Raw genomic sequence first — 69,465 nt, forward strand, 5'->3', positions numbered from 1 at the left:
ACGGCCATGGCTCCAGGGAAGCAGCAGCCCCATGTGAAGGTGGCAGAAAGGATCTGTCCACTGAGGCAGCGAGGGGCAGCCCCGAGGTCCACAAGTGCCTGCTCCTCCATGTGGCAGGGGGGCTCGTGGCCCCTTGAGCCCTCCTGTGTGCTGGGGCTGCACCTCCAGCTCCAGAGGAGATGGAAGAGATGGGAGCAGAGACAAATAATTTTCTGCTGCATTCTTTATTCCCAGCTCCTTTACCTACGCAGGGAGCCTGGCTCCATATGTACATGAGGTCTTTCGGGTCCAAAAAGACTGGTGGGGGTGGGAAAGACTAATATTATTTAAGTGGAAGTAATATATGATGTATAAGAAACAAAGAGAAAAACAAGACACATATGATCAAAAGAACATCTGAGCTTTTCCTGAGGAGGATGGACACCTTATTGATGCTGCAGTAATGCGTCTTCAAATAGTTTCCTCAGGGCATCCTTGAGCTCCTTGTTTCTCACGCTGTAGATGAGGGGATTCACTGCTGGAGGCACCACTGAGTACAGCACTGCCATGACCAGATCTAGAGCTGAGGAGGAGATGGAGGGGGGCTTCAGGTGGGCAAACATGATGGTGCTGACAAAGAGGGAGATGACGGCCAGGTGAGGGAGGCACGTGGAAAAGGCTTTGTGCCGTCCCTGCTCAGAGGGGATCCTCAGCATGGCCCTGAAGATCTCCACGTAGGACACCACAATGAAAACAAAACATCCAAATGCTAAACAGGCACTAACCACAAGAAGCCCAACCTCCCTGAGGTAGGAGTGTGAGCAGGAGAGCTTGAGGAGTGGGGGGATTTCACAGAAGAACTGGTCCACAGCATTGCCATGGCAGAGGGGTAGTGAAAATGTATTGACCGTGTGCAGGAGAGAATGGAGAAACCCACTGGCCCAGGCAGCTGCTGCCATGTGGACACAAGCTCTGCTGCCCAGGAGGGTCCCGTAGTGCAGGGGGTTGCAGATGGCAATGTAGCGGTCGTAGGCCATGACAGTGAGAAGACAATACTCTGCTGTGATGAAAAAGGCTAACAGAAAGAGCTGGGCAGCACATCCCGAGTAGGAGATGTCCCTGGTGTCCCAGAGGGAATTGGCCATGGCTTTGGGAACAGTGGTGGAGATGGAGCCCAGGTCGAGGAGGGAGAGGTTGAGGAGGAAGAAGTACATGGGGGTGTGCAGGCGGTGGTCGCAGGCTATGGCGGTGATGATGAGGCCGTTGCCCAGGAGGGCAGCCAGGTAGATGCCCAGGAAGAGCCAGAAGTGCAAGAGCTGCAGCTCCCGCGTGTCTGCGAAGGCCAGGAGGAGGAACTGGGTGATGGAGCTGCCATTGGACATCTGCTGCTTCTGGTCACGGGTACTGTCAAAGGAGAGAAAACAGAAAAATTCAGAGAAGCTTCTCTGAGCAAAATTTGATTCATTCATCGTGAATACCTCCGGGTGCTTTTCTTTCCTGGGGGACTGTTACGCAGCTCCGAGGCTTCAGCTCTGGTGGGTGCTGGCTGAGTGCGCTGTGCAGGGCTGTGCCCTTTACCCACGGGCTCCTGAAGGGTCAGCCCTGCTTTACAGCACTGACACATGGAAGGAGCAATAGCCCCGTGTGTTTGGAGGGAGGGTTCCTGGGGAGGAGTTCCCTGTGCTGCACTATAGCGGAGGGTAAAAAGCTCGAAAGGACGCTGCCTTCCACAGGGAAGGTGGGAAGTGAGGTGCAGCAAATGTGTCTCGTTACGCTGTGGTTTAGTATTCAGACACCCCCACCCCAACTTGGGAAATGTTCTTGAAAGGGTAAAATTGCCCCCTTGCCCCGTTGCTCTCGGTGTAAACCTGCGTCAGTGCTGGCACCCAGGAGGGCTGCTCTGTCCCTCAGCCTGGTGCCCAGCTGCTCTGTGCTTGCACCGCTCTCGGCTGGAGGAGGGCTACACACAGAGGTTGCTCTGAAAAGGCACTGGGCTGGACTGGGAGCAGAGGGGTCCCGTTCAACGTGCAGATTTAAAACCACCTCTCCTTTCCAGCACAGCTCTGCAGAGTATGATGAAGAGGAGAGGACAAGGATGGTGATTCGCATGGGCAGATGAGGTGCTCTCGGACATCACAAAGGTCCTACAGGAGAGCTCTGCCCTTCTGGAGTGATGCTCACAGCCCCGCAGGACTCCCTGTCCAGCATCATCAGGTGACGTCTGCTGAGGGTCTCATTGCCCAGCCACTGAGTGCAGTGTCTCGAGGCTGGAAAATTCAGAGAGGGCTTGGGCACCTTGGTCGCATGGAAACACCTCCAGGGCAGCACCTCCAGGGCAGTGTCAGAGCAGGCACTCAACACCCCCACCCCTTGCGCCACACCACAGCGGTTCTTGCCAGGGACCCCAGGAGCAGGAAGAAGAGCAGCACAACCAGGTGGGGAAACAAAGAAAAGCTCTGTGACTCTCCTCCTAAGGGAAGCAAGGAGAGGAGAAGCGGCCAGGCGCTCAGGAAAGCCTTCTCCTCACCCAGCAGAGCACAGCACCTCCCAGTGAGCAAAATCCCAGGGCAGTGGCTCTCAGCCCCTTTCCCCTGCAGAGGGAAGTGGCCACGTGTCGGGAGAGACGCACCTCTGCTGCGCTAGAGCTCGGGCTGCAGAGGAGGCAGCTCCTGCCCTGGACCACACCGCCTTGAGGGCAGAGGCTCTGCTGGGTGGGAGACGAGACCCGGGGTCTTGCTCAGAGGAAGGGGTCTGCATTGGAGGGGATGACAGGGAGCTTCCCAAATTCTCCCTCCCATGACAGTTCTGGTTGGAGCTCCGTATAGCTCTCTGCCCATGTCTCTGCTGCCTGGAGCTATCCCTGCCGGGAACTGTTTCTCTGCCCTCAAATGGTTCCCAGTCAGGGATCACAGCCCCCATCACCGACTCCCCTCTGCTCAGCTCTGACCTGAAGAAACCTCCCACTTCCAGGCACTCTCTAGAGGTACTCCCCCTTTGCAGGCAGTAAGGAGCAGGTCAGACAAACCCCGACGAGGACAACAAAGGTGATGCTGGTGCTCTCTGGAGCCAGAGGAGTGGATGAAAGCAGTTTACTTGGCTCCTACCAGACCTCCTGATCTCTCGGTGGAGCGGCTCAGGACTCTCAGTCTCCCTCTCCAAAGGCAGCAGCGCCTTTACCCTTTTTCCTGAAACAGCAGGAACCTGAAAGCAGAGACTGAGGAAAGCTCTTTACCTTTAAGGTATCCCCTGCCTTGGTCTTCCTCTGGAAGAGTCCCCTCTGAAATGCCCTGGGCAGCTCTGGGTGCACAGCCTGGCTTCACCCCTTCACGCTTGTCTAACAGGAGCCCCTGGCCTGGGAGTCCTCCTGCCAGATCTTGCAGGCTGGAGGCTGGGATAGCTTTAGGAGACCCCTCCAGGAACCGCAGCTGCATTGCCCTGCACCAAGAGACTTACCGTGTCAGGGGCTGTCAAGCTTTCCTCCCTTCGAGCTCTCCTCTGTCCTCCCACTGCAGACTGCCTGGAACCTCTCTCTGCCCTACTCCTTCTCCCAGAGCCCTGCTGCGCTTTGCAGAGGAGTCGTTCCTGGGCAGAGCTGTCTCTCTGCAGCGCTGCCTGCTCCCCGTGAGCTCCCTCCATCCCAGGAGCCTGTCTCAGCCCAGGAGTAGAGGACCCGCCCAAGACGTCACTTCCTCTGCCCCCCACCCCGCCCTGCGCTCCCTCCAGGTGTCCCTGGGGCTCTCCAGGGACCTGCTTGGAAAGAGACTGAAGTCATCCCCAGTGTTGCCTGTCTCACCTCTGCAGAGACATGTCTTTCCAGCAGCGGCCTTTCTCCTCTCAGAGACACAGCTGGGTCTGAGAATCACCTTCCTTGTCCCACCATTGGTCAGGACCCCTGGACACTGGCAGGGAGGGATCTCCTTTACCTCCTTTGCTGAGGGAAGGGAATCGGCTGAGTCAATGGAGGCATCTCACCCTGGGTCTGTAGTCCTGGGGCTGGAAGGGACCTCAGCTCCCTCCCACGCCTGCCACAAACCCACAGGAGGTGAGATTCCTCTTGCTTCAGGGGTGGTGTCTGTTAGAAATAGGCACCCGCACTCTTTTCCATGGTGCCATGGTCATCGATGGAGATCATAGAATCATAGAATCATAGAATGGTTTGGGTTGGAAGGGACATTTAAAGGTCATCTAGTCCAACCCCCCTGCCGTGGGCAGGGACATCTTCAACTAGATCAGGTTGCTCAGAGCCCTGTCCAACCGGACCTTGAATGTTTCCGGGGATGGGGCATCTACCACCTCTCTGGGCAATCTGGTCCAGTGATTCACCACGCTCAGTGTAAAAAAGTTCTTCCTTAGATCTAGTCTAAATCTCCCCTCTTTTAGTTTAAAACCATTCCCCCTTGTTCTGTCGCAACAGGCCCTGCTAAAAAGTTTGCTGCCATCTTTTTTATAAGCCCCCTTTAAGTACTGAAAGGCCGCAAGAAGGTCTCCCCGAAGCCTTCTCTTCTCCAGGCTGAAGAACCCCAACTCTCTCAGCCTTTCTTCATGGAAGAGAGTTCACACACCAACACCTGGTGACATTTGGGGTGCCAGATGTTGTCCACAATAATGGAGCAGAACTCAGAGACTGGGAAACATCTGGGGGCATCATCCTGCAGCCTGGTGAGGATGCCAGCTGAAATGACGGCAGATGCCCACGTTTAGGACATCACCACCTGCCCCTACTCACGCTGTTCAGGGCCACCTATAGAGGTGTTCAGCTGGCCAAAGGGAGTTATGTGCCAGAGGGAGAGCGAAGTCTGTCTCTTTCTCCCCTCCCGTACCTGTATTTCCTAGCTGTCCATTGGCTGTAACAATAGGTGTCTCACACGTCCCCATGTAGCCAAACCTCCTTCAGGGCAGCTGCTCATTTCATGGCCAAACACGGGCCTGTAGTGCCATGTGAGACGCCAAGGCTCTCCACCAAAACTGCACGTGGCTGGCAGGGACAGCCAGGCCCTGCAGGAAAGCCATGTCCACTCAGAGTGGGTGCGTGGCAGACACCCCAGGCGGCATCTCAGAGTAATTGGGTGCTTGTGTGACAGTGGCTGATTCCCATCTCTCTCCAGTAGATGCAAGGCACTGCATGAATAAGCAGCACATTGCGCGGGGGTCTCCACTTGTGGGCCTACGTTCTCAGCTTCTTCTGGTTCTCCCTCCCCATCCTTCACTCACCCTCTTGATGATACGGTCTTCAAAGAGTCCAATGACTTCAGAGTGTGCCTGGATCGCAGGATGTGCACCCCCAAGGACAATTTCAGCAGCACCTTGTCCTTCCAGGAGATCAGTGCCTCTCTCCACCAAAGGCCCTCCAGGGCTGCAGAGACGCCGCAGCCAGCAATGCCCTCTCCTGCCAGGGCTGCCCAACCCAGCCCTCTTTCTCTCTGACCTTGGGGACAGCAGGGATTGCTCTCTTTCTGGGCACCCCATGTCTTTCTTACAACACCATCTGCCATCCGCTCCAGCATGTCTCACATACACGGGCTCTTGGGTGCTTGGTACCCCTGTTCACCATGACAGCTCTGAGCTTGGCCCTGGAGCCACAACTCAGGGGCTGCAGCCCAGATGTGCAACACTGTCCTCTGACTGGGAACGGACAGGAGGAGCTGGACCCCGTGGTCTGTCACAAGCTGTGACCCTGGTGGAATAACTTCCGAGGCACAGTGGGACACCTCACACAACTTGTGTGCTGCAATGGATGGATAAAGGTTCTTCACGAGAGATGGGCTCGGAGCATCAGAAGAGGAATACGTTCTGTGGGAAGGAGTTGCTGGGATGTATGGAGCTCCTTGCTGGGAGAGTCACCAGGTTGGGTGAGCCCTTGTGGGTGAGGATCAGAGGAAAGGCCAGCTAGGGCGACATCGTGGTGGGAGATAAAGAACCTGCAATCAAGGGGAGGAGGTGGCCAAGCTCTTACTTAAGCAACGCAAGGAAATCTCCAGATGAGTGACCTGGGGCTCCTTCTGGGGACTTTCATTACCCTGACATTCATTGGAGGGGGAACACAGCACTGTGAAAATAGACCAATAGGTTTCTGGAGGATGTTGGAGCAATTTCTTAGGAAAGCCACCAGAGGACCAACATGGATGATGCTCACCTGGGTCAGGTCCTTGCAAACCATGAAGAGCTGGTCAGGGAGGTGAAAACCAGTGTCATCCTTGGCTGTAGTGACCATGAAATAGGGGGGTCCAGCTCTTGAGCAGACTGAGGAAGGAGAGGAGCAGGGTGCAGGTGTCAGACCTCAGAGGGGAAGACTTTGGCCTATTCAGGGGGCTTCTAGTGGGGATCCCGTGGGCACAGCGAAGGGCAGCACAACTCAGTACAGCTTGTCTTTAACGACAGAATCGCCCACGAAGAGCAGGGGTGAGTACATAGCTCACAAGACCAGCTTGGGTGAAGAGGGAACTCACGAGGAAGCTCCATAGGTAATGGAAGCCTCCAGGAGGTGGATGCAGAGACCCACTTCAGATGGAGGGCTTTAGAAATAGGAACGGCTTTAGGAAACCCGTAGCTTCCCTAGAGATGACCCTTGCAAGGGAGTCCAAGGGGACCACAATGAGCTGCTACTACTTCAGTGACAGTTAAAGGATAAACACAGAAAACGCGGGGCCACCTCTGACTTCAGGGAGAGTAGATGCAGAGAGCTCTGACATCCTCTGTGTCCTCTTTCTCTCAGTCTTTCCCAGCAAGGTCTTCAAGGCCTTTGGACCTCGCGGCAGAACCCAAGGACAACAACCAGCAGTGGATGGGGGATGGAGTCAGGGGTTACTTGGGCAAACTGAGCCCTTCACAGTCGAGGGCACCAGAGGGGCTGCCTCCGCGGGTGAGGAGAGAGCAGGCCGATGTCACAGTGGCATCACTCATCATCACCTTTGAGAGGTTAAGGAGGTCAGGGGAACTTCCTGAAGACTGACAAAAAGCAAATGTTGCGAGCATCTTTCAAAAAGGCCCAAAAGATGAGCTGGGGAGCTAAAGGCTGCTTAGCTTCCCTTTGGTTGAGGAGTGCGTCCCTTCGCGTGTCCTCTTGGATCACAAGTTAGGACGTTGCATTCTGCATGGTTGAATAAGTTGATGGGTAAAGAAATGATTGGCTGGTTGGGCCTGGAGGGACGTGGTGACCTGGAAACTGAGCACACAGAAAAAGAAAAGAAATATAAAGAAATAAAGCAAAATAATTGTATTATTGCACTTTACAGATTTTAGAACTCCTTATGCCCTTACCCTCCCTCTTTCCAAATATTTGTCCTGTGGTGGGGCAGGAGGGCTGGTTTGTTTTGGGGTTGGTTTGTTTTTTGTTTTTTTTTTTTTTAAGAACAATTTTGGACATCAGGGTGGCTTGAGTTACAGGAGCGCAGAGGCCTGGTGTCGCCCTCCATCTGCAGTCTCAGTTGGAGGGTCCTGGTCTCCCACAGCCCCCTGTGGTCACTACCAGTCCCAGGTGAGTGTGTCAGGCACACCAGGACCTCCTCAATTGGCACTGGAGGCTTCTGGTCAAGATCGGAGCTCGGCTTGCAAAGATGAGGACATTTTCTCAACATTTACGTAGTACGGGAACATTTTCACGTTTGAATACTTTTAATGGAGAGAGAGTGTTTCCCTGTGTTGCCATCAAGAAGTTTTCCAGGATGTGTACTGCTCTCAGGAGAAGAAACCTTGATCTTCCCAGCACTTGCTTGACCACTGCTCTGCCCAGTACAGAATGTACGGAATCTCACTAATCTTTTTGGTATTTCCACATGTCCTGATTACACTGACCATTTCTCAAGTCATCTCCTCAGCGGACTGTCTGCACCTTTGCATTTTCGAGTGTCCATCCCCTTTTCCCCCTCCCATTACTCTCCATTCACTCAGACCCCTCCCAAGTACCCAGGTGGGGATTGGGGGTGGGGGTGGGATGAAGAGCGTCTCTAGAGCATCTGACAGAAAGGGTCTTGCTTTTCCTACGTACTCATACCTCCTCATGAGACACTTTGGATCAGTATGAATTGGAGATTTTTTATATTGTTTATTCTGTAAGCAGGAAAATAAAGAAAACTGGAAAAAGCATAAACCTTTATAAACCGTTATTTCTTTTTGAAATCTTCTCATTTAGACTATACTCCTGAAATCTCTCTAACGAACTACACAAGAATAGAGGAATTAAAGAAAACTGCGGAGAGCCCTGGCACGTTCGGGTCTTTGCATTTCAGTGAGCCCTCTGGTGCCGAGTTCCTGAACTGCAGATCCTGAAAGAAGATTGAACAAGCCGCTGAAGAAGTATTTAAAATCTGATTAAACTCTCCAAGGTTCTGAGGGTGTCAGTGGGCCCCCTGAGGACCATCACAGATGAAGCCATGAAGGGAAGCACCGGTGGAGGTACCCCTGCCTGGGGGCTGCCTTAAACTGGAAAGAGGTAAGCACTGGTTACAGGTGACAAAGGCAATGCGCAGGCGGCTCTGATGCCATGTGAGCCCTTGATGTGTTCCATCAAGAAGGATGGGCCAGCTCTGATCCCGGGGAAGGGAGATTCTTTCTCTCCTGTGTTGCTCAGGGCTCGTCATGGAGCAGTGTGATGTGGGGGGGTGCGATGCCGAGTGCAGGACAACCCTAGGACTGCCTGAACTCCATGGAGGGATGAGGAGGCCACAAGGGCATGGGGCTGTAAGGAAATGATGTCCCCTCATGGTTCTTGGTGGCAGTGACGATATTCATAGCTGAGAGGACAGAGATCTTGGTTGTGTTGGGGAAGTCCCAGCCCCACCAAGGCTCTCAGTCATCCCCACCACAGGCTCTCCCATGCTGTCCCATGCCTGCAGCAGTTCTCCTGCAGACTTTGGCCACCCCCCACTACTTCCCCACCTCACTCTGAACCTAGGATCTCCCAGGCTTTACCAACGGCTTTTTGTCCTCCCTGCCTTTTCCTTCTAACACAAAGCTCTGGTTTGCTGGGGCTTTGCCAAACCTGTGAATCCCCAAGCAACACATCCAGCTTCTTTCAAAGCTAATGCTCCTCAATCACCTAAGATGTCCCAGCACCATACTTACTCATCATCGAGTCATAGAATGGTTTGGGTTGGAAGGTGTCCTGGTTTTGGCTGGGATAGAGATAATTTTCTTCCTAGCAGTTGGTAAATAGTGCTATGGTTTGGATTTAGTCTGAGAATAACGTTGACAACACACTGATGTTTGAGTTGTTGCTGAGTAGTGTTTACCCTGGTCAAGGACTTTTCAGCTTTCCACGCTCTGCCAGGTGCACAAGAAGCTGGAGGGGGCATAGCCAGGACAGCTGACCCAACCGGCCAACGGGGTATTCCATACCATATGACGTCATGCTCAGCATATAAGGCTGGGGGAAGAAGAAGAAAGAGGGGGATGTTTGGAGCGATGACGTTTGTTTTCCCCAGTAACCGCTATGCGTGATGGAGCCCTGCTTTCCTGGAGGTGGCTGCACACCTGCCTGCCGATGGGAAGTAGTGAATGAATTCCTTGTTTTGCTTTGCTTGTGCGCACAGCTTTTGCTTTACCTTTTGAACTGTCTTTATCTCAAACCGTGAGTTCTCCCACTTTTACCCTTCCGATTCTCTCCCCCATCCCACCAGGGTGAGTGAGCGAGCGGCTGTGTGGTGCTTAGTTGCTGGTTGGGTTTAAACCATGACAGAAGGGACCTTTAAATGTCATCTAGTCCAACCCCCCTGCAAGGAGCAGGGACATCTTCAACTAGATCAGGTCAGAGCCTGGTCCAACCTGACCTTGAATGTTTCCAGGGATGGGGCATCTACCACCTCTCTGGGCAACCTGTGCCAGTGTTTCACCACCCTCAGCATAAATAAGTTCTTCCTTAAATCTAGTCTGAATCTCCCCTCTTTTAGTACAAAACCGTTCCCCCTTGTCCTACCGCAACAGGCCCTGCTAAAAAGTCTGTCCCCATCTTTCTTACAAGCCCCCTTTAAGTACTGAAAGGCTGCAAGAAGGTCTCCCTGGAGCCTTCTCTTCTCTGGGCTGAACATTCCCAACTCCTTCAGCCTGTCCTCATAGCAGAGGCGTTCCAGCCCTCGGATTATTTCCGTGACCTCCTCTGGACCTGCTCCAACAGGTCCATGTCTGTCCTGTCCACAGTGGCAGTGTGCAGCACAGCATGGAGAAACCCACTGCCCCAGGCAGCTGCTGCCAGGTGGACACAAGCTCTGCTGCCCAGGAGGGTCCCACAGAGCAGGGGTTTGCAGATGGCAACGCAGTGGTCGTAGGCCATGACAATGACGAGACAATACTCTGCTGACATCAAGAAAAGAAAGAAAAAGACCGGGGCAGCACATCCTGCATAAGAGATGTCCCTGGTGTCCCAGAGTGAATTGGCCAAGGAGCTGGGAGCTCTGCTGGGGGCTCTGGAGGAGTCAGTCCTGCCCTACAGCTATAGGCAAATAGGAAACAGGAGAGATCCCAGATTAAAACCACTCAGGGCATCGAAGAGCTTTGCAGCATTGTTGCTCCCAACTCACCTGACTGCAGAGCAGAGCTGGGGGGGTTTGTTGGGTTTGTTCTGTTCTAGTTGCCCCACCACACCTGAGGAGTGTTTTTAAGGCAGAAATTGTTGGCATTTCTGCTGCACTCCACGTGAAACATTGCGGGTGCTGAGAGGCAAAGGGACTGTCCCTTAGTGCCGAGCGAGGACGGCCAGTCTGCCCACCAGTCCTGGGCTCAGCTGCCCGGTGCTGGCAGCTCCTTCAGCTGGAGGACGATTGCACTCAGATGTGTCCCTGGGGGTGATGTGGAGCTGTGAGCAGCCCTGTATCACACAGCACCCTCCTGGCAGCAGAAGGACCCTGCCCTGCCCTGCCAGGGGTCACTCCTTCTACCCACAGCTTCCCCCACGCCCCCTAATTACCTGGTAGGCCAACCCGGGAAGAGGCGTTGGGTATGGGTTGTCACTTCCTTTCCACCTCAGTAGCTGAGGGGACAGGGGCAGGCACAGGGCTTGGCCGGGTCAATCCCAGAAGCTGAAAGGCCAGCAGCAGGCACGCGGCTTGGGAGATCATGGTGAGGTCACTTCTGTCCAGTGGGCTGATAGGCCACAAGGAGGCTGGTGGGTTGGGATGTTATTATGTTATCAATTGTGTCTGAGGAGCTCATTGGCCAGCAGGAGGCACATGGCCGTGAAGGGGAGTGTGAGGCCCCCTTAGTCTCCAATCTCCTTGAGTGATTGGCCATCAGCAGGCACAGGGCTGGGGTGTTGGCTCTGACATTCCTTCTGCAGAGAACCTGAGAGCCAGCAGCAGGCACGTGACTTGGTGGCTGTTTTGTACCTGGAGGTTCTGGTTTGTTATGTCCCCACTAAGAAAGGCACGCAGACGCTGTGAGGTGGTGTTTAAAATGCCATTTGTTAGAGAAACACCATAAACAAAGAGCAGATCATGGAGGCAATATTAGGTTCCTTCAGATGCCAGAGCCTTTGACAGTGGAGCAGAAAGTTGTGCAGCTTCCATCTGTGGAATCTGCCCCTGTGATCTCTTTCCCTGTTTTCTAACAGGGAAACAAACTCTAGTCGTCATTTCTCCTGCCCTAAGAAGTGCTGTTCACATGCAAATTTGTTGCTGCAGTGTTTGGTAAAGGTAAGGACATGCAGTTGGCCTCATCACCAGTACCAGGTGGAGCTTCCTGCAGATTCCTCTGTTGCAGTCAAGTTTCTCCTGTGACCCAGGGATATGCTCAGCACAACACAGCCTGAAGACCAAGCTGTACGTGGAGCCCAGCACAGCGCGGCACATGCAGGCCAGGGTCTTTTCAGGTTTACTGTTAGGGGGATCACTAACTCCTCCATGTACAATGCTCTTATGGTCGGGATCACCGAACCGCCTGAGGAAGGTTAGGAAGAGGGTGAGGGCTCCTTTAGAAAGCTGGAGGAAGGGACACAAAGGACTTGGTAGTCACTGGGGACTTTGAAGGCCATGGACCTCTGCTAGAAGGCCTCACTCAGAGGGAAGGTGGAAGGTGATCCCTGATCTGCCATGGGGGGATGCTCTCCTGGACTTGTTTCTCACAAGAAGCTGGTGGAAGATGTGGAGGGCAGCTTTGGCTGCAGTGGGAGTGAGGTGGGGATGTAGAAACCCTTGAGGGAAGTCAGCAAGACAACTTGTAGCAGGGCTGAGTGGAGAGGAAGGATCACCTCCACCCACCTGCTGGCAGTGCTCTGCCTAATGCAGGCCAGGGTGCCGTTGTCTGCCTTTGCTGCCAAGGTGCAAAGGCAGGAGAGGAGAAGGCTTTGGGGAGACCTAATGACAGCCTTCCCATCTCTTCTGGGAGAGAAGAAAATGGAATGGAATGGAATAGAATAGAATAGAATAGAATAGAATAGAATAGAATAGAATAGAATAGAATTTCTTCTTAGATAGAAGAAATGGAAAACCAGGGCCTCCCTGGTCTGGAGGAATAGGGACGAATTGGAGTGGCCCCAGAGGACATCTGCCAGGATGTGGTTTGGGGCCTCTGTGGAGAGGCTGAGAGACCTGGGGTTCTTTAGCCTGGTGAAGTAGAGGCTCAGGGCTCTCTAGTAGTGGCCGTCAACTACTTGAAGGGTGGTTTCCGAGATGATGGAGCTTTTCTTGGCAGTGCAAAGGGAAGGCAACCTTGGTAGTGGGAAGAGAAGGAAACCTCCACAAAGCACAGCTTGGAATGTTCAGACTGGATGTGGGGAAAAAAAACTCTCACTCAAAGGGTAGCCTTGTGGTGTAAGAGGTCACCCAGAGGGAGTCTGGATCAGCCCATGGCTTTGTGTTTCAAGGAAAAGCCAGTGAGGGTGGAGAGACATGAGTGAAGGTCTAGAAATGCTGGGGTGAGAGCCAGGTGGGAAAGCAAGATGGGTGTCTACAGCCTGAAGGGCAAGAGGTGCAGGCATGGGACAGCGTAGGACAGCCTGCAGCAGAGATGGCCTAGACCTCTAGCAGGGCTGACAGGCCCATCAAAAGCGAGGTCTGTGTCCCCTTGGCTAAGGCAGTTGCCTCTGCCACCAAGACCTACAGGGAGGAACTTTCTTTTGAGGCTCTGGACTTCATTTCTTCCTCCTTGCCCCTTCCTTGGGAGGCCGGGAGGTACCTTAGAATTTTCCCACCCTTGGCATTGTTCACCCCCACATCCAACTGCCCCCAAGAAGAGCCCTGAGCCACGCGTGAGGGACAGGATCTGCCTTCCCAGGGCCTGGGGGTGAGGGCTTGGCCTTTCTGCTTCACAAAATAAACCAAGGATTTCTCAGCATTACAGCCACCTGCACAGTGCCTTTGCCTACCTGCAAGCATGGCCTCCAATGATCTGCTCTAACGAGGCCATGGGGAGGCTTTGTCAGTAATGGTCCTCAGTGGGACCCATTAATACTTCAAGGTACTTTGAGTTTTGCTTCTAACTTTAACTTCTTGAGAGGTTTGTTCTTTCTCCTCTCATCATGGGAGCTTCAAGGACTCAGCACCAAATACACCATGGGTCTCATTAAAATAAGGAAAGTCTTAAGGAGCTATTTCTCTTCCTGTAGTTTTCTTCAGGTCTTCCAAGCTTGTACAGCTAATTGGAGTCATTTCATAGTGTAGATAAAGAGGAAGATTTCAAAGTGCACCTAATAAATATATTTTTTATTTAAAGTTTCTATTTTATTACTCTTCAGTTTAGAGAAGAGGTGATGGAAGCATTCTCCAAGTGATAGTGATCCAGGGTGTCTCCTCAGGAGGTCTGGGCAGGCAGGAGAAGCAGTCCCTTGAGGTCTGACTCTGTATGGAGAACTTTGCTCCTCACATCCCAAGCCTCACCATTTCTCTCATTGGCCATCTGGGACTTACATCACTCTTCCTTGCATCAGACTTCTCCACTGATCTCTGCAGCTGGGTGTTACAGCTCCATGGCACCATCTCCCACCTGCTCTCCTCAGAGAACTGGCTGCACACAGGCCACATAAGAACATTTTCTATTTGCAAACAGAGAAAAGCAAAGCATGATAAAGTTTCATAAACAATAAAACACACTCCTCAACCATATGCTAAGTACAAGCTGTCTGTAATGAGGTTGTCTTTCTACAAGGGGTAATCTTATGAGAAATGTTTGAGATAGATACAAAAAAGTTAGATACAATCATAATTAAAGAATTGGCTAAAGAGCCAATGAGACTACTGAAAGACAGGCAAGCTTTTAACTCCCTGAAGCTCAAAGCAGCAATTGAGTAGGTGAGAGTTATCTGAATGAACAAAGAATAACGTCCAGAGAAAATTAGAGACTAATGGAACGGGCCTTTGTCTAGAGAGTCTGCATGTGCAAAGGTGACATCAGAAATGGTCATTGTATGAGGACAGGTGAAATTATATGAAAGATTAGAGAAACTGAATACACCGTATAACAGGAAGAATAGTGGTAATGAAGTTACGGGGCAAGATCAATATTTCTTTGGAATATCCCTTTTGAAATATCATTGGATTGGTAGAGGTCTCTTGTGAGTGAGGACAAGCAAGAGTTGCACTCATCTTTGAAAGTGGCCAGAAGTGCAACCCAGGGAACCACAGGCTGCACAAGCTCACTTTGGTGGGGGGGTGAGCCATTGAATGAGTGCTCCTGGGTGACATTTGTGGGCACCTAAAAGAGAAGAGCATCGCCATGGACTTACCAAGGGTAAATCATGCCTCGCCAACCGGGTTGCCTTCATGATGAAGGAGCTGCATTTGAGCATGAGGGGACAACAGCTGATGTCATTGACCTCCACTTCAGCAAGACTTTTGGCGTGGTCTCCCTCAATATTCTTGTACCCAAGTTAGGCCATTCCAGTCTGGACAGGGAGACAAACAGATGAGCAAAACACCAGTTGGATGATGAGGCTGAGAGAGCAGGGTGAAGGGGCCATGCTCTACCTGGAGGCCAGGGGACGTACTGGGGTTTGGTGAGGTGGCACCGGGGACTTTCCAGAGCCCTGTGCAGTTTAACACCTGTATCTACGGCCCGGAGGAGGCAACTCTCACCACATTTTTCAGTAATCCTAACTTGGAAGGACCATTCCTCTGCCTTAGGGATGCCTTTCAGGGGAAACCTGACGGGTGGGAGGACTGTCCTGTCAGGAACTTAATGAGATAGACAAAGGACAAAGGCCAGGTCCTGCGCCTGGGATAGACTGACAGCCTGCAGTGGCAGGGGAAGGGGACTGCCTGGCTGGGGAGCAGCTCTGCGGAAAAGGCCCTGGTGGTGCTGCGGAACAGAAGGTAAAACAAAACCCAGTAGTGTGAGCTGGTGGCAGAGGCGGCCATCAGTATCCTGGAGTGTGTAAAGAGAAGCCTCACCAAAAGAGTGAGGGAAGTGATTGTCTCCCCCTGTTCATCACTTGTTAGACCACCAGTGCACTACTGTGTCCACTTCTGGGCCCCTGGTTCAAGTGTACTGGTCTGGCTGGGATGGGGTTAACGTCCTCTGTGGCGCTGTCTTTGGCATTTGTGCCTAAACCAGTGTTGATAACACACCAGTGTTTTGGCTGTTGCTGAACAGTGTTTGCACAGCGCCAAGGGCTTCCCTGTTTCTGACTCTGCTCCCTCCCAGTGAGTAGGCTGGGGGTGGGTGAGAAGTTGGTGGGGGGACACAACCAGGACAGCTGACCTTGAGTGACCAACTCCGTACAATATGACGTCATGCTCAGCAATGAAATCTGTGGCAGAGGAAGAAGGAGGAGGAGTTTTTTGTCGTTCAAGGTGTCTGTTGCTGGGAGACTGCTGGGCGTCAGTCTGCTTGTGGGAGGGGGAAAGTGATTGCCTCTTTGTTATGGTTTATGTTTGGGTTTACACTTTTTGTCCCCTATTATCTGTTTTGATCTCAACCCACAAGCTGCACAACAACTCCATGCAGCAGCATGGGTGGAGACCTGGCCAGCTGAGGAGTGCCCTGAGGAGAAGGGCTGGGCACCAGGACGATGCCATAGGAGCCAGTGGGCCTCCCATTTCAAAAGGAAAGTGGAGAAACTGGAGAGGGTGCGGAGGAGGTCTGCCAAGATGGAGCTAGGGGCCTAAAGCAGGAGCTGTGAGGAGAGTCTGAGGGAACTGGGCCTCTCTAGGCTGCTAAAGGAGGCATGGGGCAACCTAGGAAGAGCCTACAGCTACCTGGAGAGATGATGGAGCCAAGCTCTTTTCTGCAGTGGCCAATGATATGACAGAGGCAACAGGCACAAACTGCCTCTTGGGAGCTTTAGGCTGAGCGTTGCTGTGATCTCCACCTTTGGAGCTCTTCTTTGCTCCACAAAGTCCCAGCCAGCCTGGAGGCTGGACTAGAGACCCCCAGCAGTCTCTTTCCCACCAACCCTTCCATGAGCCTGTGCCTTGACCACGTGCCCTATGAGAAAAGATGAAGCTGGAGGTGAGGGTCTCTACATCCTGTGCTCCTAGGACAGTTCAGGGTGGAAGGGAGCTCAGGTGCTCTGTAGTCCAATGCCCAGCTCCAAGCAGGGCCAGCTCTGAGGTCAGACCAGGTTGCTCAGTAAATGTCAGCACCCACCGAGAGAGTTTACACATGAACCAGGCATCTGGGCCACCATTACAGAAATGGAGACGAGGCCTTTGAGCAGCTCCCTGAGCACAGCTAGGGGTACGCCATGCCTCCGGAGATTCCTGGGAACATCCACCTTCTTGTGCAGAGGAGTGTGGTTCTTCTGCAAGTTTCCTGGCATCTCTCCAGACCACGGGGTGCTTTAGGCTGGACACAGGATTGAAAGAAAGCCTCTGGCCTGGGTACTGTCAACTTAATTGCTAAAGGAGAGGGAGGTGGAGGGATCTCAGCATTTCCAGGTTCCTGCTGAAGATTCAAGACCTCCGAGAAAGGAGCTGAAGAGAACACTTGTGAACTAGCATAGCCTTTAGATCGTTTCACATGTGAGGGCTCTGCTCCCCCATCTCAATCCTTGGCACCCAGAAACCTCACCTGCTTTTCCCTCCTCTCCTCCCAAAACCTGACCAAGTGATGGGAGGAAAGGCAGCAGAAAGGCCCTTGGCCTCTGTGAATCAGCCGGGGTCTGGCACCTGGAGGGCGATGGTGTCATTTCATTGGACACCCCATAAAGACTCAAGCTGGGGAGTGCCTCTGCAAGTCCGAATCAACAAGGTCCATGGCCAGGCAAGGCTGTGTCTCTGGCTGTGTCTGGAGACCCGAACACCTACAGCTTAGATCAAGCTGGGGCTGAACCTCAGGCCTGGGCTTCAGTGGTCTCCTGGGCCCATGGGCAGAGATGCAGGTGGAGGCCCATGTGAGGCTGCTCTAGGGCCCTGACACTGCCCCCATGGGTTCGCACCTGCCAGTGTCCTCAGTAGGTCAAGTTCTCATGCCCTGATGTGCAGGATCTGCTCTCTGCTTCTCTCCTTCCCCACATCCCTGGGGATCCAAGAGATCACAATTTCACGGTCACTACAGCCAAGGCAGACACTGGTCCTCACATCCCTGAGCAGCTCTTCCTCCTTTGGGAGTACCAGGTCCAGGTGAACATCAGACTGGGTGGCCCGTTTGGCAGCTGTGCTGAGAACTTTTCCAGAACCTCCACAAGAAACCTCCTGGACTGTTTGCATCCTGCTGTCTCACTTGACCAGTGAACACCAGGGAGACCGAGTCCCCCATAAGAGCCAGGGTCTGGGATCCACAGATTTCCTCAGGTCATTTAAACAAGACTTAGTTCATTCCTCACCCTGACTCTATGACCTGTAGCTCTGTCCTGGGTCTGGCTGGGATGCAGTTAATTCTCTCCATAGCAGACCGTATGGTGATCTGCTTTGGGTTTGTTACTAAACCAGTGCTGGTAACACACCAGGGTTTTGGCTACTGCTGAGCAGTCCCTGCAGAGCCTGAAGGTTTCCTCCTTCTCACACTCTGCCCCCTCTGCAAGTAGGCTGGGGGTACGCAAGAGGTTGGCAGAGGCACAGCTGGGAAAGCTGACCCCAACGGACCAAAGCAATATTCTGTACCAAATGATGTCATGCTCAACAAAAGAACCGCAAGGAAAGACGGAGGAAGGGGGGACATTTGTGGTCATGGCATTTGTCTTCCCAAACAACTGACACACATGATGCTTTCCTGGCAGTGGCTAAACATCTGCTGGCCGATGGGAAGTGTGAATGAATTCCCCATTTTGCTTTACCTGCACACACAGTTTTGCTTCACCTATTAAACCCTCTTTGTCTTGACTCCTGAGTTTTCTCGCTTCTGCACTTCCGATTCTCTCCCCTGTCCCCCTGGGGTTGTAGTGGGGGAGTGAGCAAGTGATTCTGGGTGTTTTGTTGCTGGCCAGACACAAACCAGAAGTAACTCCTACCGCAGTGTCATCTTTTCTGGCCTCTCGTCTGACCCCCACACAAGCTCTCACCTCTCCTGTTCCCTGTGCCGTAGAGGAGCTCCATGCACCTGCACTGCCCTGACGTCACACAAGGCAGCCCCCACTTCTCGTCTTCCCTGTTTGTCTCTCCTCAAAATATTGTATCTCCACCCACCACAAAAGCCGTGGGAGCTGTCCTTCCCCACCTCAGCTCTTATTCCACTGAAGTCACAGCTCTGTGATGGCACCCGCGGCTCCTGCTCTCTGTGGCCCAGGCTGTGGGCTTTGGTGCCCATTTGGGCTGCAGCCCCTCCGATGGGGCACCAGGGCCAAGGGCAGACTTGTCCCATGCAAAGCTGGTCCCCAGAGATGGGACCCCGTGTGTGGGAAGGCTTTGCTTCCCAGCAGAGGCATGCTGGAGTGGGTGGCAGGTGGCAACAGAATGGTGGATGAGGTTGCCACCCCGAGAGCAAAAGCTGCAGTGCCCAAGGCCAGAGAGAAAGAGGCGAGGGCTGTGCAGCCCCGGCAGGAGAGGGGTTTGCTGTCCCAGGTGACTCTGCAGCACCGTGGGGCCTGTGCCAGAGGTGGGGCTGATCTCCACGAAGGACAAGGTGCTGCTGAGAATGTCCCTGGGGGAGGACAGCCTGTGATCCAGCCACACCTGCACATCATGCTGGGGGCTGAGCGGTGTGCTGGTTTTGGCTGGGATAAAGTTAATTTTCTCCACAGTAGCCAGTATGGGGCTGTGGTTTGGATTTGTGCTGAAGACAGTGTTGATAACACAGGGGTGTTTTCGTTCTGCTGAGCAGGGCTTACACAGGGTCAAGGCCTTTTCTGCTCCTCACCCCACCCCACCAGCGAGTAGGCTGGGGGTGCACAGAAGTTGGGAGGGGACACAGCTGGGACAGCTGACCCCACGTGACTAAAGGGATGTTCCATATGATATGACGTCATGTTCAGCAATTAAAAGCTGGGGGGAAGAAGAAGAAAGGGAGGGATGATCGGAATGGTGGTGTTTCTCTTGCCAAGATGGCTGAATATCTGCCTGCCGATGGGAAGGAGTGAATGGAACTGAATGGGAAGGTCAGCCTCCCCATCAGCCCCAGGGATGGTGCTGGCCCCAAGGCCACGAGGAAATGGAGGCTACTCACTCGCTGCCTCTCCTGAATTCATATTGCAGCTGATGCCCAACCCTGACTGAATTTGCCCCCTCCTCTGCTCCCACCAGCCCCACTCCCCACGACAGCACGACAGTCCTGGCCCTGGGCCTCCTCCGGCACCTCCTGCATCTCTCCAGTCTCCCCTCCCTCTGCCTGCTGGCTCCCCACTCACTCCCATGGCACTGCAGAGTCCTTGTCCAGGGATACGTAGATCTGCTGCTTTCCTTTTGGGGGACTTCACCTTGGAGGGTGTTTCACCTTCTGAGTCTCCATTCATTGCAACCCCAGGGCATCCTCTCCTGACCCCTCCAAATTTATTTCCAGAAACTCTGGTATGTGCCATTAATCTTGTCATCCATGAAGAAATGTGAGAAGATAATGGGAGGTCATGGACCATCTCCCCTGCCATTGGACACCAAGAGGAGAGCTCTTAAATCCAGACCGTTTGGTCCAGTGGAACCCAATAGTACCGTGAGCTTAACCCCAAAACACTGAGAATAAAAAGGAGAACAGACTTTTAAAAATATCAATTCCTTGGATATTTATTTGGAAGCAACTCTCGAGGAAGAGCCCAACCTTCAGGTGCTGCACCTGGGAGATCCCCTTTTATTGAAGAGCTGCTATGGGGCATGCCACATCTGACACAGTGTTGGGCAAGAGTCACAGGATCAAGCCGCAAGACAAGTAGTATAACCCCAGAAAATTATATATAAGCAGGATTATCACAAGAGAAAAAAGCAGAGCCATGGCCTAAGATGAACTCTGGGGAATGTGCAGAGAAGGGGAGGCAGGTTATTGTCGGTGAAACAGCGTCCACTGGGCCAGTTTCCTTAGGGCATCCTTGAGCTCCTGGTTCCTCATGCTGTAGATGAGGGGGTTCACTGCTGGAGGCACCACCGAGTACAGCACTGCCACCACCAGATCCAGGGATGGGGAGGAGATGGAGGGGGGCTTCAGGTAGGCAAATACGCCAGTGCTGACAAAGAGGGAGACCACGGCCAGGTGAGGGAGGCACGTGGAAAAGGCTTTGTGCCGTCCCTGCTCAGAGGGGATCCTCAGCACGGCCCTGAAGATCTCCACATAGGACACCACAATGAAAACAAAACATCCCAAAAATACGAAAGCACTAAATGTGATGAGCCCAACCTCCCTGAGGTAGGCATCTAAGCAGGAGAGCTTGAGGATCTGGGGGATTTCACAGAAGAACTGGTCCACAGCATTGCCGTGGCAGAGGGGTAGTGAAAATGTATTGGCCGTGTGCAGGAGAGCAGTGAGAAACCCACTGGCCCAGGCAGCTGCTGCCATGTGGACACAAGCTCTGCTGCCCAGGAGGGTCCCGTAGTGCAGGGGGTTGCAGATGGCAACGTAGCGGTCGTAGGCCATGACAGTGAGAAGACAATACTCTGCTGGAATGAAAAAGACAAACAGAAGGAGCTGTGCAGCACATCCTGCGTAGGAGATGTCCCTGGTGTCCCAGAGGGAATTGGCCATGGCTTTGGGAAGAGTGGTGGAGATGGAGCCCAGGTCGAGGAGGGAGAGGTTGAGGAGGAAGAAGTACATGGGGGTGTGCAGGCGCTGGTCGCAGGCTATGGCGGTGATGATGAGGCCGTTGCCCAGGAGGGCAGCCAGGTAGATGCCCAGGAAGAGCCAGAAGTGCAAGAGCTGCAGCTCCCACGTGTCTGCGAAGGCCAGGAAGAGGAACTGGGTGATGGAGCTGCCGTTAGACATTTGCTGTTTCTTGGCATAGGGGTACTGTTCAAAACTGGAATAGACAAGGAAAAAGTATGACAGACTTCTCCAAGCAAAGCCACTCCTTTTTTCATAGAAATCCACCCCCCGCCCCAAAATGAAATGCATTTCCTTCTCTGTTTTGTGCTGGCTGAGTGTGCTGTGAGGAGCAGGACCTCTGTCCACGGCCAAGGAGCCAGCTTTTCTCTGCTGCAGTGTGTACCTGGCAGCTGGTTTGTGACAGCTCCAATGTTCCCAAGGGATGTCAGATGTCATCCGCCCTTAATGGAAAAAATCAGTATCTGCACTCATGACTCTCAAGAGCGTGGGCTGCAGAAGAGAGGCTTAGCGTGTCCTTATAAGAATTTTGTCTCTGTTTTTTATTTTCCACCATCACATCTGCTGAGTGTTCTTTTTAGGGGTAGAAATGCTCATTTCTATGACTGAAAATGTGAAGAGTCTTGAGACAGGAGAGGCAAAAGGGCTCAGCTCTCTGTGGCTTAGTGCAGTCAGGTGAGCTGCAGTGTCCATCAGTCTGTTACCCAGCTGCCCTGCTCTTTCCCTTGTGCTGCCTCAAAGATGACTTCACACACAAATTACTCATTAAAAGAAACCAAACCAAACCACTGGACTCTGATGAAAGCAGGGGAGCACTGTTGCAGAGGGCAGGTCTGCACACTCTTCTCTTTCCCACCCCAGAGGTGGAGTTGTGATGGAGAAGGACACCGTCCCTCACAAGAGAAGCAAAGGACCCTGAGCGGAGAGTACTGACCTCCAAGGGAAAGCTCAGCCCTCCCTAGGATCCTGCAGGAGAGCTGTGCCTTTCTGGAGGGCAGCTCGCAAGCCCAGCAGGACAGGCAAAGCAGAGGGTCAGGGGTCCTGAAGATGGGATGTCCTAAAGGGAGAGTCAGCTCATTGCCCAGCAGACAATGCCCAGAAGACATCCACAGTGAAGGACCACATGAGAGCTGCCTTAACGGAGCCTACGCCGGTGCTTGTTTGCAGCTTCCTCCCACCCCCTGCCCAGGTCTCTGCTGCCTGGAGCTGTCCCTGCCGAGAGCTGGTTCCCTGTCCCCACCTCTCCTCCCTGTCGGTGCTCACAGACCCCATCTCACCCGCTGTGTGCTCAGCTCTGCCCTGCAGACCCCTCCCAGCAGCCGGGCACTGCGCAATGTCTTCTCTGTCCGTGCAGGCTCTGATGGGAACATCAGACCAACCCTGATGAGCCTGGAGAAGTTGTACTGCTGCTGTCTGTAAGCCACGGTGTGTTGATTTCTCATACTCCCTGCTTTATTCACCTCCAAGAGTAACAGATTTGGAAATTCAGTGCCTCCTCTTGACATGAGACATAAATTTCTATGTCCCATTGCCCACCCAGGCAACCCAGAGTACAAGATAGAAAGAACAGGACACTTGCTTTTCAGGTAGCCCCTGCCTTGCTGTTCTTCTTTAAAAGTCTTCTGGGAAAGTCCTGTAGTGATCTGAAGATGTGAGCAGGGCTGACCCCGGCAGCACCCTCTTGAGAGCAGAAGGACCCGGCCCTGCTGGGGCTCGCTCCTTCCACCCACAGCTTCTCCCCACAGCGCCGTGGGGAGCTCCCCGGGCAGGCTGAGTGCTGACCCTGGCAGGCGGCAGAGTCCCTGCCCCAGCACACAGCCCCTGGGGTGCAGGGACCCTGCTCGCAAGGACAGCCCTGGGCACCCCTGCCTGCACACCCCTGCAGTCCCCCCCAGCAGAAGGCAGCCCTCATGCCCTCTCCCTCTGACCGTGCAGCAGGGAAGCCCTGCTCTGCACCATGTCCTCCTCCTCCTCTACATTACAGAAACTGAGTGACTCCTCCTGACAGAACCAATAAACTGTCAGATGTACCAGTTTTCGGAGAACCCTCCAGGAACTGAAGCTGCATTGCCCCGCACCCAGAGACTTACCACGTAGAGGGCTGTGAAGATTCTCCCCCAATGAGCTCTCAGCATCCTTCAACTCCCAACTGCCTTTAAGCTCTCTCTGCCTCGCTCCTCTCCCCTCGGTGCCTGCAGGCAGTGCCCCCAGCCCTGCTCCTGGGCAGAGCTGTCTCTCTGCAGCGCTGCCCGCTTGCCAGGAGCTCCCTCCGTCCCAGGAGCCCAGCCCAGCTCAGCAGCAGAGGACCAGCCCAAGGCACCACTTGCTCTGCCCCCTCGGGGCTCCCTCCACGTGTCCCTGCGCCTCCAGGGAACCTGCTGGGAACAGCCTGAAGCCATCACTCATGGTCCCTCCCTCAGCTGGGAGAGACACTTCTTTCCAGCAGGGGCATTTCTCCCATCTGAAGAAGAGTCAGCTCCAAGAATCACCTTTTCATTGGCCCATCTGTACACAGGACACCCGGACAGGGACAGGGAAGGACCTCATTTAGCACTGCTGAGGGAAGGGATTCAGCCCCCATTCCATGGTTGTGGCCCTGGGGCTAGAAGTGGGCTCAGCTGCCCCCCACGCACAGCACAAGCCCACAGGAGGTGGGATTCCTCTGGCCTCAGCTCAGGTGTGCACACAGCAGACACCTGCATGTCAGCTCCTTCTCTCAGCTCCCTGCTAATTAATGGAGATGGAGGCCAGGGCTGACGTGGACACATGCAAAGACCTGGGGACATTTGGAGTGCCAGAGGTGGTCCAAGATACATGGAGCTAGCTGCAAGCTCTAGTGGAGCAATGCTGAGAGACAGGGCAGCATCGGGGGGCATCTTCTTGGAGGCTGGAGGTGAATCTCTCTGGCCAGTGGAAATGGCATCAGATGCCCACGTTTAGGATGATGGAGCCTGTCTCTCTTCTTTATGTTCTGGGCAGCCTACGCAGGGATTCATCTGATGGAGTCATGTACCACAGGGAGAGCTCAGTTCCTCTCTGTCTTTCCCATCCGCCAGGTTGACTAGATCTCCATTGACTCTAATGGCGGTGGTGTCCTGAACATTCTCCCATTGCCCAATCAACTTCAGGGCAGTTATTCCATGTAAGGCCAGTTACAGGCCTGTCATGGTAGGTGAGGTGCCAAGGCTCTCACACACAGCGACATGCAGTTGGCAGGGACAGCGATGGTCCTACACAGGAAAGTCATCCCCATGCAGAGCGAGGGTGTGACAGACACCCAGGCAGCATTGCGACAGATCCAGTGCCTTTGGGCCAGAAACTGATTGCCACCCCTGCAGCGTGGCAAGGTCCGTCCCTTCTCTCTCCAGTAGAGGTAGGGCACTCCATGGATAGGAAGCCCATCACACCAGGGTCACCACACATGTGCCTACACCTTCAGACTTCTGGTTTTTCTCTCCTCCAACCTTCCCTCACCCCCTGGAGAACACAGTCAAGGACCAGACCAACAGTTGTCACAGTGGGCCTGTCAGGAGCACCTTGTCATTCCTGGAGATCAGCTTCACCTCCACCAAAGGCCCTCGGGGACAGCAGAGACCCCACCGACAGCAAACCCATGTCTTGCCAGGGCTGCCCTTCCCAGCCCTGGTCCTCTCTGCCCTTGGGGACAGCAGGGTTTGCTCACTCTCTTGGCACCCAGGTTCAGCTTTATGTTTCCACCTGCTCTCCACCCCGGCATGTCTCTGCTGTGAAGCAAAGCCTTTGCACACACGGGGGCTGGGACACTTGGTCCCAGGTTTGCCTAAGACAAGTCAGAGCTTGGCGTGGGGCTGCACCTGCAGTGCTACAGCCCAAATGTGCACTGATGGCCTCAGCCAGGGGCACAGCCAGGACGAGCTGGAGCCTGTGCTTTTTGACGTACATGGAGGAAGTGCCATGGCATGGTGGGACAAGTGACACAGCTTGGGGTGCTGCAATGGATGGGTACCGGCTTTTCAGAAGAGACAGGCTGGAAGGGTCAGGAGTGGGGTTTCCTCAAAGTGAAGAAGTTTTTTGGATGTGTGGAACTTGAATGGCCTTGGCATTTTCTGGAAGGGGAACACAGCAGGATGCAAACAGTCCTGGCGGTTTATGTCTGGGGAACCACTTCTCAGCACAGCTGCCAGATGGGCCAACAAGGGTAATCCAAACGCGGATTTGAGACTCACAAGCAGTACAGAGCTGGTCAGGGATGTGAAGGTCGATGTAAGCCTTGGCTGTTGTGACCATGAAATAGTGGGGTCCCAGCTCCCGAGGGGCATGCGGAAGGAGAGTTAAGGACTGCACATGGTGGACATCGAGGAGAAGACTTTGGCCTGTTCCAGGGAGTTTTCGTGGGGATCCAATGGTCAGCAGCACCGAAGGGCAGCAGAGCTCAGTGCAGCTGGTCTTCAAGGACAGCATCCTCCAAGCTCGGCAATGGTCCATATCAAAACTCAGTTGAAACTTGAATGGGATTTCCAGGGCACCACGATGAGCTGTGACTACTTCAGGGACAGGTCAAGAAGAATATGTGTGGCCACTGCTCCACTGAGTAAAGCAGGTGTGGATGGAGCTGAGATACTCGATGTCCTCTGTGCCTCAGTCTTCACCAGCAAGGTCTCCCAGGCCTCTGTACCTCGAGGCAGGACTCTGGAGGGGAACAGTCAGGGCTGGATAGGAATCAAGTCCTGGCTTGCTTGAGCAACCTCAAATGTTACCAGTCCATGAGAATGGAGGGGCTGCATCCAAGGGTGCTGAGAGAGCAAGATGATGTCAGAGTGAGGCCAGTCTCCATCATCTTTGACAGGTCATGGAGACTGGGGGGACTCCCTGACGACTGGCAAAAGCAAAAGTTGCATGCCTGTTTCAAAGAGTCCCAGAGGATGAACTGGGGAGGGAAAGGCTGGTTAGCTTCACTTTGGATGAATAACATGTCCCAGAGGTTGTTCTGGATTGCATTTCTGGGGTGGACGAGCCCCTTCAAGTGACACAGCTTCAGGACTCCCTGGATGTCTTGCAGCTCTGCAGAATAATTTCTTCATTCAAAGCGTTGGGAGGAAATGTATTTTTGGAAATGGCTGTAGAAATCTATATTTCCATAGAGGGAGAGAAAGGGTCGTCGTCTTGCTTGTCCATGGCCATGGCCATGGCCTATGACAAAAATCATGAGAATTTATAGACCAACCTCAAAGTTCTGAAAATGAAGACTTCTCAACAGTCATTACACAGACCTCTTCTCTGTACATGTTTCAACTTTTGCCTAACATCTTCTTTCAGGGATTGATGCAGCTGCCAGCACAGAGGTGGCCAATGCCTCCAAGATACATGGGGGTAGCTGAAGCCCTTCCGTGGGACAGGGAAATGTGACCCAGGACCTACAGGAACCTTTCTGAAGCAGGAGCTGGTGGCCAGGCAGAGAAGGCCAAGGCACCTGGGTTGAGACACCTCATTTCTCTCTCTTGACTAGAAAGGGACCTCTCAGCAATTGCACTCGAGGTGTCCAACATTAGAGATCACTCTCATCCCTCTCTTCACCTGCAGTGAAGTCATATGTAATTTACCTGCAGGCAATGAAAACTGAGTGGGTCTAGATGCTGCAGAGTCTACTTGAAGATGCTCCTGTAAGCATTACAGGTTCAGATTTATGCCGATTTCCATGTTCAGAACACAGCTTTTCATTCGCTTTGTCTCTTTGCTTCTCCCTGTGGCTCGAGGGAGTTTGTGACTCCAGTGTGTGACTGACGGGGTGCAAAGAGCAAATATGGGCAGAGTCAGGGGCAGGGAGTGCTTTGAGGTGTCTTGGGATGTGTGCTGGAGACAATAATGTGTTTTCCACTGGTGTATGGTCATCCACAGTGGGAAGTGGACTTTGGTGGAGGTAACATGGACTTGATATACAGCTGAGGAATGTCTTTTGGGTTTTTAATGAGCTGTGCTTGACTTTGGTTCTGCTTGTTGGCAATTAAGAAACATCTTCCTGTGCCCAGTACCCTAGGAATGGGGATTCTTCCCTCATGGGTGTCTCAGGTCTTTTCTGGGGGCAGTGAGATGCTAGGGTTTGCGGTGCTGAGTGCAGGTCAGCGGTAGTGCACAGCCAGAGGCAGTGATTCTCTTCCTCTGCTCAGCACAAGTTAGACCACATCCAGAACACTTGACCAGGTTTTGGTGCCCCACAATGCCAGAGAGACATTGGCCAAGTGGAGCCAGTTCAGTGGAAGGCCAGCAAGATGGTCAGGGCTAGAGCACTTGCCCTGTTAGGAGGGGCTGAGGGAGCTGCGCTTGTTCCAACTGGAGAATGGAGGGCTTTTGGGGGAGGAGGTAACAGCCTTGCACTGCCTACGGTGCGCTTTCCAAGAAGACACTGTAGTGCAAGACGCAAGGGCAAGAGGCAATAGGCCTCCTTGTTCCTGGGGAAGAAGAGAGGGTCAGGCTTGATACAGGAAGAAACTTTTGACACATGAGGACAGTCGGATATGGGAAGACATTTTCCAGAGAGTGTGCGCTGCCTCCATCCCTGGAAGTTTCAAAGACCCACAGGGATAAAGCCCTGAGCAATCTGGTGTGACCTTGCTTTGAGTAAAAATGTAGGCATCTTACAAGGTCACTTCCAGGCTGAATGAAACTTTCGTTCCTTCCCCTTCATGTCATCAACATTAGGGAAATCACTCGGGTTCCCTCTGATGTGGAAATAATTCACATTGGGTGCAGGGCTGCATCACAGGAACCCCACACAGCCCTGATGACATCCTTTTCCTCACCTTTCATTTCCTGCTTCCCTTTTCCCCACTCTACAGTTCTTCACTATTTTCCCCCTCACACCCTCCCAAAACAGGAGCCTCCCCTGTTGTCCTGGCTCTGGCTGGGCTGGAGTTAATTTTCTCCATAGCAGCCGTGTGGTGCCGTGCTGTGGATTTAGGACCAAACCAGTGTTGATAACACAGCGGTGTTGTAGCTATTGCTGAGCAGAGCTTACACAGCGTCAAGGCTTTCTCTGTTTCTCACACCGCTCCACCAGCGAGTAGGCTGGGGGGTGCAGAAGAAATTGGGAGGGGCTACAAGCAGGAGAGCTGACCCCAGCTGAGCAAAGGGTCATTCTGTACCATATGATGTCATGCTCAGCAATAAAAAACTCAGGGAAAGGAAGAGGAAGGGGGAATATTTGAGTTTATGGCATTTGTCTTCCCAAGTAACCGTTACGCATGATAAAGCCCTGCTTTCCTGGGAATGGCTGAACATCTGCCTGCAAGTAGTGGGAAGGAGTGAATTCATTCCTCATTTTCTTTGCCTGCCTGGGCAGCTTTGCTTTACTTGTGAAAATGTCTTTCTCTCAACCAATGAGTTTTTTCCCTTTTGCCCTTCTCATTCTCTCCCCGATCTTGCTGTTGGGGGCAGTGAGCAAGGACGGGGCAGGGGCTGAGGTGCTGGCTGGGGTTTACCTACCACACCAGTTAATCCTTTCCCCATTGGCCATGCTTTTCTTATGTTCTACCCTCCTTTGGTGTTTCTGAGATGGTTGCTGAGGTGTTTTCTACCTTGGGCAGCAAATCCATGAAATAAGTGCCCCCTTTCATTACCTGTAGCATTGTGCAATTGCTCGCGTTGCTGTCTTGATAGAGGACCAGGCATCTGCCCACGTACTGAAACATCTTAGCCTGGGCCTTTCAGTGTTGCCCAAGGAGAAGGGATTCAGCTGAGTCTGAGGGCGAGAATTCAATCACTGGCACGCAAGAACTTCACCTTTATCAATTTCCTGTCTTCCCAAAGCCTGAACAAGGGGTGGCAAAAAAGGATGAAATGAGAGGGGGTCATCACAGGTCTGTCAGTCCATACACAGCTGAGTTTTGTCCTAATAGGTCAGGTTTAATTCAGGTTAATTTTGCTAGCAAGCGTGATTTTTGGAAAGTGTTCAGATATTGTGTGCTTCTCTTTTTGAGGGCTAAAGACTGTCTAGAAAGCATCACCAAAGATATATAGCCGTACTGTAGCCATCTGTGGAGAACAGGTGAATTTGACTCATGAAGATTATGAATTAAGGAGTGCAACACCTCCAGATAAGGTGAGGGAACTGAGGAGGGGACACAGGGAGACACTGGCCTCTGTCTCCTCATGCCCCCAGCACCTCCAGGAGATAAAATCTGGGGTGAAAATAACCCATCATTTGTGTTGTAGTATGCCATAGTGGTATGATACCGTAGCTGTATGATGTCATAGTTGTACTGCAGCAGAAGCCACCCAAAAGAATGGGGGATGAACCTCCTAAGGAACGGGACAAGCGCAGTGGCGATCCAACCTGATCTGGTTTCAGCGCCCAACAGTCCAACACAAGCATCTTGCCTGTCCTGGTTGACCATCACAACCCCTGGAGCCCAAGTCGAGGACTGAATGAACTGAATGGACATTTGAGTGGGCATGGCCATCACCTGGTTTTTTACTGATCTACTCATCCACCCATCCCAACAGCAATGTCCTAACGTGGAGACAAGGATATGGTGGGGAATGGTGTTGAAAGCCCTCAAGAACTCCAGGTAAATGAAACCCACCACTCCTCCCGTACCAGGAAATGCAGTCCTTCCATCTCAGAAAGCAATGAGGATGGTCAGGCATGATCTGCCCTGGGTTCATCCAGTCACCTTCTCTTTCGGACTCACAGAAATGGAATCCAAAAGACATGCTCTCTGACACACTCCTCACCAAAGTGAGGCTGAACAGCCTCTGGTCCCCAGCTCGTCTTCTGCGCCTTGTGGAAAGATGCACACAGCATACTTATTCCAGGTTGTTGGGAAGTTTCCCTGATCTCCATGAACTTGCAAAGACAATACAGAGTGACCTGGCTGTGCCATCAGCTGGCTCTCTCAGCACCCTTGGATGCAGCCCCACCAGTTCTGTGGACTGTTAACATCTGAGCTTGCTCCAGTAACCCCTGACTTGATCCACAGCCACTGCTGGTTTTTCTCCTCCAGAGTCCTGCTTCAAGACACAAAGGCCACAAAGAGGACAAAGAGTGCCTCCCTCCACTCTCTTACAGCTGCTGCACTCTGGTTTTTATCCTTTCTTCAGTGGTATCACAGAGGTGCCACCAGAATTGTTTATTGGCTCAGCTTTGGGCAGTGGCTGGTCCATTTTGGAGCCAGCTGAAATTGGATTTATCCGACATGGAGTCAGCTCTTGAGCGCTTCTCACCTAAGCCCCCCTGCAGCCACCCTCACCACTGCCAAAACCTTCCCATGTAAACTCAATGCACAGGGTCGTTAAAGTCCCCAGTAAGACGTGAGGTCATTGGACCCAACACTTCCTCAGGCTGGTTAAATAAGACTTCGTCCCCTTCCTCTCCCTGCTTATAGGTTCTTTCTGTCAGAGCAGAGATGTGCTGGACCTCAGCCGCGGCACCAGGGCCGAGCTCAGATGTGTAACCAAGAAAGCTGGTACCAAGCGCCCAAGCTCCCACGCAAGCAGAAGCTTTGCTTCAGAGCATGCTGGGGTGGCTGGCAGGTGGCAACGTAAAGAGGAAATGAGGTGTCCCTAGGGAGAGCAAACCCTGCTGTCCTCAGGAGCAGAGAGAAGCAGGGCTGGACTGTGCAGCCCTGGCAGGAGAGGGCTTTGCTGCCTGTGGTGTCTCTGCAGCCCCGGAGGGCCTGTGCTGGAGGTGAAGCTGATCTGCAGGAAGGACAAGGTGCTGTTGAAAGGTGTCCTTGGCTGGACAGGAACACTGTGAAAATCACTGGTCTGTTCCTTGGTTGCCTCATCAAAGGGATGACTAAAGGATTGAGAGAAGCACTGCCTTTACTGGGTAGATATGGTACAGGACTCGCTTCACTGCAGTTCCGTGAACGAAAGCACTGAACGTGTCTGGTTCTGCTGGGGTCGGTTACATGCTCTGAATGGGGACGGTGTTCCTGCAGGTCTTGTGCTGTCCCTGCTGGCTGCATGCGCTTGTGCTGGAGAGCCCTGGCATCTCAGGTAGCACCATAGGATGTAGGTAACCTTTAAATTGAGCAGCTGCTCTGAAGTAGGTTAGGCATTGTGGGGGTGTCGAGGAGAAACCTGCCATAACTGTCAATGGAGATGTGGTAAACACAGCTGATGGAGAAGAGAGCGAGACTTAGCTCTCCAATGGCAATGACCCCATCTGCGCAGAGGAATACCTCTATAGGCTGCCCTGGACAGAACGACCAGGTTTCATTGTCCTAAATGTCAGCATCTGCTGTCACTTCAGCTGGCCAAAGGAATGCCCCACCGGCTTCCAAAATGATGACCCCAGGCGCTGCCCTGTCCCTCTGAAATGCTCCATCAGAGCTTACAGTGACCTGCATGTGTCTTGGACCACCTCTGGCACCTCAGATGTCACCTGTGGTTTGCATGGGCAGAGGAGGTACAGGAGATTCCTCCCTTTCCCTGGCTGGGTGTCCTGTCTCATAGTAGGACAAGGAGAGGTGATTCTTCGACCTAACTCTGTCTCTGATAGGTGAAATGCCCCTGCTGGAAAGAAGTGTCCCTGCCCAGTGGAGGGAGGAAACATCAGTGATGACTTCAGCTTGTTCCACAGTCAGTTCCCCAGGGACATCCCTGAGGGAGCCCCGAGGGGGCAGAGCAAGTGGTGCCTTGGGCTGGTCCTCTGCTGCTGAGCTGGGCTGGGCTCCTGGGATGGAGGGAGCTCATGGCAAGCGGACAGCGCTGCAGACAGCTCTGCCCAGGAGCAGCTCCTCTGCAAAGCGCAGCAGGGCTGGGGGCACTGCCTGCAGGCATCGAGGGGAGAGGAGCGAGGCAGAGAGAGGTTAGAGGCAGTCAGGGCTGGGAGGGTGCTGAGAATGAACGGGAGGAGAAACCTTCACAGCCCTTGACACGGTAAGTCTCCGGGTGCAGGGCAAAGAAGCTGCAGTGCCTGGAGAGATCTCCAAAAGCTGGCACATGCCACAGCCTATGGGACATTTTTGGAGGTCTCTCCCACCTTCTCTGGTGTGGAGGAGGAGAACATGGTGCAGAGTAGAGCTTCCCTGCTGCACGGTCAGAGGGAGAGGGCATGAGGGCTGCCTTCTGCTGGGGGGGACTGCAGGGGTGTGCAGGCAGGGGTGCCCAGGGCTGTCCTTGCGAGCAGGGTCCTGCACCCCAGGGGCTGTGTGCTGGGCAGGGACTCTGCCGCCTGCCAGGGTCAGCACTCAGCCTGCCCGGGGAGCTCCCCACGGCGCTGTGGGGAGAAGCTGTGGGTGGAAGGAGCGAGCCCCAGCAGGGCAGGGTCCTTCTGCTGTCGAGAGGGTGCTGCCTGGGTCAGCCCTGCTCACAGCTCCAGCTCAGCCCCGGGCATTTCTGAGGGGACTTTTCAAGATGGAGTTCCCTGAAAGGGAAGGTGTCTGTCTTTGAGGTTTCTCCTCTTGGTTGGCTGGGTGGGCAGTGGGACATTTCCAAGGGCACTTTTCAATTGGAAGGTCAAAGGAGGGATGTCTGTTTGGATAAGGAGCTTTCCTGAGTCTGTGTGTTCAGTTTCTGGCTCTGGGGGCTACAGATAGCACCAGCATCCCCTTTCCAGTCTCATCGGGGTTGCGGGACCTGCTCTTTACCCCCTGCGCACACGGAGAGGCTGCAGGGCAGCGCTGGGCACCCAGGGGCTGAGATGGGGTCTGTGAGCACTGGCAGGGAAGAGCCGTGGGGCCAGAGCAAGAGCTCCTGGCAGGGACAGCTCCAGGCAGGAGAGATGGGCAGCAAAGGAAGGACCTGCTAATGGAAGCCCTGTTGCAGGGGAGATGTGGGCACCTCCCGGCCACCCCTGCAGTGCAGATGCCTTCCCTCAGCAACCCCCTTCATCTCTGCCACCCAGCACAGCCCTCGGCCCTCCCGGCCATGGGGTCTAGGCTGGGAGTCACCTCTCTGTCCAGCAGAGCAGCAGAAGAGGCCAAGGGCATCCCTCCTGCCACGTCCCCAGTTCCCACTGACCAGCAATGGGGCTGAGGGCAACTGTCCTGCATTATCACTGCCTGGGAGGTGGCTGCACAGCTGGGTGAGGGGAACGCTGTCCTGAGTGCCCGGCTGCCTCGGCCCTTGCCTCGCTCAGCCAGACCCTCACTGTCTTTTTCCTTCTTTCTCCCTGTGCCTGTTTTAAAGTTATCTTGTTCTTGGTGCCAGACTGCCTGGGGATGGGAATTGCAGCTGCAGAGTCACACCCTGATCTTGTTCGTCCATTCGTGCGGGCATGTCGATGGGAACAAGTGTCCCAGCTTTCCTCTAACCCGAGGGGCTGTGGGCAACGCAGCCTGTGGGGCTGGGGAGTGAGTCAATTGTCTCTTCCTGAGCTGCCAACATTCGGACACTTGGCTATCTCCTTGGGGTGTCCTTCCAAGCTGTGAGCTGCCTTCCAGCATGCAAAGCTGTCCCATAGCACCCTTGTGTTCTCTGAAAGCCCCACGGAGAAACGCAGAGACTCTCTGGCTGAGGAGATGCTGTGGGGTTGGTGAAATGAGCCACGAGTGTCCTGGGCTAGAAGTGGGGTGCTGAGACCTTGAGGAAGGGTGAGACATTTCGTGCTCTGCACTGGATCCCTCTGCTCTCAGCAGTGTCTGGCTGCATAACAGAACATAAGAATGTGATCGCCCTCCATCTCAGGAAGGTGCAAGCCCAAGGCAGCTGGGAACAAGACCGGGGGACAGACCAGCTCCCCTCACTGCGCTCTGAGCCACAGGCAATCCTCTTGCCTCGCAGGACTCACTCTGTTCTCCTGGAGTGCAGCAGAAATGCTGAGGGTTCCTGACATCCAAGAACACTCCCCAGGGGAGATGGGGGGAGCTGTCAAAACCCCCAAGCCTCTCTAAGTGCCTTCTGCCACCTCAGTTCCTCAGCACGGGGAGTGCAGGTGCTGACAGGCCCTTCTGCGTTAGGAGCGGTTCCATCTGACCAAGTCAAACGCCAGCACTGGCCCCTGCCCTCACCCTTCCCAGGAACCCACTGCTGCAGAGCAGGGCTGACTCCTCGGCAGCCAGCGGGCAGAGGTCCTGCTCCTCACGCCACATTCAGCCAGCACCCACCAGAGCTCCAGCCCCGCAGCTAAGGAAGGATTCCTGGAAAATGCAAAGGGGGGGTGTGCAGCAGGGGCAGGGGCTGTGGGAAATGGCTTGGATTTTGCTCAGAGAAGTCTCCCCTAACTTCTCACTGCCTTTTCCTCCTTGGACAGGTTCACGTGCCCAGAGGGACCAAATGTCCAATGGCAGCTCCATCACCCACTTCCTCCTCCTGGCCTTCGCAGACACGCGGGAGCTGCAGCTCTTGCACTTCTGGCTCTTCCTGGGCATCTACCTGGCTGCCCTCCTGGGCAACGGCCTCATCATCACCGCCATAGCCTGCGACCACCGCCTGCACACCCCCATGTACTTCTTTCTCCTCAACCTCTCCCTCCTCGACCTGGGCTCCATCTCCACCACTCTCCCCAAAGCCATGGCCAATTCCCTCTGGGACACCAGGGTCATCTCCTATTCAGGATGTGCTGCACAGCTCTTTCTTTTAGCCTGTTTCATTTTAGCAGAGTATTTTCTCCTCACTGTCATGGCCTACGACCGCTACGTTGCCATCTGCAACCCCCTGCACTACGGGACCCTCCTGGGCAGCAGAGCTTGTGTCCACCTGGCAGCAGCTGCCTGGGCCAGTGGGTTTCTCACTTCTCTCCTGCACACGGCCAATACATTTTCACTACCCCTCTGCCACGGCAATGCTGTGGACCAGTTCTTCTGTGAAATCCCCCCACTCCTCAAGCTCTCCTGCTTAGATGCCTACCTCAGGGAGGTTGGGCTCATCACATTTAGTGCTTTTCAATTTTTGGGGTGTTTTCTTTTCATTGTGGTGTCCTACGTGCAGATCTTCAGGGCCGTGCTGAGGATCCCCTCTGAGCAGGGACGGCACAAAGCATTTTCCACGTGCCTCCCTCACCTGGCCGTGGTCTCCCTCTTTGTCACCACCATCATGTTTGCCCACATGAAGCCCCTCTCAATCTCCTCCTCATCTCTAGATCTGGTTGTGGCAGTGCTGTACTCAGTGGTGCCTCCAGCATTGAACCCCCTCATCTACAGCATGAGGAACAAGGAGCTCAAGGACACCGTGCGGAAACTATTTGAAGACAAACTACTGCAGCGTCAATAAGGTGTCCATCGTCCTCAGGAAAAGCTCGGATGTTCTTTGGATCATATGTGTCTTGTTTTTCTCTTTGTTTCTTATACTTCAGATATTACTTCCACTTCAATAATATTAGTCTTATCCACCCTCACCAGTGTTTTCTGACCTGAAAGACCTCATGTACATATGGAGCCAGGCTCCCTGTGCAGGTGAAGGAGCTGGGAATAAAGAATGCAGCAGAAAATGATTTGTCTCTGTTCCCATCTCTTACATCTGCTCTGGAGCTGGGGGTGCAGCCCCAGCACACAGGAGGGCTCAAGGAGCCACGAGCCCCCCTGCCACATGGAGGAGCAGGCACTTGTGGACCTCGGGGCTGCCCCTCGCTGCCTCAGTGGACACATCCTTGCTGCCACCTTCACATGGGGCTGCTGCTTCCCTGGAGCCATGGCCATGGACGACAGCAGGACCTGGTCTTTCCAGAGCAGCACTGCCAGTTCAGGGCCCTGTGGAGAGCACGGGGTGGGAACCAAGACAGGCTGGCCAGGCCAGCATGGACATGCTCACGTGGGGCAAGGGACATCCAGGGAGAAGAGCAAGGGAGCATTTCTGTGCTGCAGGGAGGAATCCCTGAGAAAGAGAAAGGTCTTTCTGCAGGCACCCACTCGGGGCAGGCTGCTCTGTCCCCTGACCAGGACTCTGGTGCTGGCCTGGGGAGAGGGGCTGGCACGGAGCTCCAGAGGCAGCCTGGGCTGGGGATCTCCTGCACCTAAGACCAGGAGCTCTTCGGTTTCACTGACCTCCATTTCCTCATGGCATGGGGAGCCTCCATCCCTGGGGCTGATGGGGAGGCTGAGACCCCTCTCTGCCCCGCAGCAGCTGCTGTGCCCCTCAGAGGGGCTGGGGCCGTGGGGTGAGTGCCCAGAGCTCTGCAGCACCCTGCGGTGGGCACTGCCGTGGGACCAGCCCAGGCTGGGCTGCTCTGCGGGGCTGGGCTGGGGAGAGGGCAGGGGAGATGGGAAGTGCTGGGAAAGGTCCGGGCTGGGCTGGGAAGTGCCCAGGAGAGGACAACGCTGATGTTAGCTGAGCTGTGTGACCATGCAGGGCAGGGACATGCTCCAGTGGGTGTGTGGTGCAGAGCCCGGTCTCCTGGCAGGGAACTGAGACAGGCGGGTGCAGGAGAGAGGAGGCTGCTCTGTGCCCTTGGTGGCATGGACAGAGCGAGAAGGTGCCCCAGGGCATTTATCACACCCCCACCCCAGCCTCTTCCCTTGGCCATTTCCAGCACTGGCCACTCATCCCAGTTTACGGGTGGTTTTGCTCTGTGGCCACCTCCTCCCTCCTGTTGGTCTTGGTACCTGGGTTGGGGGAAGAGCCAGCCCTGCCCCAGGCTCTCTTCTTGCCCAGACCTTGGCAGAGCCCAGAGTGGGGCTCTCTGCAAAGCCTTGCGTGGGCCACGGCTGGGGCTGGGCACTGGTGGGCTGCAAAAGGAGGAGGGCTGGTGGGGATGGACCCTGAGGTCTGGCACAGGGACTTGTGGTGGGGAACGTTTCCCCACCCCAAACGTACCCTGTGCTGTGCTGTGTCTGCTGAGGGGGATGTGGGGGCACGTGCTGGGCAGTGGGGCTGCACTGGCTCAGGCACAGGTGGGAGCTCCAGCACAGCCATCAGGAGGTGGAAGCAAGGACAGGCTATGCAGGGGGGATTCAGGAACATGACCTGAGCATGCGGGGATGTGTTTAGGAAAGCCAGAGCTCACCTGGAGCTGATGGGGGCTGCAGGCAACACCAAGAGCAAAATGAAAGGTTCAGTCACCGGGCTTGCAGTAAAAGGCTTGTCGTGGTTTAACCTGGCAGGCAGCCAATACCACGCAGCCCTTCACTCACTCCCCCCCAGTGGGACGGGGAGCAAATCGGAAGGGTAAAAGTGAGAAAAACTCGTGGGTTGAGATAAAGACAGTTTAATAGAACAGAAAAGGGAAATAATAATAATAATAATAATAATAATAATAATAATAATAATAATAATAATAACAACAACAACAATAATAACGACGATGATGATGATAGAATATACAAAAATGAGTGACGCACAATGCAATTGCTCACCACCCGCGCTGACCGATAACCAAGTAGCGATTGGTACTTCCTGGATCACGTCTACCGTTCATATACTGAGCATGACGTCACATGGTATGGAATACCCCATTGGCCAGCTGGGCTGGCTGTCCTGATTATGTTCCCTCCCATCTTGTGTACCTAGCTCAGTCAGTAGGCACGGGAGCTGTCCTTGGACTAGGAGGGCACTTAGCAACAACTGAAAACATCTCTGTGTTATCAACATTCTCCTCATACTAAATCCAAAACACAGCACTAGGAAGAAATTTAACCCTATCCCAGCCGAAACCAGGACAGTATCCACTCCTTATTCTATACCATTTACGTCATGCTTAGGTCTCACATCTTTTTTTAATACATTTCAATTAACCACCCTATCTTTCTTTTTATATATACACATATATATATATGCACGCACAGATATCATTCCCTTAGCCTATTTTCCATCCCTCTAAAATGTCCATTGAGTCCATTTAGTCCATGACTTTGGGCTCCATCTGTTATAACAGTCTTTCAGGGCCAGAGAGATGGTGTGTGGTGTTGGGCTGTTGCATCCTGAAGCCAGTTCTCATTTCGGTACTGCTGCGCTCGTCCAGTTCTATCATCGTTGCACTTTGCTCGGTTTCATCAGAGTTAGCTCATTCTTCATTAATCTGGGTGATTTTTACTGCTACACCATTGATAGCAACCATAGAAATAATGATATACAATATCATATAACAATTGACATCATGCAATTCAGTTCATTGGCTATTTTCACCCAAAATCAAATCCCCTTGAGGTACACACTGGACTTGCCCATCCTTTCGCATCACCCACCAAGTGTACCCAGGTCCTTGAGCAAAAGCAATCCCATGGATGGGTTTTCCCTTGCCAGAGGCAGGAGTAACCCAGACTGTCTTCCCCAGCATATTTCTTATGTGCACGACTGGGACTTTATCCCCATCTACAGTACGTAAAAGTCTTGATTGGGCAGGGCCAGCTCGATTAACAGACCCCCTAGTGTTGACTAACCAGGTGGCTTTTGCTAAATGTGTATCCCAATGCTTGAATGTCCCACCACCCATTGCCCTCAGTGTTGTCTTTAGCAGCCCGTTGTATCGTTCGATTTTCCCGGAGGCTGGTGCGTGGTAGGGGATGTGATAGACCCACTCAATGCCGTGCTCTTTGGCCCAGGTGTCTATGAGGGTGTTTCGGAAGTGAGTCCCGTTGTCTGACTCAATTCTTTCTGGGGTGCCATGTCGCCATAGGACTTGCTTTTCAAGGCCCAGGACGGTGTTCCGGGCAGTGGCATGGGGCACAGGGTATGTCTCCAGTCAGCCGGTGGTTGCTTCCACCATGGTGAGCACATAGCGTTTGCCGTGCCGGGTTTGTGGGAGTGTGATATAATCAATCTGCCAGGCCTCCCCATATTTATACTTCAACCATCGTCCTATATACCAAAGAGGCTTTACTCGCTTGGCTTGTTTGATTGCAGCGCACGTTTCACATTCATGGATAACCTGTGCAATAGCGTCCATGGTTAAGTCCACCCCTCGATCACGAGCCCATCTATATGTTGCATCTCTTCCTTGATGGCCTGAGGCATCATGGGCCCACCGAGCTATAAATAATTCACCCTTATGTTGCCAGTCCAGATCCACCTGAGCCACTTCCATCTTAGCAGCCTGGTCCACCTGCTGGTTGTTTTGATGTTCTTCAGTGGCCCGACTCTTGGGTATGTGAGCATCTACGTGACGTACTTTTACAGTCAGGTTCTCTACTCGGGCAGCAATATCTTGCCACAATGCGGCAGCCCAGATGGGTTTACCTCTGCGCTGCCAGTTGTTCTGCTTCCACTGCTGCAACCACCCCCACAGGCCATTTGCCACCATCCATGAGTCAGTATAGAGAGAAAGTACTGGCCATTTTTCTTGTTCAGCAATGTCCAAGGCCAGCTGGATGGCTTTTACCTCTGCAAACTGGCTCGATTCACCTTCTCCTTCAGCAGTTTCTGCAACTTGGCGTATAGGACTCCATACAGCAGCTTTCCACCTCCGATGCTTTCCCACAAGGCGACAGGACCCATCAGTGAACAGGGCATATTGCTTCTCGTTTTCTGGTAGTTTATTATACAGTGGGGCTTCTTCAGCACGTGTCACCTCCTCCTCTGGGGATATGCCAAAATCTTTGCCTTCTGGCCAGTTTGTGATCACCTCCAAGATTCCTGGGCGACTGGGGTTTCCTATTCAGGCCCGTTGTGTGATCAGTGCGACCCACTTACTCCACGTAGCGTCGGTTGCATGATGTGTAGAGGGGACGCTCCCTTTGAACATCCAGCCCAGCACCGGCAGTCGGGGTGCCAGGAGGAGCTGTGCTTCAGTACCAACCACTTCCGAAGCAGCTCGAATCCCTTCATATGCTGCCAACATCTCCTTCTCAGTTGGAGTGTAGCGGGCCTCGGATCCTCTGTATCCCCGACTCCAGAACCCTAAGGGTCGACCTCGAGTCTCCCCTGGTGCTTTCTGCCAGAGGCTCCAGGTAGGGCCATTCTCCCCGGCTGCGGTGTAGAGCACATTCTTCACATCTTGTCCTGCCCAGACTGGCCCAAGGGCTACTGCATGAACTATCTTCTGTTTAATTTGTTCAAAGGCTTGTCGTTGCTCAGGGCCCCATTTGAAGTCGTTCTTCTTCCTGGTCACGTGATAGAGAGGGCTTACGATCTGACTGTAATTTGGAATATGCATTCTCCAAAAACCCACAACGCCTAAGAAAGCTTGTGTTTCCTTTTTGTTAGTTGGTAGGGACATGGCTGTTATTTTGTTGATCACATCCATTGGGATCTGACGACGTCCATCTTGCCATTTTATTCCTAAAAACTGGATCTCCTGTGGAGGTCCCTTGACCTTACTTTGTTTTATGGCAAAACCGGCTTTCAGAAGGATTTGAATTATTTTCTTCCCTTTCTCAAAAACATCTTCTGCTGTGTTGCCCCATACGATGATGTCATCATTGTACTGCAGGTGCTCTGGAGCCTCACCCTGTTCCAGTGCAGTGTGAATTAGTCCATGGCAAATGGTAGGGCTGTGTTTCCACCCCGGGGGCAGTCGGTTCCAGGTGTACTGGACGCCCCTCCAAGTGAAAGCAAACTGTGGCCTGCACTCTGCCACCAAAGGGATGGAGAAGAACGCATTAGTGATGTCAGTTGTGGCGTACCACTTGGCTGCCTTTGACTCCAGTTCGTATTGAAGTTCTAGCATGTCCGGCACGGCAGCACTCAGTGGCGGCGTGACTTCGTTCAGGCCACGGTAGTCTACTGTTAGTCTCCACTCTCCGTTGGACTTTCGCACTGGCCATATGGGACTGTTAAAGGGTGAGCGAGTCTTGCTGATCACTCCTTGGCTCTCCAGTCGACGAATCAGCTCATGGATAGGGATCAGGGAATCTCGGTTGGTGCGGTATTGTCGCCGATGCACTGTTGTGGTAGCGATTGGTACCTGTTGTTCTTCAACCCTCAGCAACCCCACAACAGAAGGGTCCTCTGAGAGACCAGGCAAGGTGGACAGCTGTTTAATTTCCTCCGTCTCCAGGGCAGCTATACCAAAAGCCCACCGGTACCCTTTTGGGTCCTTGAAATACCCCCTCCTGAGGTAGTCTATGCCAAGGATGCACGGAGCCTCTGGGCCAGTCACAATGGGGTGCTTCTGCCACTCATTCCCAGTCAGGCTCACTTCGGCCTCCAACACAGTTAACTCTTGGGATCCCCCTGTCACTCCAGAAATATAAATGGGTTCTGCCCCTTTATAGTTTGATGGCATCAGAGTGCACTGTGCACCGGTGTCTACGAGAGCCTTATACTCCTGTGGGTCTGATGTGCCAGGCCATCGAATCCACACAGTCCAGTAAACCCGGTTGTCCCTTTCCTCCACCTGGCTGGAGGCAGGGCCCCTCTAGTTCTGGTCATAGTATCCATCTCTCACTTCTTGCAAAAGTGAGTCAAGAATTTCTTCATTGCAATTACAATCCAAAGTAAGATCAGCCCTTCTACTCTGTCTGGGGAACTGTTCACTGGAAACTGGACCGTCGTGAGACAGGGTTTTCCTGAAAACTGGAGCAGCATTTTTCCTGAGAGAACCCCCTTGTGTGATTGTTTTTCCTTGCAACTCACGTACACGTGCCTCTAGGGTCAAGGTAGGTTTTCCATCCCACTGCCTCATGTCCTCTCCGTGGTCACGCAGGTAAAACCACAGGGTGCCCCGTGGTGTGTACTTTCGATATCCTCTCTCTTGAGGAGAAAAACACTGACTCCTAATGGCTGAGATACTGGTCCGTACAGGTGGAGAATAGGACCTATCGTCTTTGAGTTGCTGGACCTCCCGGGATAGTTTCTCTACAGCCGAGACAAGGGAGGAGGAGATAGTTTCTTCAAAATCCCGAAGTCTGTTAACCACCTCATCCACCGTTGGTGCTTCTTCCTCTTTCCAGCACAGTACTGCCAACGAACTGGCATACGACGCTGGTGCGCTCTGTACCAACTGCCGCCACATGGGTCGGGTGCACTGGATGTCATCTGGATCTTTGGGTGTTCGGGCATCGTCCAGGTCACTATAAACCACCTCCAGCACGCCTAGTTCTCTCAGGTACTGGATACCTCTCTCCATAGTGGTCCATTTGCCTAGGCGATATATAACATCTTCCTTGAAGGGATACCTTTCCTTCACGCCTGACAGCAGTCGCCTCCAGAGGCTGAGGACCTGTGTCCCTTTTCCGATTGCTTTGTCAATACCCGCTTCCCTAGCAAGGGATCCCAGCTGTTTGGCCTCCTTCCCCTCTAATTCCAGGCTACTGGCCCCATTATCCCAGCATCGGAGCAGCCAGGTAACAATATGCTCGCCTGGACGACGGCCGAAATCTTTCCGCATATCTCGCAACTCATTCAGGGATAAGGATCGGGTGGTTTCCGTCTCGTTTACGAGTTCTTCCTCTTCCTCCTCCTCTCCTCGTGATGGCCCTGGTTTTCCATCACCCTTTTCTACACTTCAAAGATTTCTTCTTCTGTACAGGGGCGACAGATACAGCGACGGTTGGTCCTCTGGTTCAGCTGTAGTACCCGTCGCGAGGGTTTGGGTAGCTGCAGTGCCTATCACGGGGGTTGGAGTACTTGTAGTGACTGTTGCCGGGGTTTGAGTGGCTGCAGTGCTTGTCGCACTGGTTGGAGTTACTGTAGTGACTGTTGCTGGAGTCTGAGTAGCCATAGTGGTTATTGTGGGGGTTGAAGTAGCCACGGTGCCTGTCGCAGGGGTTTGAGTAGCCACAGTGGTTGTCGTGCGGGTTGAAGGAGCTACAGTGCCTGTCGTGGGGGTTTGAGTAGTCACCATGTCTGTTGCCGGGGCTGATCTCTGGACAGTATTCCTGAATAGTTGTTTAACCCTAAACAAGACCTGAACCACATTCAGAAGACATAGCAATATGAACATGCTCGTTTGAACATCCCAAGGATATTCAAAATTCTCAGGGAATATTGTGGACGTCTTCATGAAGAGGATAGAAGAAAAAAGAGTTTCTGAAGATATGGAAGGGAAGGTGAACAAGTGGGAGAAACTGTCCCATCCTGTCTCCCCACTAAATTCATCCTCTGAGGTGAAGACGTAAGAAGTGTAATTATTAATAGTTTCCAAAAGATAGCTCCCGAAGAACAGGAATGATGGCAGTGCTGAGTACAGGCTCGTGACCAATAATTTTATCATAATATAAAGCCAGGTCACACAGTATAGCAAAGCAATGACCTTAATCCATTTCCCAGAGATGACCAACCCCACATACAAACTGATAATCAGCAGTATAGACAGCCAGTAAGGTGCTATATACCACAACTCCAAAAACAGATCCAAAAACTCTGAGAGCAAATAAATCAACATTGTGAACATCGAGTACTAAACTGATATAATGAATGCTCATAACAAATTGGTTTTAACCCGTTCGGGTCAGATGTGTCGTTATCTCAACCCTTTGTGCCCCACGTTGGGCGCCAAAAAGGACTGTCGTGGTTTAACCTGGCAGGCAGCCAAATACCACACAGCCGCTCGCTCACTCCCCCCACCCCCAGCGGGACGGGGAGAGAATCAGAAGGGTAAGAGTGAGAAAAACTCGTGGGTTGAGATAAAGACAGTTTAATAGAACAGGGAAAAATAAGGGAAAATAATAATGATAATGATAAAATATACAAAATGAGTGATGCACAATGCAATTGCTCACCACCCGTGCTGACCGATAACCAAGTAGCGATTGGTACTTCCTGGATCACGCCTACCCTTCATATACTGAGCATGATGTCACATGGTATGGAATACCCCATTGGCCAGCTGGGCTGGCTGTCCTGATTATGTTCCCTCCCACCTTGTGTACCTAGCTCAGTCAGTAGGCACGGGAGGTGTCCTTGGACTAGGAGGGCACTTAGCAACAACTGAAAACATCAGTGTGTTATCAACATTCTCCTCGTACTAAATCCAAAACACAGCACTAGGAAGAAATTTAACCCTATCCCAGCCAAAACCAGCACACAGGATTTTCCCTGTGTATGCTTAATCCATGTAATAAGTAATAGAGTGAACCTTGCCATCGAATTCTGTTAAGTCGCGCTTTTATAAATTTCTATTAAAATCCCCTTTGCTGATATCTTTGCCAGTGATTCTTCAAGCGGCCACAAAACCTCTCATTTGCAACAAACAGGGAAACAAACTCTAGTCGTCATTTCTCCTGCCCTAAGAAGTGATGTTCACATGCAAATTTGTTGCTGCAGTGTTTGGTAAAGGTAAGGACATGCAGTTGGCCTCATCACCAGTACCAGGTGGAGCTTCCTGCAGATTCCTCTGTTGCAGCCAAGTTTCTCCTGTGACCCAGGGATATGCTCAGCACCACACAGCCTGAAGACCAAGCTGTACGTGGAGCACAGCACAGCGCGGCACATGCAGGCCAGGGTCTTTTCAGGTTTGCTGTTAGGGGGATCACTAACTCCTCCATGTACAATGCTCTTATGGTCGGGATCACCGAACCGCCTGAGGAAGGTTAGGAAGAGGGTGAGGGCTCCTTTAGAAAGCTGGAGGAAGGGACACAAAGGACTTGGTAGTCACTGGGGACTTTGAAGGCCATGGACCTCTGCTAGAAGGCCTCACTCAGAGGGAAGGTGGAAGGTCATCCCTGATCTGCCATGGGGGGATGCTCTCCTGGACTTGTTTCTCACAAGAAGCTGGTGGAAGATGTGGAGGGCAGCTTTGGCTGCAGTGGGAGTGAGGTGGGGATGTAGAAACCCTTGAGGGAAGTCAGCAAGACAACTTGTAGCAGGGCTGAGTGGAGAGGAAGGATCACCTCCACCCACCTGCTGGCAGTGCTCTGCCTAATGCAAGCCAGGGTGCCGTTGTCTGCCTTTGCTGCCAAGGTGCAAAGGCAGGAGAGGAGAAGGCTTTGGGGAGACCTAATGACAGCCTTCCCATACCTTTGTGGCCAGAAGAAAATGGAATGGAATGGAACAGAATGGAATGGAAAGGAATGGAAAGGAATAGAAAAGAATAGAATAGAACAGAAAAGAATTTCTTCTTAGAAAGAAGAAATGGAAAACCTGGGCCTCGCTAGAGGAATGGGGATGAGCTGGAGTGGCCCCAGAGGACACCTGCCAGGATGTGGTTTGTGGCCTCTGTGGAGGGGCTGAGGGATCTGGGGTTCTTTAGCCTGGTGAAGTGGAGGCTCAGGGCTCTCTAGTAGTAGCCTGCAATGTCTTGACAGGTGGTTTCCGAGATAATGGAGCTTTTCTTGGTAGTTGGAAGACATGGCAACCTCCAGAAAGTGCAGCTTGGAAAGTTCAGACTTGACATGAGGAAGAAGAAATCTCACTCAAAGGGTAGCCTTGTGGTGTAAGAGGTTACCCAGAGGGAGTCTGGATCAGCCCATGGCTTTGTGTTTCAAGGAAAAGCCAGCGATGGGTGCAGAGACATCAGTGAAGGTCTAGAAATGCTGGGGTGAGAGCTAGGTAGGGAAGCAAGATGGATGTCTACAGCCTGAAGGGCAAGAGGTGCAGGCATGGGACAGTGTAGGACAGCCTGCAGCAGAGATGGCCTAGACCACTAGCAGGGCTGACAGGCCCATCAAAAGCGAGGTCTTTGTCCCCTTGGCTAAGGCAGTTGCCTCTGCCACCAAGGCCTACAAGAAGGAACTTTCTTTTGAGGCTCTGCATTTCTTCCTTGCCCCTGCTTGGGGAGGCCAGGAAGTGTGGTACAATTGTTCTACCCTTGGCATTGCTCACCCTCACATCCCACTGACCCCGGGAAGAGCCCTGAGCCACGCATGAGGGACAGGATCTGCCTTCCCAGGGCTTGGGGGTGAGGGCTTGGCCTTTCTGCTTCACAAAATAAACCAAGGGTTTTCTCAGCATTACAGCCACCTGCACAGTGCCTTTGCCTACCTGCAATCATGGCCTCCAATGATCTGCTCTAACGAGGCCATGGGGAGGCTTTGTCAGTAATGGTCCTCAGTGGGACCCATTAATGCTTCAAGGTACTTTGAGTTTTACTTCTGACTTTGACTTCTTGAGAGGTTTGTTCTTTCTCCTCTCATCATGGGAGCTTCAAGGACTCAGCACCAAATACACCATGGGTCTCATTAAAATACAGAAAGCCTTAAGGAGCTCTTTCTCTTCCTGTAGTTTTCTTTAGGTCTTCCAGGCTTGTACAGCTAATTGGAGTCATTTCATAGTGTAGTTAAAGAGGAAGATTTCAAAGTGCACCTAATAAAAATATTTTTTAATTTAAAGTTTCTATTTTATTAGTTTTCAGTTTAGAGAAGAGGTGATGGAAGCCTTCTCCAAGTGATAGTGATCCAGGGTGTCTCCTCAGGAGGTCTGGACAGGCAGGAGCAGCAGTCCCTTGAGGTCTGACTCTGTATGGAGAACTTTGCTCCTCACCTCCCAAACCTCACCATTTCTCTCATTGGCCACCTGGGACTTACATCACTCTTCCTTGCATCAGACTTCTCCACTGATCTCTGCAGCTGGGTGTTACAGCTCCATGGCACCATCTCCCACCTGCTCTCCTCAGAGAACTGGCTGCACACAGGCCACATAAAAACTTTTCCTATTTGCAAACAAAGAAAAGCCAAGCATGATAAAGTTTCATAAACAATAAAACACACTCCTCAACCATATGCTAAGTACAAGCTGTCTCTAATGAAGTTGTCTTTCTACAAGGGATAATCTTATGAGAAATGTTTGAGATAGATACAAAAAAGTTAGATACAACCATAATTAAAGAATTGGCTAAAGACCCAATGAGACTACTGAAAGACAGGCAAGCTTTTAACTCCCTGAAGATCAAAGCAGCAACTGAGTAGGTGAGAGTTATCTGAATGAACAAAGAATAACGTCCGGAGAAAAGTAGAGACTGATGGAATGGGCCTTTGTCTAGAGAGTCTGCATCTGCAAAGGCGACATCAGAAATGGTCATTGTATGAGGACAGGTGAAATTATATGAAAGATTAGAGAAACTGAATACACCGTATAACAGGAAGAACAGTGGTAATGAAGTTACAGGGCAAGACCAATATTTCTTTGGAATATCCCTTTTGAAAGGTCATTGGATTGGTAGAGGTCTCTTGTGAGTGAGGACAAGCAAGAGTTGCACTCATCTTTGAAAGTGGCCAAAAGTGCAACCCAGGGAACCACAGGCTGCACAAGCTCACTTTGGTGGGGGGGTGAGCCATTGAATGAGTGCTCCTGGGTGACACTTCTGGGCACCTAAAAGAGAAGAGCATCGCCATGGACTTACCAAGGGTAAATCATGCCTCGCCAACCGGGTTGCCTTCATGATGAAGTAGCTGCATTTGTGCACGAGGGGAGAAGAGTGGATGTCATTGACCTCCATTTCAGCAAGACTTTTGGCGTGGTCTCCCTCAATATTCTTGTACCCAAGTTAGGCCATTCCAGTCTGGACAGGGGGACAAACAGATGAGCAAAACACCAGTTGGATGATGAGGCTGAGAGTGCAGGGTGAAGGGGCCATGCTCTACCTGGAGGCCAGGGGACGTACTGGGGTTTGGTGAGGCGGCACAGGGGACTCTGCTGAGCCCTGTGCAGTTTAACACCTGCATCCACGACCTGGAGGAGGACGCAACTCTCACCACATTTTTCAATGATACCAACTTGGGAGGACCATTCCTGTGCCTTAGGGACGCCTTTCAGGGGAAACCTGACGGGTGGGAGAACTGTCCTGTCAGGAACTTCATGAGATAGACAGTGGACAAAGGCCAGGTCCTGCACCTGGGATAGACTGACAGCCTGCAGTAGCAGGGGAAGGGGACTGCCTGGCTGGGGAGCAGCTCTGCAGAAAAGGCCCTGGTGGTGCTGGGGAACAGAAGGCAAAACAAAACCCAGTAGTGTTAGATGGTGGCAAAGGTGGCCAGCAGTGTCCTGGAGTGTGTAAAGAGGAGCCTTGCCAAGACAGTGCTTTAGGCTCTAAACAGAATTGAAACAAAGCCTCTGACTTGGGTTCTATGAAGTTAATTAATAAAAGAGAGGGAGGTGGAGGGACCTCAGCATTTACAGGTTCCTGCTGAAGATTTAAGGCCTCCGAGAAAGGAGCTGAAGAGAACACTTGTGAACTAGCATAGCCTTTAGATCGTTTCACATGTGAGGGCTCTACTCCCCCATCTCAATCATTGGCATCCACAAACCTCCCCTGCTTTTCCGTCCTCTCCTCCCAAAACCTGACCACGTGATGGGAGGAAAGGCAGCAGAAAGGCCCCAGGCCTCTGTGAATCAGCCGGGGTCTGGCACCTGGAGGGCGATGGTGTCATTTCATTGGACACCCCATAAAGACTCAAGCTGGGGAGTGCCTCTGCAAGTCCGAACCAACAAGGTCCATGGCCAGGCAAGACTGTGTCTCTGGCTGTGTCTGGAGACCCGAACAACTACAGCTTAGATGAAGCTGGGGCTGAACCTCAGGCCTGGGCTTCAGTGGTCTCCTGGGCCCATGGGCAGAGATGCAGGTGGAGGCCCCAGGTGATGCTGCTCAGGGCCATGAAGGCCTATGGATGCTCTCAGGGCCCTGACCAGTGTCATATTGGACCCCACCTGCCACTGCCCTCACTAGGCCAAATTCTCACTCCCTGATGTGCAGGGTCTGCTCTCTGCTACTCTCCTTCCCATGTCCCTGGGTATCTGGCAGACCACAATTTCATGGTCACTTCAGCCAAGGCTGACACTGGTCTTCACATCCCTGACCAGCTCTTCCTCCTTTGGCAGTACCAGGTCCAGGTGAGGAGAAGACTGGGTGGCCCATTCAGAAGCTGACCCACACACAAGCCACCATCTAACCTGTTACGTGTCCCATAGAGACCCTCCATACACCTGAGCTGCCCTGACGCCACACAAGGCAGCCCCCACTCCTCATCTTCCCCATCGGTCTCTCCTAAAGATGTTCTGTCTCCATTACAACAAAAGCCGTGGGAGCTGTCCTTCCCCACCTCAGCTCTTATCCCACTGAAGTCACAGCTCTGTGATGGCACCCGCGGCTTCTGCTCTCTGTGGCCCAGGCTGTGGGCTTTGGTGCCCATTTGGGCTGCAGCCCCTCCGATGGGGCACCAGGGCCAAGGGCAGACTTGTCCCATGCAAACCTGGTACCCAGAGATGGGACCCCGTGTGTGGGAAGGCTTTGCTTCCCAGCAGAGGCATGCTGGAGTGGGTGGCAGGTGGCAACAGAATGGTGGATGAGGTTGCCACCCCGAGAGCAAAAGCTGCAGAGCCCAAGGCCAGAGAGAAAGAGGCGAGGGCTGTGCAGCCCTGGCAGGAGAGGGGTTTGCTGTCCCAGGTGACTCTGCAGCACCATGGGGCCTGTGCCAGAGGTGGAGCTGATCTCCACGAAGGACAAGGTGCTGCTGAGAATGTCCCTGGGGAAGGACAGCCTCTGATCCAGCCACACTCTGGACATCATGCTGGGGGCCAACCAGCTAGACAGCAGCTCCGCAGAGAAGGACCTTGGGGTCCCAGAGGAGAAGCAGCTGAGCAGGAGCCAGCAGTGCACCCCCGCGGCCAAGGCCAACAGCCTCCTGGGCTGCATTAGGAGAAGCATTGCTGGCAGGTGGAGGGAGGTGACCCTTCCCCTCTCCTCAGCACTGGTGAGGCCCCATCTGCAGTGCTGTGTCCAGTGCTGGGCTGCCCAGTGCAAGACAGTTGTTGACCTACTAAAGCAAGTCCAGCCAAGGGCCACAAAGCTGCTTTAAGGGACTGCAGCAAAGGTCCCTCCTCAGGGCTGGGGTGTCCAATCAGAGATGGAAATGGCCGGTGTGTGGGACTTCTCTGGGATGGTTTTCCCAGGGGAGTGTCGCCCGGGTGTCCAGGCACCTTTGGCACCTTGCTTCCTTCTCCATGACGCCTGACTCTGCACTGTGAGCACCCTGCTGTGGGCCCCCACCCTGCACACTCACACAGCTGAGCTCTACACTGCTGCTTTCCTCTCCCGGGCACTTCCCAGCCCAGCCCAGCCCCTCCCCACCTCTCCCCACCACCCCTGCCCTCTCCCCAGCCCAGTCCAGCAGAGCAGCCCAGCCTGGGCTGGTCCCACGGCAGTGCCCACCGCAGGGTGCTGCAGAGCTCTGGGCACTCACCGCACGGCCCCAGCCCCTCTGAGGGGCACAGCAGCTGCTGGGGGGCACACAGGGAGCTCAGCCTCCCCATCAGCCCCAGGGATGCTGCTGGCCCCAAGGGCACGAGGAAATGGAGGCTACTCACTCGCTGCCTCTCCTGAATTCATATTGCAGGTGATGCCCAGCCCTCACTGAATTTGCCCCCTCCTCTGCTCCCACCAGCCCCACTCCCCACGACAGCACGACAGCCCTGGCCCTGGGCCTCCTCCGGCACCTCCTGCATCTCTCCAGTCTCCCCTCCCTCTGCCTGCTGGCTCCCCACTCACTCCCATGGCACTGCAGAGTCCTTGTCCATGGATACGTCGATTTGGTGCTTTCCTTTTGGGGGACTTCACCTTGGAGGGTGTTTCACCTTCTGAGTCTCCATTCATTGCAACCCCAGGGCACGGGGTGAGTCCCCATCCTCTCCTCTCCTCACCCCTCCAAAGTCATTTCCAGAGACTCTGGTATGTGCCATCAGTCTTGTCATCCATAAAGGAACATGATAAGATAATGGGAGCTCATGGACCATCTCTCCTGCCATTGGACACCAAGAGGAGAGCTCTTAAATCCAGACCATTTGGTCCAGTGGAACCCAGAGGTACCATGAACTTAACTCCCAAAACATTGACCACAAGGGGAACAGATTTTTCAAAAGACCAATTCCTTGGAAATATTCTTGGAAGCAACTTTGGAGGAAGAGCCCAGCCTTCGGGCACTGCACCTGGGAGATCCTCTTTTATTGAAGAGCTGCTATTGGGCGTGTCACATCTGACACAGTGTTGGGCAAGAGTCAGACACAACAGGATCAAGCCGCAAGACAAGTAGTACAAACCTAGAAAATTCTATATAAGCAGGATTATCACAAGAGAAAAAAGCAGACTCGTGGCCTAAGATAAACTCTGGGGAATGTGCAGAGAAGGGGAGGCAGGTTATTGTCGGTGAAACAGTGTCCACTGGGCCAGTTTCCTTAGGGCATCCTTGAGCTCCTGGTTCCTCATGCTGTAGATGAGGGGGTTCACTGCTGGAGGCACTACTGCGTACAGCACTGCCATCACTAGGTCTGAAAATGAGGAAGAGATGGAGGGGGGCTTCAGGTAGGCAAACATGCCAGTGCTGACAAAGAGAGAGACCACGGCCAGGTGAGGGAGGCACGTGGAAAAGGCTTTGTGCCGTCCCTGCTCAGAGGGGATCCTCAGCACGGCCCTGAAGATCTGCACGTAGGACACCACAATGAAAACAAAACACCCAAATAGTAAACATGCACTAACCAAAAGAAGCCCAACCTCCCTGAGGTAGGAGTGTGAGCAGGAGAGCTTGAGGATCTGGGGGATTTCACAGAAGAACTGGTCCACAGCATTGCCGTGGCAGAGGTGTAGTGACAATGTATTGGCCGTGTGCAGGAGAGCATAGAGAAACCCACTGGCCCAGGCAGCTGCTGCCATGTGGACACAAGCTCTGCTGCCCAGGAGGGTCCCGTAGTGCAGGGGGTTGCAGATGGCAACGTAGCGGTCGTAGGCCATGACAGTGAGAAGACAATACTCCCCTATAATCGAGAAGAGAAAGAAGAAGAGCTGTGCAGCACATCCTGCGTAGGAGATGTCCCTGGTGTCCCAGAGGGAATTGGCCATGGCTTTGGGAACAGTGGTGGAGATGGAGCCCAGGTCGAGGAGGGAGAGGTTGAGGAGGAAGAAGTACATGGGGGTGTGGAGGCGGTGGTCGCAGGCTATGGCGGTGATGATGAGGCCGTTGCCCAGGAGGGCAGCCAGGTAGATGCCCAGGAAGAGCCAGAAGTGCAAGAGCTGCAGCTCCCGCGTGTCTGCGAAGGCCAGGAGGAGGAACTGGGTGATGGAGCTGCCGTTGGACATTTGCTGTTTCTTGGCATAGGGGTACTGTTCAAAACTGGAATAGACAAGGAAAAAGTATGACAGACTTCTCCAAGCAAAGCCACTCCTTTTTTCATAGAAATCCACCCCCCGCCCCAAAATTGAAATGCATTTCCTTCTCTGGTTTGTGCTGACTGAGTGTGCTGTGAGGAGCAGGACCTCTGTCCACGGCCAAGGAGCCAGCTTTTCTCTGCTGCAGTGTGTACCTGGCAGCTGGTTTGTGACAGCTCCGATGTTCCCAAGGGATGTCAGATGTCATCCGCCCTTAATGGAAAAGATCAGTATCTGCACTCATGACTCTCAAGAGCGTGGGCTGCAGAAGAGAGGCTTAGCGTGTCCTTATAAGAATTTTGTCTCTGTTTTGTATTTTCCACCACCACATCTGCTGAGTGTTCTTTTTAGGGGTAGAAATGCTCATTTCTATGACTGAAAATGTGAAGAGTCTTGAGACAGGAGAGGCAAAAGGGCTCAGCTCTCTGTGGCTTAGTGCAGTCAGGTGAGCTGCAGTGTCCATCAGTCTGTTACCCAGCTGCCCTGCTCTTTCCCTTGTGCTGCCTCAAAGATGACTTCACACACAAATTACTCATTAAAAGAAACCAAACCAAACCACTGGGCTCTGATGAAAGCAGGGGAGCACTGTTGCAGAGGGCAGGTCTGCACACTCTTCTCTTTCCCACACCAGAGGTGGAGTTGTGATGGAGAAGGACACCGTCCCTCACAAGAGAAGCAAAGGACTCTGAGCGGAGAGTACTGACCTCCAAGGGAAAGCTCAGCCCTCCCTGGGATCCTACAGGAGAGCTGTGCCTTTCTGGAGGGCAGCTCGCAAGCCCAGCAGGACAGGCAAAGCAGAGGGTCAGGGGTCCTGAAGATGGGATGTCCTAAAGGGAGAGTCAGCTCATTGCCCAGCAGACAATGCCCAGAAGACATCCACAGTGAAGGACCGAATGAGAGCTGCCTTAACGGAGCCTACGCCGGTGCTTGTTTGCAGCTTCCTCCCACCCCCTGCCCAGGTCTCTGCTGCCTGGAGCTGTCCCTGCCGAGAGCTGGTTCCCTGTCCCCACCTCTCCTCCCTGCCGGTGCTCACAGACCCCATCCCACCCGCTGTGTGCTCAGCTCTGCCCTGCAGACCCCTCCTGGCAGCAGGGCACTGCGCAATGTCTTCTCTGTCCATGCAGGCTCTGATGGGATCATCAGACCAACCCTGATGAGCCTGGAGAAGTTGTACTGCTGCTGTCTGTAAGCCACGGTGTGTTGATTTCTCATACTCCCTGCTTTATTCACCTCCAAGAGTAACAGATTTGGAAATTCAGTGCCTCCTCTTGACATGAGACATTAATTTCTATGTCCCATTGCCCACCCAGGCAACCCAGAGTACAAGGTAGAAAGAACAGGACACTTGCTTTTCAGGTAGCCCCGGCCTTGCTGTGCTTCTTCAAAAGTCTTCTGGGAAAGTCCTGTAGTGATCTGAAGATGTGAGCAGGGCCGACCCAGGCAGCAGCCTCTCGACAGCAGAAGGACCCTGCCCTGCTGGGGCTCGCTCCTTCCACCCACAGCTTCTCCCCACAGCACCGTGGGGAGCTCCCCGGGCAGGCTGAGTGCTGACCCTGGCAGGCGGCAGAGTCCCTGCCCCAGCACACAGCCCCTGGGGTGCAGGGACCCTGCTCGCAAGGACAGCCCTGGGCACCCCTGCCTGCACACCCCTGCAGTCCCCCCCAGCAGAAGGCAGCCCTCATGCCCTGTCCCTCTGACCGTGCAGCAGGGAAGCCCTGCTCTGCACCATGTCCTCCTCCTCCACACCAGAGAAGGTGGGAGAGACCTCCGGAAATGTCCCACAGGCTGTGGCATGTGCCAGCTTTTGGAGATCTCTCCAGGCACTGCAGCTTCTTTGCCCTGCACCCGGAGACTTACCGTGTCAAGGGCTGTGAAGGTTTCTCCTCCCGTTCATTCTCAGCATCCTCCCAGCCCAGACTGCCTCTAACCTCTCTCTGCCTCGCTCCTCTCCCCTCGGTGCCTGCAGGCAGTGCCCCCAGCCCTGCTCCTGGGCAGAGCTGTCTCTCTGCAGCGCTGCCCGCTTGCCAGGAGCTCCCTCCATCCCAGGAGCCCAGCCCAGCTCAGCAGCAGAGGACCAGCCCAAGGCACCACTTGCTCTGCCCCCTCGGGGCTCCCTCCACGTGTCCCTGCGCCTCCAGGGAACCTGCTGGGAACAGCCTGAAGCCATCACTCATGGTCCCTCCCTCAGCTGCGGAGAGACACTTCTTTCCAGCAGGGGCATTTCTCCCATCTGAAGAAGAGTCAGCTCCAGGAATCACCTTTTCATTGGCCCATCTGTAGACAGGACACCCGGACAGGGAAGGACCTCATTTAGCAGTGCTGAGGGAAGGGATTCAGCCCCCATTCCATGGTTGTGGCCCTGGGGCTAGAAGTGGGCTCAGCTGCCCCCCACACACAGCACAAGCCCACAGGAGGTGGGATTCCTCTGGCCTCAGCTCAGGTGTGCACACAGCAGACACCTGCATGTCAGCTCCTTCTCTCAGCTCCCTGCTAATTAATGGAGATGGAGGCCAGGGCTGACGTGGTCACATGCAAAGACCTGGGGACATTTGGGGTGCCAGAGGTGGTCCAAGATACCTGGAGCTAGCTGCAAGCTCTAGTGGAGCAATGCTGAGAGACAGGGCAGCATCTGGGGGCACCTTCTTGGAGACTGGACGTGAATCTCTTTGGCCAGTGGAAATGGCATCAGATGCCCACATTTAGGATGATGGAGCCTGTCTCTCTTCTTTATGTTCTGGGCAGCCTACGCAGGGATTCATCTGGTGGAGTCATGTACCACAGGGAGAGCTCAGTTCCTCTCTGTCTTTTCCATCCGCCAGGTTGACTAGATCTCCATTGACTCTAATGGCGGTGGTGTCCTGAACATTCTCGCATTGCCCAATCCACTTCAGGGCAGTTATTCCATGTAAGGCCAGTTGCAGGCCTGTAATGGTAGGTGAGGTGCCAAGGCTCTCACACACAGCGACATGCAGTTGGCAGGGACAGCGATGGTCCTACACAGGAAAGCCATCCCCATGCAGAGCGAGGGTGTGACAGACACCCAGACAGCATTGCGACAGATCCAGTGCCTTTGGGCCAGAAACTGATTGCCACCCCTGCAGCGTGGCAAGGTCCGTCCCTTCTCTCTCCAGTAGAGGTAGGGCACTCCATGGATAGGAAGCCCATCACACCAGGGTCACCACGCGTGTGCCTACACCTTCAGACTTCTGGTTTTTCTCTCCACCAACCTTCCCTCACCCCCTGGAGAACACAGTCAAGGACCAGACCAACAGTTGTCACAGTGGGCCTGTCAGGAGCACCTTGTCATTCCTGGAGATCAGCTTCACCTCCACCAAAGGCCCTCGGGGACAGCAGAGACCCCACCGACAGCAAACCCATGTCTTGCCAGGGCTGCCCTTCCCAGCCCTGGTCTTCTCTGCCCTTGGGGACAGCAGGGTTTGCTCACTCTCTTGGCACCCAGGTTCAGCTTTCTGTTTCCACCTGCTCTCCACCCCGGCATGTCTCTGCTGTGAAGCAAAGCCTTTGCACACACGGGGGCTTGGACACTTGGTCCCAGGTTTGCCTAAGACAAGTGAGAGCTTGGCCTGGGGCTGCACCTGCAGTGCTACAGCCCAAATGTGCACTGATGGCCTCAGCCAGGGGCACAGCCAGGACGAGCTGGAGCCTGTGCTTTTTGACATGCATGGAGGAAGTGCCATGGCATGGTGGGACAAGTGACACAGCTTGGGGTGCTGCAATGGCTGGGTAGAGGCTTTTCAGGAGACACAGGCTGGAAGGGTCACGAGTGGGGTTCCCTCAAAGTGAAGAAGTTGTTTGGATGTGTGGAACTTTAATGGCCTTGGCATTTTCTGGAAGGGGAACACAGCAGGATGCAAACAGTCCTGGCGGTTTATGTCTGGGGAACCACTTCTCAGCACAGCTGCCAGATGGGCCAACAAGGGCAATCCAAACCCGGATTTGAGACTCACAAGCAGTACAGAGCTGGTCAGGGATGTGAAGGTCGATGTAAGCCTTGGCTGTTGTGACCATGAAATAATGGGATCCCAGCTCCCGAGGGGCGTGCGGAAGGAGAGTTAAGGACTGCAAATGGTGGACATCGAGGAGCAGACTTTGGCCTGTTCCGGGGAGTTTTCGTGAGGATCCAATGGTCAGCAGCACCGCAGGGCAGCAGAGCTCAGTGCAGCTGGTCTTCAAGGACAGCATCCTCCAAGCTCGGCAATGGTCCATATCAAAACTCAGTTGAAACTTGAATGGGATTTCAAGGGCACCACGATGAGCTGTGACTACTTCAGGGACAGGTCAAGAAGAATATGTGTGGCCACTGCTCCACTGAGTAAAGCAGGTGTGGATGGAGCTGAGATACTCGATGTCCTCTGTGCCTCAGTCTTCACCAGCAAGGTCTCCCAGGCCTCTGTGCCTCGAGGCAGGACTCTGGAGGGGAACAGTCAGGGCTGGATAGGAATCAAGTCCTGGCTTGCTTGAGCAACCTCAAATGTTACCAGTCCATGAGAATGGTGGGGCTGCATCCAAGGGTGCTGAGAGAGCAAGATGATGTCAGAGTGAGGCCAGTCTCCATCATCTTTGACGGGTCATGGAGACTGGGGGGACTCCCTGATGACTGGCAAAAGCAAAAGTTGCATGCCTGTTTCAAAAAGTGCCAGAGGATGAACTGGGGAGGGAAAGGCTGGTTAGCTTCGCTTTGGATGAATAACATGTCCCAGAGGTTGTTCTGGATTGCATTTCTGGGGCGGACGAGCCCCTCCAAGTGACACAGCTTCGGGACTCCCTGGATGTCTTGCAGCTCTGCAGAATAATTTCTTCATTCAAAGCCTTGGGAGGAAATGTATTTTTGGAAATGGCTGTAGAAATCTATATTTCCATAGAGGGAGAGAAAGGGTCGTCGTCTTGCTTGTCCATGGCCATGGCCATGGCCTATGACAAAAATCAGGAGAATTTATAGACCAACCTCAAAGTTCTGAAAATGAAGACTTCTCAACAGTCATTACACAGACCTCTTCTCTGGACATGTTTCAACTTTTGCCTAACATCTTCTTTCAGGGATTGATGCAGCTGCCAGCACAGAGGTGGCCACTGCCTCCAAGATACATGGGGGTAGCTGAAGCCCTTCCGTGGGACAGGGAAATGTGACCCAGGACCTACAGGAGCCTTTCTGAAGCAGGAGCTGGTGGCCAGGCAGAGAAGGCCAAGGCACCTGGGTTGAGACACCTCATTTCTCTCTCTTGACTAGAAAGGGACCTCTCAGCAGTTGCACTCGAGGTGTCCAACATTAGAGATCACGCTCATCCCTCTCTTCACCTGCAGTGAAGTCATATGTAATTTACCTGCAGGCAATGAAAACTGAGTGGGTCTAGATGCTGCAGAGTCTACTTGAAGATGCTCCTGTAAGCATTACAGGTTCAGATTTATGCCGATTTCCATGTTCAGAAGAAAGCTTTTCATTCGCTTTGTCTCTTTGCTTCTCCCTGTGGCTCGAGGGAGTTTGTGACTCCAGTGTGTGACTGACGGGGTGCAAAGAGCAAATATGGGCAGAGTCAGGGGCAGGGAGTGCTTTGAGGTGTCTTGGGATGTGTGCTGGAGACAATAATGTGTTTTCCATTGGTGTATGGTCATCCACAGTGGGAAGTGGACTTCAGTGGAGGTAACATGGACTTGATATACAGCTGAGGAATGTCTTTTGGGTTTTTAATGAGCTGTGCTTGACTTTGGTTCTGCTTGTTGGCAATGAAGAAACACCTTTCTGTGCCTGTGTGCAGCTCGTTCTCCAAGCAAAGCAGGTGGGAATTGGTGCCAATGGGCTGAAACACGCAGCTACAGACTGTAGTGGAGAAAGCTCTGATTTGAACAAGGCTGCTCTAAATCTCAGGTGGCTGATGGGAGAAATGGGGGGGGTTGGGGTAGGGACAAACACTTCCCATGGAGTGTCTGACATAAAGGGCCTTGGCTTCCCTGTATGTCCATACTCAATTAGGAGATGCTCAGGACCAGTATCAATTGGGACTGCTGATATCCTTTAATGTGGAAGCAGAAAAAGGAAGAAAAGTTGAAAAAGAAGAAGTCCTTTCTTATTGTGATTTTTTATAAAAATCTTCTTACTTTGACAACCCTTCTGAAATCTCTCTAATTAACCACATAAGAACTGAGGAATTAAGGAAAATTGTGCCCAGAGACTTGGCTTGTTAGGGAATTTTGCATGTTCAGGAGCCCTCTTGTGCCAAGTTCCTGAACTGCAGATACTGAAAGCAGATTGAACAAGGCTCTGGAGATCTAAAAGTCAGCACCAAGCCTCCAAGTTTCTGAGGGTGTTAGCGGGCCCCACTGAGGGCCATCACTGAAGAGACCATGGAGGGAACGACCAGACAAGGTGACTGTCCCTGGGGGCTGGTGAAGCAGGAGCTCAGAGGCCCTGGATACAGGTAGAAAAATGAACGTGTAAGTGGCTGTGAAAGGCCTTGATGTGTTTCCTTAAGGAGGATGGCCAAGGCCTGAGCCCAGTGCCCTAGGAATGGGGATTCTTCCCTCATGGGTGTCTCAGGGCGTTTTCTGGGGGCAGTGAGATGTGAGGGTTTGCGATGCTGAGTGCAGGTCAGTGGTAGGACCCCTCCCAGGCTCTACCAAGGGTGAGGAGGCAAGAAAGCACAGGGGCTGTATGGAACTGGTGTCCTCCCGTGGGCCTCAGCGGAAGAGACAGCAGCCATAGCCAAGAGGACATGGACCTCAGTCCTGTTGGGGGTCCCAGCCCTACCAAAGTCCTCAGCCATGCCCACCACAGACTCTTTTACACTGTCCTATGGCTGTGCCAGGGTCCCTGCAGATTTCAACCACCCTCCTGATCCCTCTGACCCCATCATGTCCCAAACTTTCCCAATTACTCTCTGTCCTCACTGACTATTTCTTCAAACACAAAGCTGTGGTTTTCCGAGGATTTGCCAATGCCTGTGAGTTCCCCACAACCCATCTGGCTACTTCCAAAGCCCTATTGTTCCTCTAGCACCCAAGACGACCTACCCCAGACTTGCTTGAATCCACGATTTCTCTTCATATCCCAGCACTGAAATGCACATCCTCTTGCTTCTGCGTCCTTCAAAGTCAACACTCAACCTTCTCCACCTCAGCATGGCAGCCCCCCCACACCCAGCTGCTATTTCAGTCCTGGGTCCTGCCTTTGACACACTCACTGCCACACACGCACCGCTATCGCCCTGCACGCCCACGTGTCTCACAAAGCCTTCCCTCTTCCCCTGCAGTGATGGGACCTCACCCCAGGAGATCTGTGTATCCTCCACGCTCACGGATGTTTCCTGAGGTCCATCAAAGTTTGGGGAGTGAAGGAGGAAAAGAGAGCGAGGTCAGCTCTGAGGTCCCTTCACCTGCCCTGCATGTCAGCATGCAACATGAACCTCACCTCCTCAAAGACTTGGTGTGGATTCTCTGCAGAGCCTAAAGCACCACACAGGCCAGGGGACAGGCCAGGCATCAGAAGAGGACTCACTCTTCTCTGCACATAAAGCTCAGGTGTTCCCAGGAACGTCAGGGGGCATGGCATGCCGATTCCTGGTTTCACGGGGCCGGTCAAGTGACTCCTTTCTGTTTCTGTAATGGTGGCTGCGACGCCTGGCTCATGTGCAGACTCTGCACATGGATGCTGACACTTATTGAGCAACGTGCTCAAACCTTAGGGCTGGCCCTTCTTGGAACCAAAGGGAGGACTAGGGACCTCCTGAGCACGCACAATTGCTCCCGGAATCGTCCCCTGTGTCTCTGCTGTAGCTCCCCTCACCTCCAGCTGAATCCCTTCTCCTGGGGCACATTGCAAGGCACACGCTCATGGAAGGTTTGTGGGAAAGGGTCTGCTGGGGTCTGCGGTCCAGCCTGCCAGCAAAGGATGGGGAATAACCCACCCTAGAGTCTGGCTGGCTGCGACTTTGTGGAGCTGCAATCTGAAAACCTCCAAAGACGGAGATCAAAGATCCTCTCTCAGTGTCTACCTGCAGTGCAGCACCACCCTCCTAGGCAGTTTTTCCTAATGCCCAGGGTGAAGCTCCCAGGAGGACGTTGGTGGCTGTTGCCTCTTCCATACCATCTGCCACCTCTCCAGGTCGGTGTCACCTGCTTCTAGACTGCCCTGTGCCTCCCCTTCAGCAGACTAACGAGGCCCGGCTCCCCCAGCCTCTCCACACAGCTCATGTGCTTTAGGCTCCTAACCCCATCATGACAGACTTCCTCTGGGCCTTTCCAGTCTCCACATCCTCCTTTCAAAATGGGAAACCCACTGACTCATGTGACATCCATCGTAACTCCATGCCCTTCTCCCCAGGACACTCCTCAGCCACTCAGGTCCCAGTCTGTCCTGATGCACGGGGTTATTCTGCCCCAGGTGCAGACCTTGACCCCTTCGCCTTGTAGAACTCCAGGAGGTTTCTGTTGCCCAAATCCACAAGTGTGTCAAGGTCCCTCTAGAGTGAAACTCCAACACATCAGCAGTTAAGGTTTGTGGGCAGTGCCTCAAGCAAGATAAGAATATGGGGAATTGCAGGACACTACAGGGAAAGAAAGAAAATGATCTGCTGAATGGAATTGCTACCCAAGGTGGAAAATACCACAGAAACTATCTCAGAAATGCCATCAGAGGTCACAAGAACTGCATGGCCAATGGGGAAAGAATTAAGAGGGTAGGATGTTCTTTTTGGAGAGCATTACAACAGTAACAGAGGAGATATTGTGTAGGGGGGAAATAAAAACAGAAGCAAAGGATGTGGTCAGGGCTGTTTGGGGGCACCTGTGAAGCAGCCCTGTGCCTGATATGCATCACTGCTCTGGTCAGGGAGAACCTGAGAGCTTTGCCTAATTTGAAACCATGAAGAGGAGGGAAGGACAGCATCATTGAGGCTGGAAGGGACCTCGGGAGGTGTCTGCACCAACCTCCTGCTCAAAGCAGGGTCAGACCAGATTACTCAGGGCTTTATCCAAACATGTCGTGGTCACTTTCTGGGATAGAGCCGATGCACACTCCCTGGGAAACAGCTTCCAGCATTTGACTATCCTCATGTTGGAAAACTTTCTGCCTGTATGCAGCCTGACCCTCTCTTGTTTCAGCCCATTGCCTCTTGGTCTTGTGTCTTCTGTCACGGACATGAGCCTGACTCAGCCTTCCTGAAACAGTGCAACGCTGCTGCATGTTCCCCCCAAGATCTTCCTTTCTCCAGGCTGGACAAGCCCAGCTCCCTCAGCCTCTCCTCACAGGCACAGTGCTCCAGCCCTGACCATCTTGGAGGCCCTTTGCTAAACCTGTTCCAGTTTGGAAATCTGGACACGGTAACCTGCATCATCCCTTCCCTCCATCTCCTGGCCGTGCTCCTGGTCGTCCAGCCCAGGGCCCTGCTGTCCTCCCTTGTGCCAGGGCACACGGCTGCCTCCTGTCCAGCTCCCTGCCCACCAAGACCTTTCCCACAGGGCTGCTCCCAGCCAGGCAGCCCCCAGCCTGTGCCATTGCCAGGGTGAGTCCCCTGCCGGGGCAGACACTGGCATCTGTCCTTGTGGGCCTTCATGAGGTTCCTGCCAATACGTGCTCTCCTCCTCCTGGAGCCCCTTCACTGAGCATAGAGGCCTGGAGACCATTTCAATAAAGACTCAGGCAAAGAAGGCATTGAGTCCCTCAGCTCCACCTGTGTCTTCTGTTATTAAATCACCCTCCCCACTCAGCAGCAGCCCTGCATTTTCCTTGGTCAGCCTTGGTTTCTAACGCAACAATCAAAGTCGTCTTTTTGCACTTGACATTCCTTGCAGCCACCGACTGCAAATGTCCTTTGCCTTTCCTTCAAAAGTGCCTCTACCACACAGGCAATATATAGAAGTTCCTTCTTTGCAGCCCGTCCTTGTTGTCACCTCCTGGCAGCTGCTTCATGGCCCCTGTAAACACCCTCTCCTTGTGCTGACCCAGCCCTACTGCCCCACACATGGTCCCACAGCCCCTCTGTGCAGGCACAGCGTGGGAAAGGGTACATTCAGGGGTGCGGAAAGTTCCCCCAGTTATGGTTCCAAAGACAGCCTTCAGTTCAATGTCCCCCCAGAACCCCAACAAAGCATAACCCCATTACATAACTTTTGCAGCCTCCCCCAGTACCCGAGCCTCTCCCAGCCCCAGCTATGTCCCATGTGGGGCTTTGCAGACAGCCCTGCCCTGGGGTCTGCTGGGGCATGGGCCAGGAGAGAGGCTGGGCAGGGCTGGCTGTTCCCCTGAACTGGCACTGAGCCCAGCAGGAGGAGGGAGGTGGCTTTGCAGCAAGACTCACCCATGAACCTGAGGGGAGCAGCCAGTGCTGGACAGAGCTGCTGAGAGAGGCTGGGGGGTGACAGAGGTCCTGGGCCACCTCCCCAGCCTGTCCATGCCACCAAGAGCACAGACCGGCACCCTCTCTCCTACGCCTGCATGTCTTTGGTCCCTTCCATGAACCCTGGCTCTGCACCAGAAACCCCCTGGTGTCAGTGCTCACCCTGCATGCTCATGCAGCACAAGCTCTACACTGGTGATTTTCTCTCCCAGACACTTTCCTGCCCAGCCCAGCTCCTCCCCAGCTCTCCCCACCTCCACCGCCCCCTCCTCAGCCCCGCAGAGCAGCCCAGCCTGGGCTGGCCCCATGGCAGTGCCCACCACAGGGTGCTGCAGAGCTCTGGGCACTCACCCCACGGCCCCAGCCCCTCTGAGGGGCACAGCAGCTGCTGGGGCAGAGAGGGGTCTCAGCCTCCCCATCAGCCCCAGGCCTGGGGCCAGCCATGGCACGAGGAGACGGAGGCCAGCGTCTCCCTGTGTCTGCTGCTCTTCTCTCAAAGAGATCCTTATTGCCCAATGCTGGCAGCCCCTCTGTGCCAGTCCCTCTACCGAGCACAAGACCCCTGGCCTGGGGTCCCCCCAGGCAGCTCCTGCTGCACCAGTGAGAGAAAAGCCTGCCCCAACTGGTGCATGCAGAAATAGCTCTGATCTTGTCCAGGGATGTCATCTCAGCATGGTCTTGAGCTGGCAGGGCTGCTCTGCAGGGCAGTGGTGCCTGAAAGCCACAGGGACACAGTCCCAGGTCAATCCCTGCGGATCATCCATCATTTCCATTGGCACTGGGCACCCACACGTGAAGGGTCAGCACAGGCCCATTCCCTAACACATCGCCCCATGTCCTCCTGCCCTGAGCCCATGGAGAACCCAAGCACAGCATCACGGCTTCGTGGGGGCAATTTCTTCAGCCTATTCCTGACCTCAGCTTTGGAAGAAGAGCCCAAGCTCCAGACACAAGCACTGAGGAAATCCGTTTTATTACAGAGATGCGACACAGGAGGCCAGCTGGGCCATCCTGCCAGACAGACGGACAAAGGCCCCTGGGTCAGACAGGCTGGGTTCATACCTTTGGAGAAGTGGAGGGGCTTATTGCTGCTGAAAGACAAGTGATTGAATCAGCTTCTTCAGTGCGTCCTTGAGCTCCTGGTTCCTCATGCTGTAGATGAGGGGGTTCACTGCTGGAGGCACCACTGAGTACAGCACTGCCACCACCAGATCCAGGGATGGGGAGGAGATGGAGGGGGGCTTCAAGTAGGCAAACATGCCAGTGCTGAGAAAGAGGGAGACCACGGCCAGGTGAGGGAGGCACGTGGAAAAGGCTTTGTGCCGTCCCTGCTCAGAGGGGATCCTCAGCACGGCCCTGAAGATCTCCATGTAGGACACCACAATGAAAACAAAACACCCAAATGCTAAACAGGCACTAACCACAAGAAGCCCAACCTCCCTGAGGTAGGAGTGTGAGCAGGAGAGCTTGAGGATCTGGGGGATTTCACAGAAGAACTGGTCCACAGCATTGCCGTGGCAGAGGGGTAGTGACAATGTATTGGCCGTGTGCAGGAGAGCATAGAGAAACCCACTGGCCCAGGCAGCTGCTGCCATGTGGACACAAGCTCTGCTGCCCAGGAGGGTCCCGTAGTGCAGGGGGTTGCAGATGGCAACGTAGCGGTCGTAGGCCATGACGGTGAGAAGACAATACTCCCCTATAATCGAGAAGAGAAAGAAGAAGAGCTGTGCAGCACATCCTGCGTAGGAGATGTCCCTGGTGTCCCAGAGGGAATTGGCCATGGCTTTGGGGAGAGTGGTGGAGATGGAGCCCAGGTCGAGGAGGGAGAGGTTGAGGAGGAAGAAGTACATGGGGGTGTGGAGGCGGTGGTCGCAGGCTATGGCGGTGATGATGAGGCCGTTGCCCAGGAGGGCAGCCAGGTAGATGCCCAGGAAGAGCCAGAAGTGCAAGAGCAGCAGCTCCTGCGTGTCTGCGAAGGCCAGGAGGAGGAAGTGGGTGATGGAGGTGCCGTTGGACATTTGGTCCCTCTGGGCACGTGAACCTGTCCAAGGAGGAAAAGGCAGTGAGAAGTTAGGGGAGACTTCTCTGAGCAAAATCCAAGCCATTTCCCACAGCCCCGCCCCTGCTGCACACCCCCCCTTTGCATTTTCCAGGAATCCTTCCTCAGCTGCGGGGCTGGAGCTCTGGTGGGTGCTGGCTGAATGTGGCGTGAGGAGCAGGCCCTGGATGGACACCCCAAGGAGAGAGCCAAGCGTCCTAACCATGGCAACTTATGAAGGGAGAGTCAGCTCATCCCCAGCCTCACAGACTGCATTGCCCAGAGCTGCACAGGTTAGAGGAAAGCTGGGACACCTCCTTGCTGTGGACACATCTGCATAGGAGGACCCACAAGGTCTGTGCCTGACTCTGCAGCTGAAACTGCCATTCCCAGGAGCCTGTCAGCAATACCAAGAGCATCTGAGCAAGGCAAGGAGAGAGACAGATGGGCACTCAGGGGAGCCTTTCCCTTACCCAGCTCTGCACACCCCTCCCAGACAACAGCAATGCAGGACAGTCGCCCTCAGGCCCTGGTCAGCGGGAAATGGGCACGTGGCCAGAGAGACGCGCTTCATCTCTTCTGCTGGTCTGCTGATCGAGGAGGTGACTAACGGCCTAGAGCCCACGGGCTAAGGGCTGTGCTGGGTGGAGAGGAGACAAGAGGGGTGTTGCCCAGGGAAGGAGTCTGCACTGCAGGGCATGGCTGGGAGGTGCCCGTGTCTCCCCTGCAACAGGGTTTCCAGCAGCATTTCCCTCCCTCCCTGCTCATGACTCTGCTGCCTGGAGCTGCCTCCCCAGCTGGGAGCTGTTTCTTTGGCCCCATGGTTCTTCCCTGCCAGTGCTCACAGAGCCCACCCCAGTCCCCATCTGCACAGCTCTGCCCTGCAGCCACGCTGTGTGTGCAGGGCTCAAAGAACAGGTCACACAAACCCTGAGGAAAATGCAAAGGTGGTGCTGGTTTTATCTGTAGGCTGGTGGGGGGTGAATGCGCTTGCTGAGGTTCCTAGTAAACCTCAGCGTGATGGTTTAAGAGTCTCAGACCCTGCTCTAACCTGCATTGGTCTCCATTCCCACCAAGCCGAGCCAGAGAAAAGTGGAAGCACAGGTTCAGGAAAGCACAGACTGCAGCAGGAAACCCCTGCCCTGAACGTACTCATGAAAAGTCCCCTCAGAAATGCCCGGGGCTGAGCTGGAGCTGTGAGCAGGGCTGACCCAGGCAGCACCCTCTCGACAGCAGAAGGACCCTGCCCTGCTGGGGCTTGCTCCTTCCACCCACAGCTTCTCCCCACAGCGCCGTGGGGAGCTCCCCGGGCAGGCTGAGTGCTGACCCTGGCAGGCGGCAGAGTCCCTGCCCCAGCACACAGCCCCTGGGGTGCAGGGACCCTGCTCGCAAGGACAGCCCTGGGCACCCCTGCCTGCACACCCCTGCAGTCCCCCCCAGCAGAAGGCAGCCCTCATGCCCTGTCCCTCTGACCGTGCAGCAGGGAAGCCCTGCTCTGCACCATGTCCTCCTCCTCCACACCAGAGAAGGTGGGAGAGACCTCCGGAAATGTCCCACAGGCTGTGGCATGTGCCAGCTTTTGGAGATCTCTCCAGGCACTGCAGCTTCTTTGCCCTGCACCCGGAGACTTACCGTGTCAAGGGCTGTGAAGGTTTCTCCTCCCGTTCATTCTCAGCATCCTCCCAGCGCAGACTGCCTCTAACCTCTCTGTGCCTCGCTCCTCTCCCCTCGGTGCCTGCAGGCAGTGCCCCCAGCCCTGCTCCTGGGCAGAGCTGTCTCTCTGCAGCGCTGCCCGCTTGCCAGGAGCTCCCTCCGTCCCAGGAGCCCAGCCCAGCTCAGCAGCAGAGGACCAGCCCAAGGCACCACTTGCTCTGCCCCCTCGGGGCTCCCTCCACGTGTCCCTGCGCCTCCAGGGAACCTGCTGGGAACAGCCTGAAGCCATCACTGATGGTCCCTCTCTCACCTCTGCAGACACGCTTCTTGCCAGCAGGGGCATTTCTCCTATTAGAAAATGATTTGGGCATGAGAAATTTGGGCATTTCTTGTCCCATTACAAAGGACACCAGGAAAGTTACACCGAAGGATCTAAGTTCTCCAAGCTGGGCGGGATGTCTTCACTTGAGTGAATTTAGGCATTGCATTCTGGGTTTGTAGTCCTAGGCCTCCAAAGACATTCAGCAATCTTTTGTCCTTGCCACGTCTCTGCTCTGAAACAAAGCCTTTGCACACACGGAGTCGAGGACACTTGGTACCAGGACCCCTTATGGCAAGTCAGAGCTTGCCTGGTTCCACAGCGTATGTGCTTCAGCCCTGATGTGCAGCAATGCCCTCAGCCAGGGCCACAGACACGGTGAGCTGGAGCCGTTCATGTCAGAGACCGAGCTGTGACACTGATGGAATGAACTGCCAAGGCATGGTGGCAGAGCTCAGTGCAGCTGCTCTTCAAGGACAGCATCCTCCAGGCACAGCAATAGTCCCGATCGAAACTGAGTCTAGACCTGTAAGGCAACGCAAGGGCACCATAGGGAGTGTTGAGTACCTGAGGAAGAGTTAAAGAAGAAACAAAGACCCTGTGTGGCCACTGCTGAATTTCATAGGGATAGAGGTGAGATCTCCATGTCTTCTCATCCTCCGTCTTCACCAGCAAGGTCTCCCAGGCCTCTGTGATTCGAGGTAGGAATCTGGAGAAGAACAGCCAGCAGTGGATGGGGATCAAGTCGGGGTCACTTGGACTAATGCAATCTTTACCAGTCTCTGGGACAGGAGGGGCGGCATCCCAGGGAGCTGAGCGAGCAGGCTGGTGGCACAGTGAGGCCACTCTCCATCATCTCTGAAAGCTCACGGAGACTGGGAGAACTCCTTGACGCCTGGCAGCACCCAAATGTGGTCTGCACTTTTCAGAAATGGCCAATGCATGAGCAGTGGAACTAAAGGCTGTGCCCCAGAGCACGTCCACTCAGATCCCACCTCTGGGGGTCTGGAAGAGAAGGTGACTGCATTTACCCAGGGTCGATTGTGCCTGGCCGGGCTCTTTGCCTTCTGTGATGAAAGGACAGGACTGCTGGACTTTGGGAGAGCGGTGATGGTCTTTTCCCTGGAAGTCAGCAAGGCATTCAGCAACATCCCCCACGATATTCTTGTGGCCAGGAGAGGATATTATGGTCTGCATGGGTGTATAAGCAGATGGGTAAAAAAGAAGCTGGATGGTTGGGCTTGGAAGGACGCTAGATAAAGGGAGAAACTTCTCAATCATGAGGATAGTCAAACTCTGGAAGCTGTTTCCCAGGGAGCGTGCACCAGCTCTATCCTGGAATGTGATCAAGATGTGTTTGGATAAAGGCCTGAGTAATCTGGTCTGACTCTGCTGTGAGCAGGAGGTTGGTGGAGACACCTCCCGAGGTCCCTCTCCAGCCTGAAGGATGCTGTCCTTCCTTCCCCTTCATGGTTTCAGAGTAGAGGAAGCTCTCAGGTTCTCCCTGACCCCAGAAATAATTCACATCAGGTGCAGGGCTGCCTTACAAGTACCCCCAAACAGCCCTGACCACATCTTTGGCATCCCTTTTCATTTGCCCCAACCCACGTTCTTCTTTTTTACTATGCTAACACCGTTCCAAAAAGAACAGCCTACCCTTTTAATTCTTTCAGAGCAGGTTTCTCAATAGGTGTCAGCAACCATGTACATTGTCTGCACATCAGCCAGGCATCAAAGCCACCATCACAGAAATGGAGACGAGGCACTTGACCAGCTCCTTCAAACCAGGAATCGGTATGCCATGCCACCTGAGATTCCCTGGAACCCTAAGCTTTAAGTGCAGAGAAGTGTGAGTCCTCGTCAGGTATCCTGGCTTGTCTCCTGACCCATGTGGTGCTTCAGGCTGTGGAGAGAACCAAACCCAACTCTGTGACTAGGTTAGTTCCATTTCACATGCTGACATGCAGGGCAGGTGAAGGGAGCTCACAACTCCAGGCTCTCTGCTGCACAGGTAGGACTTTGGGAACTGGAAGTGCAGGTACTGGTGGTGTAGCACTAATCCAAAAACACCCTTGAGAGCTGCTCTATTTTTCCTTGGCTCCAAAGCTCACCCTGCTCAGATTTTGAAAGGACTACTTCAAACCTCTGCAACCCAAACCTCTGCAGCCTTCTCTCATCGAGGGTCTTGTACCCCAGGAAGAGGAAAACTTCCAATTCAGGCATCAACCCATTGCCCAGCCTGCCTGGAGAGCCGGGACAGTTGTGCCACACAACAGCCAGCCTCAGAGGGAAGCTGGAGGTAGTGTGAACTGAAAGGGTTTTGACTCAGATGGAAGCTCAAATCCTGAGCTGGCAGGACAACGTTGGCTGCAGTTAGACATATGATACTTGTCACGACTGTGAGCTCAGACCTCGTTGGCACAGGTTCTCACACGCCTCAGTGAGGAGGGCAGGGTGTCGGGGAGGTGGGAGCACGCTTCTGTTTCCCTGATCCCAGGACAGTGCCCAAACCATCCATCCCTTGGCCTCTGGCATCCCATTACATGCAAAGCTGGTGGGCCTTTTGTCCATAATCATGTTAAAATGCATCAATAATCCTTCAAGTGTCTGTGTGATTTCCCGAAGGGTCTCAGTATTTTAGAAAAATAAATACCAATTTCAAAAGGGTTAATCTGCCTGAATATAAACACCTGCAACATAGCAGTCTGCATCTGTGGGTGCCCTTCTGGGCAGTGCCCATCAGATCGGTGTTTGCAGGGGCACGATCACCTCCCTACTCCTGCTGGCCACACTATTCCTAATACAGGCCAGGATGCCGTTGGCCTTCTTGGCCACCTGGGCACACTGCTGGCTCATGTTCAGCCGGCTGTCAATCAGCATCCCCAGGTCCTTTTCCTCCGGGCAGCTTTCCAGCCACTCTTCCCCAAGCCTGTAGCGTTGCCTGGGGTTGTTGTGGCCCAAGTGCAGGACCCGGCACTTGGCCTTGTTGAACCTCATACATTGGCCTCAGCCCGTCGATCCAGCCTGTCCAGGTCCCTCTGCAGAGCCTTCCCACCCTCCAGCAGATCAACACTCCCGCCCAGCTTGGTGTCGTCTGCAAACTTACTGAGGGAGCACTCGATCCCCTCGTCCAGATCATTGATAAAGATATTGAACAGGACCGGCCCCAGTACTGAGCCCTGGGGAACACCGCTCGTGACCGGCCGCCAACTGGATTTAACTCCGTTGACCACAACTCTCTGGGCTCGGCCGTCCAGCCAGTTTTTTACCCAGCGAAGAGTGGACCTGT

At 53.7% G+C, this 69,465-nt stretch overlaps 5 protein-coding genes across 5 annotated transcripts; 1 reads left to right on the forward strand and 4 right to left on the reverse strand.

The window, feature by feature from the left end:
• Positions 1 to 425: 425 nt before the first annotated feature.
• LOC142076241 (olfactory receptor 14C36-like) lies at positions 426 to 1,361 on the reverse strand. Its single transcript, XM_075138620.1, has one exon. The coding sequence runs from the start codon at positions 1,359 to 1,361 to the stop codon at positions 426 to 428; it is 936 nt and encodes a 311-aa protein (XP_074994721.1).
• An 18,880-nt stretch (positions 1,362 to 20,241) lies between these two features.
• On the reverse strand, positions 20,242 to 21,177 carry LOC142076187 (olfactory receptor 14C36-like). Its single transcript, XM_075138567.1, has one exon. The coding sequence runs from the start codon at positions 21,175 to 21,177 to the stop codon at positions 20,242 to 20,244; it is 936 nt and encodes a 311-aa protein (XP_074994668.1).
• Positions 21,178 to 34,212: 13,035 nt separating this feature from the next.
• LOC142076232 (olfactory receptor 14A16-like) lies at positions 34,213 to 35,148 on the forward strand. The gene has a single exon (XM_075138609.1). The coding sequence runs from the start codon at positions 34,213 to 34,215 to the stop codon at positions 35,146 to 35,148; it is 936 nt and encodes a 311-aa protein (XP_074994710.1).
• Positions 35,149 to 50,812: 15,664 nt separating this feature from the next.
• On the reverse strand, positions 50,813 to 51,748 carry LOC142076188 (olfactory receptor 14A16-like). The gene has a single exon (XM_075138568.1). It carries the CDS (start codon positions 51,746 to 51,748, stop codon positions 50,813 to 50,815), a length of 936 nt encoding a protein of 311 aa, XP_074994669.1.
• An 11,500-nt stretch (positions 51,749 to 63,248) lies between these two features.
• LOC142076189 (olfactory receptor 14A16-like) lies at positions 63,249 to 64,184 on the reverse strand. Its single transcript, XM_075138569.1, has one exon. It carries the CDS (start codon positions 64,182 to 64,184, stop codon positions 63,249 to 63,251), a length of 936 nt encoding a protein of 311 aa, XP_074994670.1.
• Between the last annotated feature and the right edge of the window lie 5,281 nt (positions 64,185 to 69,465).

The sequence above is a fragment of the Calonectris borealis genome, unplaced genomic scaffold, assembly GCF_964195595.1.
Source record: "Calonectris borealis unplaced genomic scaffold, bCalBor7.hap1.2 HAP1_SCAFFOLD_35, whole genome shotgun sequence".
Classification (NCBI taxonomy): Eukaryota; Metazoa; Chordata; class Aves; order Procellariiformes; family Procellariidae; genus Calonectris; species Calonectris borealis.

What these genes read in the sequence shown, in the direction of transcription:
- LOC142076241 (XM_075138620.1), bottom strand. Translation starts at nt 1,361, where the DNA reads ATGTCCAATGGCAGCTCCATCACCCAGTTCCTCCTCCTGGCCTTCGCA.
- LOC142076187 (XM_075138567.1), bottom strand. Translation starts at nt 21,177, where the DNA reads ATGTCTAACGGCAGCTCCATCACCCAGTTCCTCTTCCTGGCCTTCGCA.
- LOC142076232 (XM_075138609.1), top strand. Translation starts at nt 34,213, where the DNA reads ATGTCCAATGGCAGCTCCATCACCCACTTCCTCCTCCTGGCCTTCGCA.
- LOC142076188 (XM_075138568.1), bottom strand. Translation starts at nt 51,748, where the DNA reads ATGTCCAACGGCAGCTCCATCACCCAGTTCCTCCTCCTGGCCTTCGCA.
- LOC142076189 (XM_075138569.1), bottom strand. Translation starts at nt 64,184, where the DNA reads ATGTCCAACGGCACCTCCATCACCCACTTCCTCCTCCTGGCCTTCGCA.